Source organism: Pseudophryne corroboree, chromosome 3 (assembly GCF_028390025.1).
Source record: "Pseudophryne corroboree isolate aPseCor3 chromosome 3, aPseCor3.hap2, whole genome shotgun sequence".
NCBI lineage: Eukaryota > Metazoa > Chordata > Amphibia > Anura > Myobatrachidae > Pseudophryne > Pseudophryne corroboree.
Window position 1 is genome coordinate 359,231,850 of NC_086446.1, and position 72,089 is coordinate 359,303,938.

At 43.4% G+C, this 72,089-nt stretch overlaps 3 protein-coding genes across 3 annotated transcripts in view; 1 reads left to right on the plus strand and 2 right to left on the minus strand.

The window, feature by feature from the left end:
- Positions 1-67, minus strand: part of LOC135055588 (keratin, type I cytoskeletal 19-like) — a 7,630-nt gene extending 7,563 nt beyond the window's left edge. The window contains exon 1 of the mRNA XM_063959819.1: positions 1-67. This exon is cut by the window's left edge and continues 464 nt beyond it. Coding sequence (XP_063815889.1) covers positions 1-67 — 67 coding nt within the window.
- A 35,595-nt stretch (positions 68-35,662) lies between these two features.
- Positions 35,663-50,963, minus strand: LOC135057266 (keratin, type I cuticular Ha6-like). The gene is made up of 7 exons (XM_063963158.1): positions 50,793-50,963; positions 50,588-50,670; positions 50,358-50,514; positions 44,356-44,517; positions 38,970-39,095; positions 38,552-38,772; positions 35,663-35,774 (listed from the first exon to the last, which is right to left on the minus strand). Exons 1-7 carry the CDS (start codon positions 50,961-50,963, stop codon positions 35,663-35,665), a joined length of 1,032 nt encoding a protein of 343 aa, XP_063819228.1.
- Positions 50,964-64,514: 13,551 nt separating this feature from the next.
- LOC135057267 (keratin, type I cytoskeletal 19-like) lies at positions 64,515-70,832 on the plus strand. Its single transcript, XM_063963159.1, has 8 exons — positions 64,515-64,685; positions 66,134-66,216; positions 66,742-66,898; positions 67,109-67,270; positions 67,353-67,478; positions 68,864-69,084; positions 69,805-69,865; positions 70,578-70,832. The coding sequence occupies exons 1-8, from the start codon at positions 64,515-64,517 to the stop codon at positions 70,830-70,832; spliced, it is 1,236 nt and encodes a 411-aa protein (XP_063819229.1).
- The last annotated feature ends 1,257 nt before the right edge of the window (positions 70,833-72,089 follow it).

The following is a 72,089-nucleotide window of genomic DNA, read 5'->3' on the forward strand; positions in this document are numbered from 1 at the left end:
TAGAACTTCCACCTCCCAAGCCTCTCAAAGAGCCAGAAGAAGATCTGTGGCTTTGCTTGACACTCATGATGATTTCAATCAACAAAAGCAGTGGACGACAAATGCTTCCTACAATCTTCCAGCTTGAGCCCTATTATATACTACTGTTCAGGGTGTAGCCCACTAAGGGTCTAGTTTCCCTTGGGAACATGTTCTATCAAGTTTGCGCAATAACAGTAAAAGTATTTGCCTATAAAACTCCTAATTTTGGGTACCTGATTGCTTTTCAGCGAATACTATTTTATTTCTCCTATAAAACAGGTCTATGCCACACCCGGCAAAGAAATAACATTTTATGATAAAGTATAATAGCAGATACTGCACACAAGAAACATTTTTAACCTGGTACATGATGCATAGTTTTATTACATTGGGATGGTACCCATTCATTATTTCTCTGCATATGATGACACAATGTCCTATGGTTCTTATTGCATCTACCCACCACCTTATTATCACTCATTTTCAAACAATGTACTATAGATATAATAAGTTCAATATTTTTATATATATATTATTTAGGTCGGTGTATTATTTGGACTGTTGTTCTGGTCTATAATACAGAGAATATACTACATAAAAATGGTCATTACAATGTGAGATCCCAATCACTGCTTAATAACATTATTCATGATCTATGTTTGGTGATCCAAAACATATGCAGTAGTGATCAGTTAGTGAATCCAGACCTCAGTAGTATTTAAATTAAACAAAAATAAGCTAACCAACAAACAAACAAACAAACAAACAAACAGACAAACACATATTGGATCTCAGAGTAAACATACAATTAATAAGCATACAGTAATTCTCATCAAATTTTCACTACTAATACAATGAAAAGAGATATTGGAATTTCTTAGATTACCTTTTGCCTTGGTTCATAAGTGAAATCAAGGAAAAGATGGGTTATCTTGTATTTCAGCTAACTATTTGATAAATTAAAGATCTAAAATATTCCTGGTTGGTACATTATAACCAATAATTTGGGTCTAGTAGGAAGAGGGTGTCTGTAAAACATTTGTGCAATTTTTTTTGCATTAACAGTAATCTGAGTCTTGCTTGGGGCCAATACAAGCACCTGTAAGTATGGTACAGTGATGTGCGGTGGGGTGAGGCAGGTATGTCAGCAAAAGTGTCATTCATAATATTAAATACAGTATTGGTGCATATGAATTAAAAAGAAAACTCTTTTTCTTTTCTGTGAAGGACTGCAGATGTTCTAGAAGTAACAGATCAAAATAAATGTAATCTATTCCTGATTTCTGGATGCTTTGCCAAATATTGGAGACCTTTTTTTGTTTTTAAAATGTAAAGCTGACCACGCACTGGGTGATATGGCTTGAGTGTCATGCATCCGCATCGTCATTGACACAGAACGGAGCCATAGTGCTCAGAGCAAGTTCATGCTGTGGTTCTCTAACCTCCAACCAGTACTGAAGTGTGCTTGGGAAGTGTGTTTAGCCAGCAAGTGGGAGCAAGATGAAGGGATAAAAATCAGCATCAGGGTCAGTGTTGGATGAAGGTTGTTATGAAGGTTCACTGCAAGAATGCAATGACAGTGCTGGAAACAGAGTGGCCAGCCCAAATAAGACTTGCAAGCACTCAGTAGCATTTAGGCATCTAAAATGGACATTGCCCCCAGTAACTAGCTGTGAACTTTAGCTTGGTTCATAGGGGGTCATTCCGAGTTGTTCGCTCGCTAGCTGCTTTTAGCAGCATTGCACACGCTAGGCCGCCGCCCTCTGGGAGTGTATCTTAGCTTAGCAGATTTGCGAACGAAAGATTAGCAGAATTGCGAATAGAAAATTCTTAGCAGTTTCTGAGTAGCTCGAGACTTACTCCTACACTGCGATCAGCTCAGGCCGTTTCGTTCCTGGTTTGACGTCACAAACACGCCCTACGTTCGGCCAGCCACTCCCTTGTTTCTCCAGACACTCCCGCTTTTTTCCCTGACACGACTGCGTTTTTTAGCCAACGCCGGGAAAAACGCTGAGTTGCCGCCCAGAAAGGCCCCTTTCCTGTCAATCATTTACCGAACACCGACTGAAAAGCGCCGCAGACGCTACAGCAAAAAAGCTAAGTTTTTAGTAAAATAACTAAGCGCATGCGCTCTGCGTACCTTGCGCATGCGCAGTAAGCGACTAATCGCAGTATAGCGAAAATCGGCAACGAGCGAACAACTCGGAATGACCCCCATAGTGCATGAATAGTGTCACTTCGTTTAAGGTGCTTTTATTTAGAATTAATATGATAGAAGCTCAGCTTTAAAAGTGTATTATGGGCTTGGCTATATACCAGTAACATATGGATACCCAGCTATTTTGGAACTACAAGTTCAGCTTGCCCACTTTCCATGGCCAGATTAAGGGCACATGGGCCAGGGATGGAGAATGACCAAGGGCCTGTTGTGAGAAGCAGATGAGCTATGACCAGTGCTGTGTGGGTGTGTCCAGTACCATGTGTGAGCATACACCTCCTACACTAACAGCCCCACTGCCTCTCTACATACATTAAAAATTGTATTATTTTGTATGGAAGATATAAATACAGTTTAACTACTTCTGATTTATATCAACCATGTGGCCAGCTGGTGGCTGGTCATCATCATGCTGTTATGATGATGGGCCTATTTTTATGTGGTTGCCTGGAGCTGGAGCTCCATCCTCCTCATTGTTAATCTGGCCCTGCCACTTGCAGGACATGCTTTGTAGTTCCACAATGTTGGAGAGCACAGACACTAATAACATAAGTATCATTGTTTGATGCCTCTTTTTTTTTTTTTTAGCCTGTCTGCTATACCTCTGTATCTTTTCTGTGTCCTTGGTACAAGAGATCAGTCTAAAATCAGACAGCTCTCTGCATGCGCTCAACTCTGAATAGACCACAATTCTGACTACACTCCCACAATATACCATCAGAGCACTTTGTCTGCAGGCAAATGCCGAGCTGCACCCACTCAGCCGCAAGTTCACAGGCTCATAGTTGATCACAGTTGCGTATGCACACCTTGAGCGCATGCTCAGTTCAGAGTCAGGCTGGCCCACAGGGGAACAGGGGAAACCACCGGTAGGCCCCACTACCTGTGGGCCCTCCTCCTCCTCTAGGGATCAAGTTCCAGTCTCTATCCTAGTGCACATGAATTATGCATTATACTGTACATATGTTACATTATACTTCATAAGAACATGGTTTATTATATATTTACCAAGGGGCACAGAACATGTACTCTGTAATGGTTAGCCAAACCTCAGTGGTGGCTAGCCACACCCTTAAGCATGGGCCCCTACAACAGCATTACCCCGGTGGGCCCTTCATTCCCTAGTCCGACACTGGCTCAGTGTAACATTTTTAAGATCCATCCACAAAACGGATACCCAGCAATGAATGGTAGCTTTCTCCTACTTTCTACCAAATACCACTAATTAACATATTGTGCACCAATATCTTTTTATGCAAAAAAGTGATTGTAGTGATAAAGCCCATTTCATATCAGAAAGGGTATAATTGAGAATGGTATTATTCAAATTGCATATTGCAGCAATGTATATTTTACATAAAAAAATGTAATTGATAAAACTGTAACTAACGAGGTAGGTGTTACAATGGAGACCCACTCACACTTAAAATATGATCTGCAGGAAGATTACTGTACATAATAACTGCCTGGCAGTATGTCATCTGGATTGAGCAGCCAGGCCTTACGTGTACCAATTGTGTGTTTATACTGTGTGGAGATGTGGATCAAAGGATCTGTTTAGACAGAGGTTTGTTTACAATACAGCAGGGGTTCAAATATACAAGCCAGAGATGACACTATGTCTAAGAAGGTGTGCAATCCTTTTTCCTGTCCTGAGCCATAAAGCTGCCCAGTTTGGACAACCCTCCTCCCCTATTTACTGAGTTACAGCATACCTCCCAACATGACCCTCTCCAGGAGGGACAAAATGCTCTACTTCTGGACTTTCCTCTTAATGTGTGAGTTCTGAGTTAATCAGAATTTTTTTTTTCAATCACAATGGATCCACATGAAAAAAACATGATTTTTATTATTAAATAATAATAATAATAATAATAATAATAATAATAATAATAATGTCTGAACCTGCCTCCTTTCTTGTAAGTGGGGTATGCTTATCCTTCTTTGCTAAAAAGGGTTCATCATATTGTTTTTCTTGATACAGTGGTGGACGAAAGATACCTTTATAGGCTTATACCTTTTATGTGAAAAGTAAGTTGGGGTACGCTTTTTTAGTGAAAGAGATACAATTCATAAATGTGTGAATGTTCACAGCGATTAAAAAGAGTGGCGTGTAGTTGAAAATGATATCACACATATATATACATTTCTTTCCCACGGTGATACCTACACGAGAGGAAAAAGCATCTTGCTGAAAGAAATAGGGAGCTATCAACGAAAGAAACCTTGATATGCTTGATTCAGCCTCCTTTTATTGTGAGTGAGGTATGCTTATCCTTCTTGGTTAAAAGGGTTCATCACCAGAGTGAGTTTGTTGAACACGGTGGTGGATAAAAGATACCTTTATGGGTTTAACCCATTTTGTGGAAAAGTGAGTTAAGGACAAGGTACGCCTCTTCGGTGAAATATTCATTATCCTCGCTGTTTGAAAGTGTATAGCAACAAGAGAGACTCATGTACTGTTAAAAACTTTATTACACATTTACACAATTTTTTCTTTTTATGGCAACATTCACACGAGAGGAAGGAATGCCTTGTTGAAGAAAACTAGAACTCTATCTACTTAGTAGAGTGGAATCTACCCGAGGAACGTATTGTTAAGTACTAACCATGTCAATATTGTAGCGCCTGTAATTGTTTGAGTCCGACACATTCTTTGTCTTAAATCTGTGTAAATTTTGAACCATTGGTGAGGTTCAACTGTGGTGAATCATACTGCGGGCAGCTTCCAGGGCGCCATTTACAGGGGTTCACAAATTTAAATTTTTCGGCTATTTCAATTTGCCTGGGAAACTCCTCTTCCTCACAGCCTGGCCAGCGGACACTACATGCAGTATAAAGGGTGGAATGGAGCTGCTGCACATGCCCAGTGGCAGCAGATATTCATACTAAAGGGGTCATTCCGACCTGATCGCACGCTGCCGTTTTCCACAGCGCAGCGATCAGGTGCCTACTGCGCATGTGTATGCACCGCAATGTTGCTGAGTGATGGATTTAACGAAGAATCCATTATCACAGCCAATCGCAAGAAGATTGACAGGAAGAGGTCATTTGTGGGTGTCAACTGACCGTTTCAGGGAGTGGTTGGATAAACGCAGTCGTACCCAAGCGTTTGCAGGGTGGGTGTCTAACGTCAAACTGAAGTGATCGCAGCGGCTGCGTAAGTTCTGAGCTACTCAGAAACTGCACAAAACTTTTTGTACCGCTCGGCTGCAAAAGCTTCCGCACACTTGCAAAGCGACAATACACTCCCCCATAGGCGGCAACTATCTGTTCACAGCGCTGCAAAAAATAGCTATCGAGCGATCAACTCAGAATGACCCCCTAAGTCTGCGGTGTGTGTCTGTGGATGTGAGCGCTCAATCTGGTAAGTGGCTTACCATGATCCTTGGGCCTGCATATGTCTGAAGTACTGTATTACATACACTGCACTTTGTTTTTAGCAGACTAATTGCTTGTAACATGCTAATTTTTGAATTCCTTCATAGGCTGGTGACAATCGTTCTAAAATCAAACATTTGGAAACCCCCCTTCTGGAAATCCTGCATTTGCCCTTGTATACAATATCTCTTATCCCAGGTAACCCTCTCTATCATTCCCCACATGCTCTCTGTGTCAAATCATCTGCTTCTCTCTCTCTTTACTTACCCCCTGCACATCCATCTCCCTGCTACTCATTTATCCCCTGTGCCTCTTATCCCAATTCCCTGTCACTCCTTCTACCTCTCAGCCCACTCCCGCCCTCTTCCCTGCACCTCTCTCTCTCCCTGCTTCCATCTCTCATTCGCTGCTTCCCCCTCTCACACCTGCATCCTCATCCCTCCTTAACTGTCTCACTAACCCCACCTTATCTGGATATGGTATGATATCCCGATGGACGGGATGCTGGTGGTTATAATCCCGACAGTAACATCCCTGCCATCAGAATCCCGACAGCCCCTGCAATGGTTCCCTAACCCTCCCCTGTTCTCTTCCCTAACCCTAACCCTCCCTTATGGGTACCTAACCCTAAACCTCCCTTTCCCGCTTGGTATCTAAGCCTAACCTCTCCTCCCCAGTACCTTACGATAACCTTCCCCCTGCACCCTAACCCTAAGCCCCCTTCTAGTGCCGAAACCTAACCTCCAAACCCCCACGTCAGGACATGAGTGCGGCCTGCTAGAAGAACGATCAGGATTTCTGGCATCTGACTTTGACGCTGGCCTTATGCCGTCGTTCAGCAGCCAATCAAAAGAAGCATGGACATCATTTTAAATTTGGCACCAGCCACAAGCCAATTGCAGCTTGCGAGCTAGCAGCCAATCAGAATTTTTTATTTATTTATTTATTAAGTTTCTGTAAATATGTTAATAATATACATTAATCGAACATCATTTTTCCCTGTAACACAGGAATGAAATGCAAATGATACAGATAGCAGTATTGTGTAGTATGTGTGTTCAGTTCATAAAGTGCAGCTTTGTGTGAAGGTGCTCACTCCTCTGTGTGAAATAGATGTTAATGAGTTGATTAATTCATATTATGCATTAACCCTTTGCTGCTGACTGTTTTCTCACTCTTGTGCTGAGATACAGTAAGTTTTTTACATTGGCACACGGCACATTCCAACATTAATATAAAAGATTCTTTTATGCTGTACCCGCGTGTCCTGGCGCTCCTACTGGTTGCTGGAGTGTCCCACTGATCTTCCAGACCATTGGGAAGGTATGTTTAATTTAGTTTTTTGTTTACCCCCCACCACCCAAAGCAGATGATGAGTCCCACTCGTCAACCACAATTTTAGTGTACATGTGGATGACAAGTGGGACTAATTAACTACAGAGAAGGGGTTAAACATATTTAGGGTGGACTGACCCAATACAATAGAATAGGTTATGCCGTAGTGAACATCTGTGTAAAAAAGGGTTTAGGGTCCTATTAGCCAGTATTTACATTTGTGTAACAGAGTTTAATGTCCAGATACCTACAGTAATATAGTAGTCTGTGGCAGAAAATGTGTATGGATGTGAGATAACTAGATTTGTGGTGGGAGCGACACTGGCCTATTTACAATGGGCGCAGTGTGTGCGGTGCACATGGGCCCCAGGGGTCCAGGGCACACCCTGCACCCATTTTTTAAATACTCACCTGTCCGGAGTCCCGCCGGTGGCAGCACCTGTAAGAAAATCTCTGGTAAATGTCGCGGCGGCCATTTTTCAAGATATTTGCGCATGCGCAGTAAGAAAATCCCTGGGGCATGGACAGTAGACTCTGGGACAGCAGAAGGGTCCCCTAGTGACCCTAGTGCCTAGAGTCTACAGCGCTGATGGCTAGAGAGCAGGGGGCCCAGACAGAGTCTGCACATGGGCCTCCTCCTCTTTAGAAGCGCCCTGGTGGAGTGGGGTGGGTAGATTGAGATTCAGGTAGATTTGAAATTGGTTAATGAGTGTGAGACAGAGTGCTACAATCTTGTGTAACCTTTACACTAACATCCAAATCAGGGCCGTGATTCAGAACTGTTTTGTGACAAACTGGTTTACCCGAGAGTCCAATTAATTGCCCAATCCACGTTTTTGTATCATAAGAAGCAAAATTATTTTTTATGAAAATGAATGCTTACAAAATGATGGTAGTTTTATGAGCTTTTGACACCTGTTACTACTAGCTCTTTCGATTTTATAAGCTTCTCTCTAAAATTTATTTGAGGACTGAAGCAAGAGCCAACATTGTGACAGAAGGTTATGGGATGCTTTGTTATTTTATGTACCATATACTGTGTTCTTTAAAAACTTACTTGAAAAGCATTTTACTGTACAGTTTGTAAAAATATTTTGTGTTTATTTTTATACATTTTTATTTTTTTTCTGTAATAGTATAAAAGGTATGTGCCGTCTAGTGGAAATCCCAGCACCCTCCCCCTACTGTACATCTCCAGACTAGTACTATGGGCCTTTGTTAGCAAACTAAAAAAAGGTAGCAATTGGACAAAACAATGTTGCACTGCAGGGGGGAGCAGATATACCATGTGCAGAGAGATTTATATTTGGGTGGGGTGTGTTAAAACTGAACTCTAAATTGCAGTGTAGAAATTAAGAAGCCAGTATTTACCATGCACAGAAACAATATATCCCACCCAAATCTAAATCTCTCTGCACATGTTACATGTGCCCCACCTGCAGAGCAACATGTTTTTGCCCATTTGCTATTTTTTTTTTTTGTGGTTTGCTAATAAACCTGAATAACCCCTATATACTGCAGTCAGAATCTGGATTGGTAGCAGGGGGTGTCAGGGCAATGTGTTCCTGCAGCTAAGGTTATTGGGGCTGATTCAGACCTGATCGGTGCTGTGCATTGTCGCACAGCAACAATCAGGTCTAAACTGCGCATGTGCCGGCGATGCAGTGCACCAGCGCATGCCAGACAGCCAACGGCTGTCTTAAATGTGCGATCGCCTCTGCCTGATTGACAGACAAAGGTGGCTGCTGGACGGAAGGGGGCGGGCCGGCGGCATTTGGCTGCCGTTTAGGGGGAACGGTCCAGGCAATGCAGGCGTACCCAGACCGTATGGGGAGGGGGCGGTGGAGGCTGCGTGAAATCACACGCAGCCGCTGTGACCCGGGTAGTGACGAGTAGCTCCCTGCCAGCGCGCAGGAGCTGCGCAGGCTGGGAGCTACTCCTGAAGTACAAAAGCATTGCCGCTGTGCGATGCTTTTGTACTTGTGCGACGGGGCAGGTACTGACATGCGGGGCGGGGTAGCCCTGTGCTGGGCGTCCCCCCGCATGTCAGGGAAGCTGATCGTTGATGTGCTAAATTTAGCACATCTACGATCAGGTATGAATTAGCCCCATTGTTGGCACAGCTCCCATTGTGTGCATTCTCATGGAAATACTCAGTTTGCAGCATACCAGGCCACCCATGATGCCAAAGAGGAAATCACTGAAGGAAGTCTTGCTCCCTGTATACTCCCTGGTGCTGACCTTAAGAGGTGACAGAGTTAAGCAGTTGAGGGGACTTGACAAGGGAAATTATACAGGCAGATATTTACCTAGGATGCATGATTTAAGTAATAAAGGGAAGTCATACTACCTAGAAAGTAGAGATGAGCAGGTTTGGTTCTCAGAGAACCAAACCACCCTCCCCCCCCCCCCCCCCCCCCCAACCTAGAGGATTCATAGCGATCCAAGTCACAGCTCGGATCTCCCTGCCTGCCCCGGATCGCCAATCGAGGATCCCGAGGATCTGCCTCGGGTGTTAGTCCCATTGTATTCACGTCGGTCACGGCTCTCAGCCAATCATCGTGTCCCCATTGGTATAATGGCGCAAGATGGATGCCCCAGCGCGTGAGCAGCGGCCCGCATTGCCAACTCCGCCACCTGCACCCCCACACTGCTGAACCCTTGCACTGCCAACACTGCCGGCACCCCTACACTGTGTACACTGCCGGCACTCCTGCACTGAGGACACCTCTGGCACTCCTGCACTGCCGACACTGCTGACATTCCTGCACCACTGCACTGAGGACACTGCTGGCACTCTTGCCCTGCTGACACTGCCAACACCACCACATTGAGGACACCGCTGACACCCCTGCACTGCCGACACTGCCGACATGACCACACTGAGGACACCTCTTGCACCCCTGCACTGATGACACTGCCAGCACCATTGCATTGAGGACACGTTGACACCCCTGCACTGCCGGCACCACACTGAGGACACCGCTGGCACCCCTGCACAGCCGACACTGCTAGCATCACCGCATTGAGTACATCGCTGACGCCACCGCACTGCTGACACTGCCAGCACCACTGCACTGAGGACATTGCTGACACCCCCACACTGCTGACACTCCTGCACTGCTAACACTGCCAGCACCAGGGCCAGTACGAGGGCTTTCAGCACCCCGGGCGGGCAATAGGGGCATGGCTTTATACAGGGGGCATGGCCAGTTACACCCCCAGTACAGTAGTAGCGCTGCTGAAATGATGTGCGGTGCGCGATGATGTCATCGCGCACAGCAAAGGTCCTCTCCACGAAGGGAAAGTTCCCTTCACAGCGGGGGGCAGCGGCAGCAGGACAGAGCGGACAGCGGGGGGCACAGCAGCAGCGGATCTTGCCATGGTGCGGTGCCCTCCGGATCGCGCCGGCACCCTCCGGAAGGCGGCGCCCCGGGCAAAAGTCCTGCTTGTCCGTGGCAAGATCCGCTACTGGCCAGCCCTACCACACTGAGGACACCACTGGCATCCCTGCACTGCCGAAACTGCCGACACCACTGCACTGAGGACACCGCTGACACCCCTGCACTGCCGACACTGCCAGCACCACCGCATTGAGTACATCGCTGACACCACTGCACCACTGCACTGCTGGCACTGCTAGCACCACTGCATTGAGGACATTGCTGACACCCCCACACTGCTGACACTCCTGCACTGCTGACACTGCCAGCACCACTGCACTGAGGACATGCTAGATGGTCTGCTAACTAAAAACTGAAATCTAAATTGCAATGTAAGAATAATGGGGGTAATTCTAAGTTGATCGCAGCAGGAATATTTTTAGCAGTTGGGCAAAACCATGTGCACTGTAGGGGAGGCAGATATAACATGTGCAGAGAGAGTTAGATTTGGGTGTGGTGAGTTCAATCTGCAATCTAAATTGCAGTGTAAAAATAAAGCAGCCAGTATTTACCCTGCACAGAAACAAAATAACCCACCCAAATCTAACTCTCTCTGCACATGTTATATCTGCCTGCTGCGATCAACTTGGAATTACCCCCATGTTGTCTAACATTAGTGGGCTACATGCAAAAGCAGACAGTATTTACCCTGCACAGAAAAAATAAATAAATGTATTCACTTCCCTTGCATTGCAACATGGTTTGTTCCAGATACAAAGTTATTTGGTATTTCTGCTTTACTTGCAAATCAGAATCAGGTGACTTATTATTGGACTATTAAGTGACTTATTAATGGAACTTCAAGTAGGTAAGTATGAAGGAAACTTACAGGACTAGCTTTCCTTGACACATCCAGAGGCATTAACCATATAGTGCAAAAGCTACCTTACAATCTGCAGGAACAGTGGTTCATTCATGGCTCCAAATACAAACAGCGGAACGAGGTGTCATTTCCACCATTCTCTGTTTTTTGTGGACTTTGGACCCTATTCAGGTTGGATCGCAGAATTTAGGAAAATGCAATCCAGTTGACTATCGAACGACTGCGCATGTGCATCTGCGATTAGCAATTATTTCTGTGAACTCATAGTGCTTCAATGCAATCACATTTTAATTGACAGGAAGCCAGCACTTAAGGAAGGAAACATGGGGGTACATTTACTAAGATTCGTATTTTCCAAATTCATGTCCAAGTTCAATCACGAATGACATCGACAGTGTAAAATTGCAACTTTTTGAATTGATTACGATGGATTTACTAAGCTGTCGTATTCGGGTTTTTCTTTTCTTCCGATGTCGATGTCATTCGTGGTTTTTTACCTATTTTTACGGCAGTGATTAGCAAAACACTGCCGACTTTTTTTACAATCAATCTCGGCCGGATCTGTGTGATCCGTGCTGGGGTTTATTTATTTTTTTTTTTTTAATTAAACACTGTAAAATAATAAAAAAAAATGCGTGGGGTCCCCCCTCCTAAGCATAACCAGCCTCGGGCTCTTTGAGCCGATCCAGGTTGCAGAAATATGGGGAAAAAAATGACAGGGGTTCCCCCATATTTAAGCAACCAGCATCGGGCTCTGCGCCTGGTCCTGGTCCCAAAAATACGGGGGACAAAAAGAGTAGGGGTCCCCCGTATTTTTAAAACCAGCACCGGGCTCCACTAGCTGGACAGATAATGCCACAGCCGGGGGTCACTTTTATATAGTGCCCTGCGGCCGTGGCATCAAAAATCCAACTAGTCACCCCTGGCCGGGGTACCCTGGGGGAGTGGGGACCCCTTCAATCAAGGGGTCCCCCCCCCCCCCAGCCACCCAAGGGCCAGGGGTGAAGCCCGAGGCTGTCCCCCCCCATCCAATGGGCTGCGGATGGGGAGGCTGATAGCCTTTGTTGTAAAAGAAAAGATATTGTTTTTAGTAGCAGTACTACAAGGCCCAGCAAGCCTCCCCACATGCTGGTACTTGGAGAACCACAAGTACCAGCATGCGACGGAAAAACGGGCCCGCTGGTACCTGTAGTACTACTACTAAAAAAATACCCAAAAAAAGACAAGACACACACACCGTGAAAGTATAATTTTATTACATACATACACACATACATACATACTTACCTTAAGTTCCCACGCAGGTCAGTCCTCTTCTCCAGTAGAATCCAAGGGGTACCTGTTGAAGAAATTATACTCACGAGATCCAGGGGTCCAGGCTCCTCGGGAAATCCAGGGGTAATCCACGTACTTGACAAAAAAAACAAAACGGTGTCCCGACCACGAACTGAAAGGGGACCCATGTTTGCACATGGGTCACCTTTCCACGAATGCCAGAAAGCCACTCTGACTTCTGTCTAAGTGGGTTTCTTCAGCCAATCAGGGAGCGCCACGTTGTAGCACTCTCCTGATCAGCTGTGTGGTCCTGTCCTCACTGACAGGCAGCACACGGCAGTGTTACAATGTAGCGCCTATGCGCTACATTGTAACCAATGATGGGAACTTTCTGCCCTGCGGTTGACCTAAAGTGACGTCACCGCTGAGCAGAAAGTTCCCATCATTGGTTACAATGTAGCGCATAGGCGCTACATTGTAACACTGCCGTGTGCTGCCTGTCAGTGAGGACAGGACCACACAGCTGATCAGGAGAGTGCTACAACGTGGCGCTCCCTGATTGGCTGAAGAAACCCACTTAGACAGAAGTCAGAGTGGCTTTCTGGCATTCGTGGAAAGGTGACCCATGTGCAAACATGGGTCCCCTTTCAGTTCGTGGTCGGGACACCGTTTTGTTTTTTTTGTCAAGTACGTGGATTACCCCTGGATTTCCCGAGGAGCCTGGACCCCTGGATCTCGTGAGTATAATTTCTTCAACAGGTACCCCTTGGATTCTACTGGAGAAGAGGACCGACCTGCGTGGGAACTTAAGGTAAGTATGTATGTATGTGTGTATGTATGTAATAAAATTATACTTTCACGGTGTGTGTGTCTTGTCTTTTTTTGGGTATTTTTTTAGTAGTAGTACTACAGGTACCAGCGGGCCCGTTTTTCCGTCGCATGCTGGTACTTGTGGTTCTCCAAGTACCAGCATGCGGGGGAGGCTTGCTGGGCCTTGTAGTACTGCTACTAAAAACAATATCTTTTCTTTTACAACAAAGGCTATCAGCCTCCCCATCCGCAGCCCATTGGATGGGGGGGGACAGCCTCGGGCTTCACCCCTGGCCCTTGGGTGGCTGGGGGGGGGGACCCCTTGATTGAAGGGGTCCCCACTCCCCCAGGGTACCCCGGCCAGGGGTGACTAGTTGGATTTTTGATGCCACGGCCGCAGGGCACTATATAAAAGTGACCCCCGGCTGTGGCATTATCTGTCCAGCTAGTGGAGCCCGGTGCTGGTTTTAAAAATACGGGGGACCCCTACTCTTTTTGTCCCCCGTATTTTTGGGACCAGGACCAGGCGCAGAGCCCGATGCTGGTTGCTTAAATATGGGGGAACCCCTGTCATTTTTTTTCCCATATTTCTGCAACCAGGATCGGCTCAAAGAGCCCGAGGCTGGTTATGCTTAGGAGGGGGGACCCCACGCAATTTTTTTTAAAAAAATAAGCACTTTCCCACCCCTTCCCACTGATATACATGCACGGATCTCATGGATCCGTGCATGCCTATCCAATCACGAATAAAAAAAAAAGGTCTGTTTTTTTTTAGCACTTTTTTACGAGTTGTAATTTTTCACGGCAGTGTTTGTTCTTTTTTTGCTTTGCACTTCTTAGTAAATGACCGAGATTCATACTTAAACAGCCGCGTTTTGACCGATGGTGTATTCATTCGTAATTTTTTACCTGAACTTGCAAAAAATTACGAATGCCCTCATCACTGCCGTGATTAGTGCTTAGTAAATTACCGAGATGACACTTTGATGAAAAAACGCCATCTCGGTCAAAATCGGGAGCTTAGTAAATTTCCCCCATGGTGTATTGTGGGTGTTTTTGTAAAACGCAGGTGTGGCAAGGCATTTTTAGAGTGGGTCTCTTATGTCAGCGATGAGCACTTCCAGCCTCTTGCATATGCTAAATTATGGACAACCTTGCCTGGCGCAGATGGCAAAACTCTTCGATGTTCTGGTATTTGTGTATGGTTATGCGATCACATCGGTCATTTTTTCTCTATTTCTGGGAGGCAACTATTTAATCACAACAACTGCTATTTAGCAAAATTAGCAATCCAACCTGAATAGGATCCTTTGTGCAGAAGCAATCAAAGATAAAGAATGATCTAGTTTGGTCTTTACCCTGTCAGGCACTACTCCTATACTAATAATAATAATAATAATTTTTATTTATATAGCGCTCTTTCTCCAACAGGACTCAAGGCGCTTTACAGACATCAAAAACAGTGCACATGATACAGAGGATTTGAGTAATACAACAATAGACAAGCAACACAGACATAAAAGAAAAATCTTAAGTCCACAGAAAGCATAACGCAGGATTGGTGTAGGCATTTTGGGTAATAACTTCCAAGGGTTGTGTATTCCACCCTTATAGGTACCAAGTGCAGCAGCCGTCTTGGGCGCTAAGCGTAGGATTACCCAGGGTGGAATAGTCTACCCCTAGAAGAGATGACACAAAATGGGGGTGATTTCAGAGTCCTACAGATTAGAGTAGGGTTCCAACAAAACCACAAGGTCCATGTATTTTTCATACTACTGTACCTAACCCCCATAAAATGTCAGTTGCAGCTGACAACACTAATGTGCATCATCCAGATTTCTTCCACAGGCCTGCCAGCTCTATCTGCCTAGAAAACAGAGAAAAAGGTGGTCATTCCTAGTTGATCGTTAGCTGCATTTGTTCGCAGCGCAGAGATCAGGCTAAAAAATGGCTGTTCTGCGCATGCGTATGCTGCGCAATGTGCACATGTGTCGTACGAGAACAACGAATTATGTAGTTTTGCACAGGGTCTAGCGAAGCAATTCAGTTGCACTGCTGGCCGCAGTTTGAATGACATGAAGGGGGCGTTTCTGGGTGTCAACTGACCGTTTTCTGGGAGTGTTCAGGAAAACGCAGGCGTGCCATGAAAAATGCAGGCGTGGCTGGGCGAACGCTGGGCGGGTTTGTGACGTCAAAACAGGAACTGAACAGTCTGAAGAGATCGCAAACGCTGAGTAGGTTTTGAGCTACTCTGAAACTGCACAAAAAAACTTTGTAGCCACTCTGCGATACATTCGTTTGCACTTCTGCTAAGCTAAAATACACTCCCAGTGGGCGGCGGCATAGCGTTTGCACGGCTGCTAAAAACTGCTAGCGAGCGATCAACTCGGAATGACCCCCAAAGATCCTAGCTATCCTCTGCATCGGAAACCATATCCTCTTCTGAAATACACAGCTTTAAGAGAGAAGTCTCTGTAGAACCACAAATCCTTCTTAAGAGAAGATAGTACAGTATCTGCTACAAGTGCTTCTCTTCAACATTTCACTTTGTCAAAGACTGTAAGGCTAGTGCTGTCTGCACAGAATGTGACAGCACAGATCACAGCACAGCTCCACAGAACACCCTGGGCCTCCCTCATGGACTTGACAATTACAACACAGTCATTTTGGCACCAAGCATGGCGGGGAAAACAGGGTAGAGCAGTGGTTCCCAAACTTTTTTAGTCCAAGGCACCCTTTGGGTATCCCTGACTTTTTCAAGGCACCCTTACGCCAAAATAATCACCAAACTGTCGCTTTTTTAAAGTAGTTGGGTCGCAGAAGTGCCATTTTTTAGCCTCATCGCTGCACAGCGAATTAATGTAGCTAGCGATCAACTCGGAATGACCCCCTATGTCTTTTTGCAGTGCGACACTGGTCACCTGCATTCATTTAAAAAAAAAAAAACAGGCTTTGTATAAAATAAGTTTTTTTTGCAGTCAAATAAATCAATCTAAAAAGGCTCCTGTGCATCCATGCACCAAGACCAGCCCCCCACCTGTTTACCAGCTTGTCGTCGCATAAAGGGGCCCTACATACACACTTAAAGATTTTACTGAACGATATGAACATTCTCGTTCATTAATGAACGAGAACTCGTTCATATCTTTCAGTGTGTAGGCACCACCGATGAATGATGCGTGGCCCAGCGCTCGTCCATCGTTGGTGCCGACTCGTTCATACCTGCAGGCCAATATGGACAATCTCGTCCAAATTAGCATGCAGGGCTATGGAGCCGGGTGACGGGGGAAGTGAAGAAACATCACTCCCCCAGTCACCTCCGCCGCCGGGTCGTTTGACGGCCATATCGGCTGTCGGGCAGCTCGGCGGCGGGTCGCAGAGTGTGTAAGGCCCTTAAGTCACTTACAGCAGGCACCCCCCTCCTATAGATTTCCCTATGCAGCATCTCACATACAGTATCATATATTAATATTTTACTCACTTTTTCAGCCAGCTCCTCTGTCACGCCGGCCAGGACTTCAATGAGCCGTCAGGATCCTTACCCAGCGCACTCCTTGGTCACTGCAGCGCACTTCTTGGCCACACCAGCGCACTCCTTGGTGACTCCAGCCATCGGTTACCCCCCCCCCTCCCCCTGCACCTGAGAGCACAACATCCCTCCCCCCCATCTCCGCCGGGTGACTTTGTGACCAGTGACATCCCCCTCCCCCGATGAACTAGCCGCAGACATCCCGCACTCTCCTCTCCCCCCCCCCCCGCCAGCTGATTACACATTGCGGCTGACTTCGGCTGTACCTAGCTCCAGCCGCCCGCGTTGCTCCCCTCCCCCCGCTCCGCTGATCACTTACGAGACTGCCGCTCGAGACGGCCGCGCTCCTCCCCCCCCCCCTGTCCCCCGCACTTCTCTCCCCGGCTATCTACACACTGGATGGCCGCTCTGTCCTGCCGCCCGCAATCCCCTCAGCCCGGCTGACTATTCGCTGCCCGCCCGCCGCTCCTGCAGCACACAGTCTCCCCTTCCCCTTCCATCCTCCGGCTAACTATAGGCTGCGGCTCCCCTGTGACATCGCTGCGGCACCCCAGGGAGCCGCGGCGCACAGTTTGGGAACCCATGGGGTAGAGGAAAGCAACACTGCTATAGTCATACCAGAGATCACTTCACAATGTACCAAAGCCTGACAGATCTTGCTCCAAAATCTGTTTAGACAGACTCTATCCAAAAGGCCAGCCAGAGACAAAGCTGTCAAACTTTATGCAATCCTAGATGATCAAAGTAACAAGACTCTAGTCAGATAAATCTTGTCTGATACCTTTAATATCAAAGGCCCCAAAACTCCTTGCTACTTAGACCCCTTTCACATCGCACAAATAACCCGGTATCGACACGGCATATTGCCGTGTCAAAACGGGTCAGTGTGCGATGTGAAAGCTCCTTTGCTGAAATAGCGGGTCGCCTGACCCGGTAATTCAACCCGGTAAAAAAGAAGGGTTATTACCGGGTTGAATACCGGGTCAGGTGCAGTGTGAATGGGAGCGGTTCCGATGCGACACGGCTCCCATTCACAACATAGGGAGAGGCGGCGCAGGAGACGAGCTCATCTCCCGGCGCAGCCTCCACCCCCGCCCCATGCTGCTGCTGCGCCCCCCGCTGCTATGGCAACCGACCCGGTATATTGCCGCGTCGGAAAGCCAGCAAAGGAGCGCAAATGCCGGATCCCACCTGGTAAGGACACGTTTCTCTTACCGGGTGGGATCCGGCATTTGCGATCTGAAAGCAGCATTAGAAACCTGTATAGGGAGTTTTGAGACAACAGGAAGGAGAGCTACCAGCTATCAAGTTGAGTCCATATGACTGAAAGACATGACTTCCCTATCCAACTATCACTGAATGTAACCAGATCCCAGATAATACAGTAGGTCTGAATTTTCTACACCAGGAGTACCAGTTTATCATGCACATTTGAAATGTATAGCACAAAGCAAGAAGTCAAATTAATGGTCAACGCAATGCACCATATACTCATTGGCTAGACATAGGATAGGTCATATTTGGGGAATTATGCACATTATGCATATTCGGGGAATCTCTGCACATGTTATATCTGACACACACATACCCCCCACACCCCCTTCCCCCTGCAGTGCACATGATTTAGCCCAACTACTAACAAATTTGCTGCTGTGATCAACTCTGAACTACCCCCATGTGCACTGCAGGGGGGAGGGGGTGGCAGATATAACATGTGCAGAGAGTTAGATTTGGGTGGGGTGTGTTCAAACCAGAGGCGGAACTACCGGCAGGGCAAGCAGTGCGTTGCACTGGGGCCCGCCTCTGTCCAGGGGCCCAAGCATGTAATGAGTCAAACTGACTCATTACATGCCGCTGTCAGCTGCGGGCAACCGCTGCCCGTAGCGCACAGCCGCCCACCGAGGAGAAGAGCAGCGGCACGGATGGGGGAAGGAGGAGGACGGAGGTGAAGGAGGGAGCCGCAGCAGCGCTTTGTTACTGGTGGAGGCGCTGCTGCTGCTGCCCCTCTGCTTCACTATAGGCTGTCTTCCGAGAACAGCCTATAGTGAAGCAGGGGGGCAGCAGCAGCAGCGCCTCCACCAATAACACAGCGCTGCTGCGGCTCCCTCCTCCACCTCCCTCCTCCACCTCGTCTACTGCCCGGGAATCGTCAAGCTGCACGAGGAGCCTGAGCCAGCGGAGAGGGTAAGTATAATTCTTCTTTCTTTCTTTCTTTCTTTCTTTCTTTCTTTCTTTCTTTCTTTCTTTCTTTCTTTCTTTCTTTCTTTCTTTCTTTCTTTCTTTCTCTATTTGTTGGGACTGCCTGCCGCAATGTGTAAAAAGGGGGGACTGCCTGCCGCAATGTGTAAAAATGGGGAATCTGCCTGCCGCAATGTGTAAAAATGGGGAATCTGCCTGCCGTAATGTGTAAAAATGGGGAATCTGCCTGCCGCAATGTGTAAAAACGGGGGACTGCCTGCCGCAACGTGTAAAAAGGGGGAATCTGCCTGCCGTAATGTGTAACAAGGGCACGCTGTCTGCCGTAATGTGTAACAAGGGCACGCTGTCTGCCGTAATGTGTAACAAGGGCACGCTGTCTGCCGTAATGTGTAACAAGGGCACGCTGTCTGCCGTAATGTGTAACAAGGGCACGCTGTCTGCCGCTATGTGTAAAAAGTGTACGTTGTCTGCCGTTATGTGTAAAAAGTGTACGCTGTCTGCCGTAATGTGTAAAAAGGGGACGCTGTCTGCCGTAATGTGTAAAAAGGGGGACGCTGTCTGCCGTTATGTGTAAAAAGTGTACGCTGTCTGCCGCTATGTTTAACAAGGGCACGCTGTCTGCCGTTATGTGTAAAAAGTGTACGCTGTCTGCCGTAATGTGTAAAAAGTGCACGCTGTCTGCCGCTATGTGTAACAAGGGCACGCTGTCTGCCGTTATGTGTAAAAAGGGGACGCTGTCTGCCGTAATGTATAAAAAGGGGGATGCTGTCTGCTGTAATGTGTAAAAAGGGGACGCTGTCTGCCGTAATGTGTAAAAAGGGGACGCTGTCTGCCGTAATGTGTAAAAAGGGGGACGCTGTCTGCCGTTATGTGTAAAAAGTGTACGCTGTCTGCCGCTATGTTTAACAAGGGCACGCTGTCTGCCGTTATGTGTAAAAAGGGGACGCTGTCTGCCGTAATGTATAAAAAGGGGGACGCTGTCTGCCGTAATGTGTAAAAAGTGTACACTGTCTGCCGTAATGTGTAAAAAGTGCACGCTGTCTGCCGCTATGTGTAACAAGGGCACGCTGTCTGCCGTTATGTGTAAAAAGGGGACGCTGTCTGCCGTAATGTATAAAAAGGGGGACGCTGTCTGCCGTAATGTGTAAAAAGGGGACGCTGTCTGCTGTAATGTGTAAAAAGAGGAATCTGTTCGCTATAAGGTGTAAAAGGGTCTCTACCTGGTGTAGTGGTGCTACTGTGCGGCGTAATTTGAAGAATGGAAACTACTGTGCACCGTTTTAGGAATTGGTATTATTTTGTGGCCACACCCCTTCCCCGCGAAGCCACGCCACTATGTATTTTTGCGCGCGCCTACGGCGCGCACTGCCCCTGTTTTGCATGCAGGGGTGGGGCTCCGATGTCATTTCTTGCACACAATGCTAAAATGTCTAGTTACGACACTGTTGCTAGGTATCAATTTCTCTGGCCCTGAGCAGGTCCCCCTCACCAGATCCTCTCAAGGGGTGAGGGGTGGACTTGGATGGGATGGGGGGGGGGGCCCAAAGCATTTTGTCGCACCTGGGCCCACCGCTTGCTAGTTCCGCCACTGGTTCAAACTGAAGTCTAAATTGCAGTGTAAAAATAAAGCAGCCAGTATTTACCCTGCACAGAAACAAAATAACCCACCCAAATCTAAATCTCTTTGCACATGTTATATCTGCCCCCCCCTCCAGTGCACATTTGCTAACAAATTTGCTGCTGCGATCAGATATGAATTAGGCCCATTTTTTGGAGATGTGCACAAACCAACTTCTGTGAACAACATGCTCACTATAGGGAAGCCAATCCTTCCTCATTTTTTCAATCCTGGGATTCAGTATTGAAAACAATCTCAATCCTGAGCTCCCTGCTATACCTGGAATTGAGTTGATCAATTAAAATATGGGGCTGGAGGACAGAATAATTGGGGGGCATAATTCAGGTTCAAAGCAGGCAGATAGTTCACAGCAGGGCAAAGGAGAACTGAGGGCAGTTAAAATGGGGTACAGAAGGCACAGAGGCAAATTTTTAGTGCAATCACCTCAGTGGCAGGGGCGAATTAAGGGGTCAGGCTGCCCCTATACATATTATTGGGCAAAGTCCCCCCCCCCCCCAACCATGTCATTGCCCCCTTTCATTTCGGGTGACAGGCCAGAAGCCTCAAGACCACAAAAGCAGCCCAGCCTCGCTCTACTACCAACTCCCGGACCACAATTTACTGCCAATTGTCCCACCCCGTCATTTGCTAAACAAATGATGAATAAAATAATAAATTAGATTAAAAAAAAGAATCACCTGTCCCTTATCAGCCTGGTGTGTCACTCTCCAGCAAGTGCTGCCCCTAGGCACGTGCCTTACGTGCCTATTGGGAAATCCACCACTGCTCAGTGGGAGCAGCAGAAACAAATAGTAGGTAGATCCGTTCCTACTTCCAGCATGGGAGAAGGGTTCCTCCCCCTCACTTCATACAAATTTGCTCTACCTGCCATAATGTGTAAAAAGCAGACACTGCGTGCTGTAATGTGTTAAAGGGGCTTAACCTGACGTAATGTTTAAAAGGGGGACTCTGCCTGCTATAATGTGTAAAAAGGGGACTATACCTACCGTAATGTGTAAAAGGAGACTCTGCCTGTCGTAATGTGTAAAAGGGGAACTCTACCTGCCATAATGTGTAAAAGGGGGACTCTGCCTGCTGTAATTTGTAAAAGGGGAATCTTCCTGCCGTAATGTGTAAAAAGGGGACTCTGAGTGCCGTAATGTGTAAAACGGGACTCTGCCTGCCGTAATATGTAAAAGGGGGACTCTGCCTGCCATAATGTGTAAAAGGGGCTCTGCCTGCCGTAATGTGTAAAAGGGGACTCTACCTGCCGTAATGTGTAAAAGGGGGACTCTACCTACCGTAATATGTAACAAGGGGATTCTACCTGCCGTACTGTGTAAAAAAGGGACTCTGCCTGCTGTAATGTGTAAGAAGGGGACCCTGCCTGTCATAATGTATAAAAAGGGGACTCTACCTGCCGTAATGTGTAAAAGGAGACTCTGCCTGCTGTAATGTGTAAAAAGGGCACTCTGCCTGCAACAATCTGATAAAGGGGCTCTACCTGTCGTAATGTGTAAAAGGGGACTCTGATTGCTGTAATGTGTAAATGGGGCTCTAACTGCCATAATGTGTAAAAAGCAGACTCTGCCTGCTGCAATGTGTTAAAGGGGCTCTACCTGCCGTAATGTTTAAAAGGGGGACTCTACCTGCCGTAATGTGTAAAAGGGGACTCTGCCTGTCGTAATGTGTAAAAAGGGGACTCTACCTGCTGTAATGTGTAAAAAAGGACTCTGCCTGCCGTAATGTGTAAAAGGGGGACTCTACCTGCCGTAATGTGTAAAAAGCGGACTCTGCCTTCCGTGATGTGTTAAAGGAGCTTTACCTGTCGTAATGTGTAAAAGGGGACTCTGCATGTCGTAATGTATAAAAGGGGGACTCTACCTGCCATAATGTGTAAAAGGGGGACTCTACCTGCTGTAATTTGTAAAAGGGGAATCTGCCTGCCATAATGTGTAAAAAGGGGACTCTGCCTGCCGTAATGTGTAAAACGGGACTCTGCCTGCTGTAATATGTAAAAGGGGGACTCTGGCTGCTGTAATGTGTAAAAGGGGCTCTGCCTGCCATAATGTGTAAAAAGGGGACTCTACCTGCCGTAATGTGTAAAAGGGGAATCTACCTGCCGCAATGTGTAAAAGGTGACTCTGCCTGCCATAATGTGTTAAAGGGACTCTACCTGCCGTAATGTGTAAAAAGCGGACTCTGCCTTCCGTGATGTGTTAAAGGAGCTCTACCTGTCGTTATGTGTAAAAGGGGGATTCTGCCTGCTGTAATGTGTAAAAAGGGGACTCTACCTGCCATAATGTGTAAAAGGGGATTCTGCCTGCCATAATGTGTAAAATGGGGACTCTGCCTTTTGTAACGTGTAAAAAGGGGACTCTACCTGCTGTAATGTGTAAAAAGGGGACTCTGCTTGCCGTACTATGTAAAAAGGGAACTCTACATGCCGTAATGTGTAAAAGGAGACTCTGCCTGCCGTGATGTGTAAAAAGGGGACTCTGTCTTGCGTAATGTGTAAAAGGGGACTCTGCCTGCTGTAATGTGTAAAATGGGAACTCTGGCTTTCGTAATATGTAAAAGAGGGACTCTACCTGCTGTAATGTGTAAAAGGGGGACTCTACCTGCCGTAATGTGTAAAATGGGGACTCTGCCTTTTGTAATGTGCAAAAAGGGGACTCTACCTGCTGTAATGTGTAAAAAGGGGACTCTGCTTGCCGTACTGTGTGAAAAGGGGACTCTACCTGCCGTAATGTGTAAAAGGAGACTCTGCCTGCCGTAATGTGTAAAAGGAGACTCTGCCTGCGTAATGTGTAAAAAGGGGACTCTGCCTGCCGTAATGTGTAAAAGGGGACTCTGCCTGCTTTAATATGTAAAATGGGAACTCTGGCTTTCGTAAAATGTAAAAGAGGGACTCTACCTGCCGTACTGTGTAGAAGGCGGACTCTGCCTGCCGTAATATGAAAAAGTGGGACTCTGCCTGTCATAATGTGTAAAAAGGGACTCTACCTGCCATAATATGTTAAAGGTGCTTTACATGCTGTAATGTGTAAAAGGGGGACTTTGCCTTCCGTTATGTGTTAAAGGGGCTCTACCTGCTGTAATGTGTGAAAGGGGGCTCTGCCTGCCATAATGTGTAAAAAGGGGACTCTGCCTGCCGTAATGTGTAAAAGGGATACTCTGCCTGCCATAATGTATACAAATAGGACTCTACCTGCCGTAATGTGTAAAAAGGGGACTCTGCCTGCCATAATGTGTAAAAAGGGGACTCTGCCTGTTGTAATGTGTAAAAACAGGATTCTGGCTGTACTATAATGTGTAAAAGGGGACTCTGCCTATCGTAATGTGTAAAAGGGGACTCTACCTGCCGTAATGTGTAAAAGGGGAATCTTCCTGCCGTAATGTGTAAAAAGAGGACTCTGCCTGCTGTAATGTGTAAAAAGGGACTCTGTCTGCCGTAATGTGTAAAAGGGGGACTCTGCCTGCCGTAATGTGTTAAAGGGACTCTACCTGCCGTAATGTGTAAAAAGCGGACTCTGCCTTCCGTGATGTGTTAAAGGAGCTCTACCTGTCGTAATGTGTAAAAGGGGGATTCTGCCTGCTGTAATGTGTAAAAAGGGGACTCTACCTGCCATAATGTGTAAAAGGGGATTCTGCCTGCCATAATGTGTAAAATGGGGACTCTGCCTTTTGTAATGTGTAAAAAGGGGACTCTACCTGCTGTAATGTGTAAAAAGGGGACTCTGCTTGCCGTACTGTGTAAAAAGGGGACTCTACCTGCCGTAATGTGTAAAAGGAGACTCTGCCTGCCGTAATGTGTAAAAGGGGACTCTGCCTGATGTAATGTGTAAAATGGGAACTCTGGCTTTCGTAATATGTAAAAGAGGGACTCTACCTGCCGTAATATGTAAAAGTGGGACTCTGCCTGTCGTAATGTGTAAAAAGGGACTCTACCTGCCATAATATGTTAAAGGGGCTTTATATGCCGTAATGTGTAAAAGGGGTACTTTGCCTTCTGTTATGTGTTAAAGGGGATCTACCTGCTGTAATGTGTGAAAGGGGGCTCTGCCGGCCATAATGTGTAAAAAGGGGACTGCCTACTGTAATGTGTAAAAGGGGTACTCTGCCTGCCATAATGTGTAAAAATAGGACTCTACCTGCCGTAATGTGTAAAAAGGGGACTCTGCCTGTTGTAATGTGTAAAAACAGGATTCTGCCTGTGCTGTAATGTGTAAAAAAGGACTCTGCCTGCCGTAATGTGTAAAAGTGGCTCTATCTGCTGTAATGTACAAAAGGGGGACTCTGCCTGCCGTAATGTGTAAAAAGGGGACACTACGTGCTGTAATGTGCAAAACTTCAAACGGGCTCTCAAGACCCACTTCTTCACCAAACCCAGCCAAATCTCATCCTAACCCTCTGTTCCACATTCTCTATGTACCCCATCTGTGTCACCCCTGTCTGTCTACCCCTCCCCTTTAGATTGTAAGCTCTAATGAGCAGGGCCCTCTTCCCTCATGTGCTTATCCTTTAATAATCTTCAACTGTACCACATCCAGCAGTCTTCTGCCACCTTATACTTATTCCAGTGTCATCTGCTGATGTAACTATGTTTATTTACCCTGTACTTGTCCTATACTGTCATCAAGTGTAAGTTGCTGTTTTCCTGTTTGATTATTTATATACTCTGTAATTGGGTGCTGCGGAACCCTTGTGACGCCATATAAATAAAGGATAATAATAATAATAATAATAAATGTGTAAAAGGGGGACTCTGCCTTCCATTATGTGTAAAAGGGGCTCTACCTGCTGTAATGTGGGAAAGGGGGACTCTGCCTGCCGTAATATGAAAAAAGGGGACTCTGCCTGCTGTAATGTATAAAAATGGGACTCTGCCTGTCATAATGTGTAAAAGGGGACTCTACCTGCCATAAAGTGTAAAAGGTGATTGTGCATCCCGTAATGTGTAAAAGTGGCTCTACCTGATATAATGTGTAAAAAGGGGACTCTGTCTGCCATAATGTGTAAAAGGGGTCTCTGTCTGCTGTAAAGTGTAAAAGGGGCTCTTCCTGCTGTAATGTATAAAAAGGGGACTCTGCCTGCTGTAATGTGTGAAAAAGGGGACTCTGCCTGCCGTAATGTGTAAAAAGGGGACTCTGCCTGCCGTAATGTGTAAAAGGAGACTCTGCCTGCCGTAATGTGTACAAGGAAACTCTGCCTGCCATAATGTGTAAAAGGGGACTCTGCCTGCCATAATGTGAAAAAGGTGATTGTGCCTGCCGTATTGTGTAAAAGAGGCTAAAGGGGCTCTTCCTGCCGGAATGTGTACAAAGGGGACTTTACTTGCCATAATGTGTAAAAAGGGGACTCTGCTTTGCGTAATATGTAAAAGGGTTCTTTGCCTGCTGTGATGTGTAAAATCGGGACTCTACCTGCTATAATGTGTAAAAGGGAGATTCTGCCTGCTGTAATGTGTAAAAGGGGCTCTACCTGCCGTAATGTGCAAAAGAGGGACTCTTCCTGCCGTAATGTGTAAAAGGAGGGCTCTGCCTGCCGTAATGTGTTTAAAAAGGGTGCTCTGCCTGCCGTAATGTGTAAAAAGTGCACTCTGCCTGCCATAATGTGTAAAAAGTGCACTCTGCCTGCCATAATGGGTAAAAAGGGAACTCTGCCTGCCATAATGTGTAAAAGGGGACTCTACCTGCGTAATGTGTAAAAAGGGGACTCTGCCTGCCATAATGTTTAAAACGGGGACTCTACCTGTCATAATGTGTGTAAGTAGCACTACTGTGCAGCATAATTTTAATAATGGAGACTACTGTGCAGCTTAATATGAATTGGTATTATTTTGTAGCCACGCCCCTTCCCCATGAAGCCCCAATATTTTGCCACATGCCTTCGGTGCGCACTGGCCCTATTTTAAATAAATGGGGGCACTGATGCTGTTTCTTGCACTCAGCGCTAAAATGTCTAGTTCCGACACTGCCCATAGATGAGCATAAACTCACATTCACAAGATTATAACAATGGGATACAAAATGCATCACATTGGTGGCATAAAACTTAAACTGTGTTTCCTTTTTATTAGCTTGAAGATTCAAGTCCCTAAGGCTGAGCTATTACTGCTTTAAAAAATTGTGTTCTGTAAAGTGAATTTTTTTTTCACTTTAATGCAAACTTAGGCATATTCATAGGGGAATATCCTGTGAGGTGTGGGGGAAAGCTCTGAGTTTCATGCATTTTCCCCACACAGTAACCCCGCGGGTAATGTACAGTAACCCATAGATTCCACATAAAATCTGTGGAATCTATGGTCCATATTCAATTAGTCAAGAGGTTTAGCGCAGGAGGATAACAGCTCTCACAGCTATTTCATTTTAAGCCCATTAAAGTAAGTAATTCTAAGATTACAAAATGCCTTTTCTGTTTAAAAAGAAATTGATTCACTCAAACGTTATTGGGTAAAAGATATACAATGTTTAAAGCAGTCTTGATATTTTTAAAGTTTTATTGTTTTCTTTTTTTTTGCCAAATCCTGGAGCATATCATTTATATCTTGTTATATGACTGTGTTACATTGTAAATCCACTAGATGTCCTCAGCTGCAACTCTGTTACACCTAAATATGTTCAACACTGTTCAGCAAAATATTCACCTCCATTATTCCACATAATTTTACACAATTCACTGTTAGGATTTGATAATTAACTGTTCTTAGACTTACTACAACTGCACTGCACTGACCGTGTACATATAATAAACTATACATTTAAAGAAATGTCAATGTGAAGAGTAGAGCCATAGGCAACTGATTATGTGTAGTAAAAGCAAGTAATGAAAATACACTTTGGAGAGGGGAAAAAGTAGGAATTAAATCAAGATTCAGTGTGCCTAGAGCTATGTACACACTGGCCGTTCTATTGAACTGCTGATATATCGCTGGTCCGTCGGCCAGAGTGTACAAGCATTCTATTGAACGGCTGTTGTATCGCGGGTCCGTCGGCCAGTGTGTACTCCATCGTTCACAGACCCATCGCGTCAGCCCTGCTGCACAGCCGACGGCCAATATATCGTTAGATATATTGGCATGTCGGTGTGTGTGTACGGACAGCCAGCCGACCGCCGGACACAAGCTGCAGCAGCTGGCAGTGATTGACAGCGTAACTGGGCGAGTGTGTGTAAATGCCCGCCCGGTTCATGACGTCAGTCCCCGACGGATCGGGCAGTGTGTATGCACAGCACACTGCCCAATCCGGCTATAGATATATCTGCAGATCAATTGATCTGTAGATATATCTGCAGGTGTGTACTCAGAATCTGAGTCACTCGTGGGAATGGAAGACTGGAACAGAGGCAAACTATTGACAGGGATAGCGCTACAAGTAGAGAGCAGGGGAAGATGGCCTTACCTATGAGGGGTTACAGTCAGAGGCGGATTGGCCATAGGGTTTACAGGGAAGATTCCTGGTGGGCCGGCACACCCGTGGGGCCTGTTTTGTTTGAGGACATGTGGTCCTATTTATAGACATAATGAATAAGATGCAAAATAATTTGCATATATGAAAATGATTTTGCCACTTAGCCTGTGATTGCAGATGATCTAGTGTATGCTCTGTCTGCCTGCTTGGCTGACATATAAGATTGAGTGATTAGTGATTGGGATACGGTTGGTGTAATAAGCAAGAAAATATATCTTTCTAAAGAATTATATAGTTTCCTAAATTCTGAAGATGTATCATATAACGTGCTCATAATATTTAATTTTATTTCCTTTTAACTTCCCCTTGATGGTGGACATGCCCACTATCTGGGAAAGTCATGGGAGGAGGGTGCTGCTGCCATGGCCCATGGCTAGAACTGACACCTCTGGTGCTGCCCATGTGTGGCCGCTAGTACAAATTTTTCCAGGGCCGCTTTTTGTTCCCAATCCGCCCCTGGTTACAGTCTAAGGGGAGGGATGTATCTAGGAGGGTAAACTAGGAGGGAGAGTAGGTCGAAGCTCAGAAGGGTATAAGGAGGGCTTATAAACTTTTATGATGAGGTGAGTTTTAAGGGAAAGTGGCTAAATGCCACGAGTCAGGATCCTGGTGGTCACAATGCTGATGCCAGAATCCTGACTAGCGGTGAAATGCCGACACCGGAATACCAGTGAGGTAAATGATTCTCCCTTTATGGGTGTCAATGACATCCACAGAGGTAGAATGTAACCTGTGGCGAGCACAGAGAGTCACCATGCCCACAGCGTGGCAAGTGCAGCAAGGCCGCAAGGGGCCTTCTACGCTCTCCCCGCTGCCGGCATACTGGTGGCCGGGATGCTGCTGTCGGTATACTGACATCCCGGCCACCGGTCATTCATACTGAACCTGTCTTAAGGGCCTGTTTAACATGGGTGCAGAGAGCAGGTATGGATTGCCTGGGCCAGAGACTCTGTAGGGGACCAGGAGTGAAGAAGCATAACCACGCCTCCATGATGCCATAACCATGTGACTCTACGGCAAGCACAGTAGTTATGTACTTCCCCCGTTCCAATGTCTATGCAAACCCCAGCACTCAGGCCCACTGGGCATCTCAGATGCCTTCCTGTGTGAAAGTGTGGACACTAGTAGAAAGGGGAATATATACAAATAGACTAGAAACCAGCGCTATATACTGTATGTAAAGATGCAGCATGAGAGGAATCCTACGTAGTCATAAAAGAATTCCTCTTAGACTAACAATTACAGGTTAATTCAGCCCTGCATGCATATAAAGGTATCTTTCGCAGATAAATGCTTCACTCATGTAAAATCTTCTAATAAAACACTTACATTAAAATTCTATCACGAATTCCCATAAAGGTATATTTTTTTCTTTGTTCTCTCTATTCCCGTTCTGGGTCCAGGTAAGTAGTTTCGACAAGCAAATGTCCAAAAAAATGTGGTTTATTCATAAAATCACAATGAAAAAAGAAACAGTCTCCATGCACATCTCAGGATACAGATGGTTAACGCTTGAGATGTGTATGGAGACTATTTCTTATGACTACTTGGGATTCCTCTCCTGCTGCATCTTTACATATACTGTATATAGTGCTGGTTTCTATTTGTATATTTTCCTGTTTAGTAAGATAAGAGTTTTCTTGGGTGTGCTCTTTTTCTGGAAACTAGCAGCATTATTGGAGCGCAAGGCTGTTCCCGCTAGTTGTCTAAACTAGTAGAAAGGGGTTCAGTATGAAATACCGATGGCTGCGATGCCAGCAGTCAGTATACCGACAGTGGAATCCCGGCCACCAGTGTGCCGGCAGTGGGGCGAGTGCAAGAAAGCCCCTTGCAGACTTGCTGCGCTCACCAAGCTGTGGACACGGTGGCTCACTGCCCTCGCCACAGGTTATATTCTCCCTCCATGAGTGTTGTGGACACCCTCCGAAGGAGAATAGCTTGTCTCGCTGGTATTCCGCCACCGGCGTTGTACCGCTGTGTGGGATTCCAGCATTGACATTGTGATCTCCGGGATCCCGGGTGACAGGACCTTAACTGCTTCCCGTAGAAAGTACAGTAGAGTATGATAATAACATGAGGTATCCATGTGTATTAATACCTACTTCCCTATAGATTGTAAGCTTGCCAGCAGGGCCTTCCTACCTCTATGACTGTCTGTTATTACCCAGTTTTGTTTTATCACTGTTGTTTCCAAGTGTAAAGCGCAACGGAATTTGCTGTGCTATATAAGAAACTGTTAATAAATAAGTAAATAAATACTGAAGTGAGTTCCAGAGCAGTGCAGCAGCACATAAGGAAATGTTAGACTGAGAGTGAGGTGGGGCTGTTGTGCTGGCATTTTATTCATATGCTAGTAATATAATTGTATGTTACTTAAATGCACTGTCATACTTACATTTTCTGCCTTTGACGTGAATAAAACTGTGTGTATATATGACATACTGTAGGCTGTTATACAGGCATGTGTCCAGGGGCATTTTTAGAGAGGAGGGGACCCTCTTGCAGCCTCCATTGCAGGCCTCCACCTCTCTGGCAGCAAGTAGACCCTGGCATAATGTAATAGTCTACTGTGCATGCACAGGTCTCCGGGAACATGGCGCCTGTGCCTTAGTCCTGGGGACATCTCCAGTGCATATGCGCAAATCACTCGGAAACAGCCACCATTTTTCACAGTGACTTGTAGCCGCACTGCAGGGCTGCTGCCGTGGGACTCCAGAGGGGTAAATATAATATGTGGGTGCGGTGTGGGCCCCCCATGACCCAGAGGCCCGTGTGCACCACACATATACTGCAACCATTATAGAAGCGTCTATGTATGTATATAATATATATGATAAGTATGACCTCATATACATGGGGCTTTATGCAAAGGACATGGGGCCTAATTTAGAACTGATCACTCCTCAGCAGGTTTGCAGAGGTCTGCGATCAGATAGTCGCCGCCCATAGAGATTGGAAACCCGTCCCGAGCAAGTGTGTGAATCATGCAAGTGTACGCCATGTGAATACTTCGTCAGACAGCGGACATCTGCAAATCCGTTTGCAACTCAATCACCATCTCATGATTTTTCCAGTCTGTGCAGTCTGTGTGTAGCCCAGGACTTACTCCTACAGTGCGACAGAAACAGGCTGATTATGGCCGGAGCTGACGTCACACACCCATCCTGAAAACGCTTGGAAACGCCTGCGTTTTTTCTGACACTCCCAGGAAACGGCCAGTTACCACCCACAAATGGTCGCTTCCTGTCAATCACCTTGCGTACGCCTAGCGATCTTAATTTTCGCACCATTCTGTCGCTGTTTGGTGTCACGCCTGCACGTTGCGATGCATACGCATGCACAGTCATTTGATAATCGGCCGCTGTGTGATTTCGCACAACAGTGATCAGGCCCATGGTGCTGTGTAAACTTAGCATGATAATGAAGCTATTATGCTGACAAGGAGCAGTATATGGTGATAATAGATTTGACAGTACACTATGGGGAGATGTACTAAGCCTTGAAGAGTGATAAGTGCTTACCTCACATCTCCCAAGTTCTAAAGAGGGACATCTGAAATTAGGAGGCAGGGCCTCGTGGGAAGTGCCGCGATCGTGAGCCACGCCACTGAGGGTCTGATTGAGAAGTGCAATGCAGATGTTTGCACAGTTGAATTATTTTTTTTTTACATGGCACACTTGTGGCAATTGATTGGAGATGGTGGACACAGTGAGGATTTATTTCCAAAGTGAGTGACAAGTAGTGACCGTTATGTGGGAGGTGATGAATGGCGGCTTAAAAAATGCTGGTGTCAGGGGTGTGTCTGAGCCTGTCATTACAAACTCATATGCAGCTGTAAAGGCTCTAGTGGCTTACTTGCAACGGACCTTCTGAGCAATTGTAGTGTTACTCAGAGATCCAATGGTGTGACCGAAGTTCAACCAATGGTGCCTCTTTAAATGAAAGCGGCGGAACAGAGACACCATCAGTGGACGTTTCTGTACAAATCTCTGCGGCTGCATATTTTCACAGATCCACTACATACAAAAACTCAGTTGTGAATGCAACTACATCCGCCTCTATCATGTTGTTAGTCGAGGGGTTTCATTTACTGACATTTGAGCTCTGCTGAGCATCAGCAAAATGTAGTATTATTCTGGCATAAGGCCACAAATGTATTGCAATGTTATACTTTTAATTATGTATTAACTTATTTTTTATTTCTGATAGCATGAGCTTTTTTTTAATTTGTTTTTTATTGACATTGATTTATGTAGTGCCACTTATAATTCATTATATAAACTATTGACTGGGTCCATTGTTGTCAGCAGACAATTTACCTATGTTTTTAAGAGGAAGTCTCCCAACGTAATAGGGTGAGGGACTGGGGTATTAATTCTTTGATTCTTTGGTGTGGTGCAGGTTAATTATTAAATGCAATGGTGGTGGGGGGCTGGATTTTTCTTTTATTTATCTGTTGGGGCTTAATATAATACTGGATGGGAACTATATATATATATATATATATATATATATATATATATATCGTTTTTGCGAATGTATCAGTGGGCGTCTTTTATTCTTTCTGGGCGGCTCTTCACAAACAAATTTTAGCGTTAACAGGTTTGTCTCAGCCTCATCAATCCACAATGAATCAGGCCCATAGTTATACCATAGAGAGACCACTGGCAAATGAGCATTCTACAGTGACCAACATTTAATTGCAGCAATAGTAAAGAATAATCAGGTACCATGATTATTCCACTTTTTAATGCTGTGACATATAGAATAACACACAGTGGCATTTATGTCCAGCTGCATATTCTTCCATCGTCCGCAAATCCCAGGCGCAGTTGATTGATCCTTTTTTTTTCTTTGTGACATATAGAATGCTGGTAACCAGAGCCGGCCACAGGCATAGGCAAACTAGGCAATTGCCTAGGGCATTTGATATGCCTAGGGGCATCATCAGCTTCTGCTGATTAAAATGATATGCGGCATGCCTATATTCTGTATGTAGCATTTCATATGCAGATACAGCCACAGTCTCACACAGTATATAGGCATGCTGCATATCAGTTTAATCAGCAGAAGCTGCTTGTGCATCCTAGCCACATAGCAATGCAAATAAGATGTATTTTCATTAAAAAAAGGTGCCGGACATTAGCATTGATGCAAGATTTGGGAGGACACATCTGTATCCAAGCAAAGGCAGAGGTCACAGTGTTAGTGGAAGTGTGAGTGCTGTGTGCATGTGAATGGGTTGGTTGTGCAGTAGTGTTTCGGAATATGTGTAAGGAGCATTATGTGTGTCATGTAAAAATGCATTAATAATGTGCAACATATGTGTAAAGGGCCACTATGTGTGTCATTATGTGTATAAGGGCAATTTTAATGTGCGGCATATGTGTGACAGGGTACTACTGTATGTGTGTCATTATGTGTATAGGGGTACTAATAATGTGCAGCATATGTGTAGTGGGCATTATGTGTGTCATTATGTGTATAAGGGCATTAATAATGTGCGGCATATGTGTAAGGGACATTATGTGTAAAAGGGCATTAATAAAGGTTGTCATAATGTGTAAGGTGCATTATGTTTCTAAGGACATTAATGTGTCTCATATGTATAAGGGGCATTACTGTGTGGAATTGTGTATAAATGCATTACTAATGTGTGGCATTATGTGTATAAGGTGCTCTACTATGTGGCGTTGCATATAGAAAGGGTACTACTGTGTCGTCTAATGTGAATAAAGAGCAATAAGGTGTGGTGTAATGTGAATAAGGAGCAATTCAGTGTGATGTAATGTGAATAAGGGGCTCTACTGTGAGGAGTAACGTTTATAAGGTAAAGTGATACTACTGTGGGATGTAATATGATTTATGGACACTATCGCAAGATAAAATGTGAATAAAGTTGCAGTACTGTGTGGCGTAATTGGAATTGGGGTAACTATTGTGTGGCCATGCCCCTTCCCAGCAAGAAGATGCCCCTTTTTGTGCTGTGCGTCAAATGTACGAACTGTTCTTATTTAAAATATAGGGGGTACAAGGACTGCTATGGGTGAGGGGTGATGTTGCTGGGAAAGAGGTGCAAGGTCAGAGGCAGAACCAGCAGTGATGCTAGGGGGCACCAGCCAAAATCTTGCCTAGGGCATCATATTGGTTAGGGCCGTCTCTGCTGGTAACTATATTTTGTGTTTGATTTCTCATTTTATAGATTGATATGCAACTTTTTTAAGACATTTTTAACCATTAATCCTATTATTACAGTAAATCCATATGATAACCATTTGCATGAAAGAGGAAAAGACTTTAATAGAAATACTATGACATGGAAACATAGAAACATAGAATTTGACGGCAGATAAGAACCACTTTGCCCATCTAGTCGGCCCCTTTTTTTTTTATCCTTTAAGTAACCACAACCCTTTTTGAACCTTAATTCTTTGTAAGGATATTCATATGCCTACACAAGCATGGTTAAATTGCTCTACAGCTTAGCCTCTACCACCCCTGATGGGAGGCTATTCCACTTGTCCACTACCCTTTCTGTGAAGTAATTTTTCTTTAAATTTCCCCTGAACCTGGAGACAATGATGAACCAAATACATTTAAACTTACTGCAGTAGATCACAGGCGGATCATATATTACTAGCAAACAATCCAAACGTATACTGGCATAATATTATTTTTCCATCACTAGCAGCATAGTGTGTGCTTTGATGAGTAATAATGATTACACCAGGAAAGAATATGCCAATAGTTATATGAAGATTGAATCTCCTGGAAATATTAAACTGGAAGATAAATGTGAACTTTGAGATTGGATCTATAATACCAAACAATCCATGCATAAGACCCACAGCACCTAATCATTTACATAATCTCTAACTTATTGTATTTTGAAAAGACAGGGGAAGATGTATCAAACCTTGGAGAGAGATACATTGGAGAAAGATAAAGGACCAGCTAATGAACACAGCAGTGCTGCCAAGAAATCTGCCAGGCCCTGGTAAATTATTTGGGATGTGACCTAATTGCGGGATGCGTAGCCACGCCCCTTAAGGAAAAATAAATTAAAAAAGGTCTTTGTAGAGCCGACCGGGGGGAGGGGGGGGGGGGGCAATTAGAGGGGGGAGCGAGATCAGTGTGATAGTTCCAATCCTACCAGCACAGGAACAGGCAGAGGCTCAGCAGCACAGCGCAGTCCAGAGTGTGCTGTATTGTCGATATGAGAGCTTATGCTGCTGCTGCCCGGTAAGGAGGGCAGGGTGCGGCTCGGGTAATTAGTTCCCACCCCACTGCTCTCCCCCTTGGTGGTACTGATTACAGGCTGTGTTTGAAAAATGACATGATCTGATTGGCTGGTACTTTATCTCTGTATACTTTGTCTCTATCTACTTTGTCTCTCTCTCTTTGATACATCACCCCGACAATCTGTAAAAATATCCTGAATATGGAGCTCAGTATATCGTAATCATGTCCCATGTCAATGAGATTCCAGGAAAGCATAGGGGATAACTGGAGACATACATAAAGAGTGAGTATGGAGATTAGAGAGTTTGTATGTCTTCCACAGCATCTCTCCGGAAGAGACAGTTATTCATTAGCATTTGTGATGTACATGGCTTTTGACATGATGAGTCTGCACTGCATGATGAGATCCTGGAAATGAAAGATAATGTGTAAGGTATAAAGATCAATGGTGGTTAAATAAGGTATACATGGTATCATTGTTGTATATGCAGGGTATGTGATGTATATTATAACTATATCCAACTGTACGGAAAATCTATATTATAATACTGTACTTAATATATTTTTTTTTAGTAAGTACATCTAAATAATATACTATATAGAGATGGTTGTGGAATGCTTTATAGTTTATACAATAAAATAAACTCTGTTTCCATAGTTTATTTCCACAAGAAATCTTAGTACATCTACGCTTGGAACACTGGTGATAAATTTAATAGCCAGTTTGAGATTGTGTGTACATACTATTGTCATGGTATTAAGATCTGTTATTACATTATTATAAAATGTTCATCCAGTAAAAGCCATTGAATGCTATTGTTTACTAAATACAGTCTATGATTCTGTTGGACTTTTTCTAATGATTTTGTATTGACAATTGAGATGTTAATGTAGACAATGCATTCACTAAACAGCTGCAATTGCAAGCATATGCTAAGTGACATATTTATTCATATAGTGCCCGTACACTTTCTAGTTGTTTACATATGGATTTTGCTTCAATAAATACACCCTTAAGAGTCACTAACAAAGCACCATTGAGTAAATGCCATACTGTGATGTTATACACCTGTCTTAGCTTAAGTGCTCCAAGTTATTCAGGCTCACAGACATGGCTTAGGTCAGTGATTCCCAAACTTTTTTGAATCATAGCAGTCTAGAGCAGTGATTCCCAAACACAGTCTTCAAGGCAACAACAGTCCAGGTTTTAGGGATATCCCTGCTTGTGCACAGATGGAATAATCAAACTGACGGAGGTACTTATTATGTCACCTTTGCCTAAGCATGGATATCATTAAAACCGGTTTGTTGGGGTGCCTTGAGTACAGCGTTAGGGAACCACTGCTCTAGAGTATCAGTAATTTTTCAGTGGTGGTTGTGTTTATCCACATATTTGAAGATTGACAGTTACCAGAACTGGTTTTGCCTGTCACATAAATCTAAAATATTAGGTATGGGACCACCAACCAGTGGCACCCCTGCAGGTGCCCTGCAGCACCCCAGGGTGCCATCGTACCCAGTCTGAGAACCACTGGCTTAGGTGATCAAGATTGTGGCAACTTTGTAGGTACAAAATGTTGCTACTTCTAATGTTAGGAGCTGGATAGATTGGGACATTACTTACTGATTGTTTAGGTGCACTTAGGAACCTCATACTGCCCCATCATGCACAAAAAGAGTATATGTTAGGTGTAGAGACACATTTATGGGGTATTTTCTGGTAGCATGTGTTCACAAAACCTTTTTGCCTCAGTAATGGTGGATATTAAGGGTTGGCCTATATTGTACTTTGAGTGGAATTCTTTTTATATCAACCTGGTGCATTTTAAATTGGCCCACAAATTATGAATGTAGCATAAAAGATGAAGATAGTCCTAATGTCTGCTTATTCTCATGACTTATTTCAAACATGTATGAACCTTGAGCTTACACTCTTTTAGGAGAAACATGTAACAGTATTAATTTACCAAGGAGGTGGCATTAAGATGTTGCTAGTTTGGACTGTGCATTGCTTTTTTCTAATGAAAATAGATACAAGTAGTGTACTTAGAAAAAAGTATCAGTACTCAAGAAAAGTTACCAGTAGTACTAGTACCGCTGGTAGCTTTTGTATTTCAAACATTTATTTTATTCATTTTTTAAATGATTTCACTATCTTCTTTCTGTTTGCAGAACTAGTTTTAAGAATTGAAAATTATATGAGAAAACATGGGCTGTAAGAATAAAAAAAAGCACCAGGTCTATGAAAGAACAGAGTGTATTCTCTCCTCAGAGCCCATGGTAGAGCACATGGTAATAAATGCAGCGAAAGCCAACACAGTGAACACATAGAAGCATTTCTGGAGATTAAATACATGGTACATACACCATGTGGATGGTATCGGGATCCCGGCGGTTGGGATGCCGGCAATCAGAATAACGAAAGTGGCATCCTGACATGCAGGATCCCAACACCGGGAAGGTAAGTAGGCTAGCCCTCCCCTCCAACCCCCTTAACCATCCCTTCCCCCAGCCTGATCCTAAACTCCCCGCCCCTTCCCCCAGCAGCCTAACCCTAGGGCCCTAAGTCTTCCACCTCCACAGTCTAACTCTAACTGTCCGCTCGCAGCCTAAACCTAAACCACCCCCACGACCTGCCCCTAATAAGCCCCGGCATATTTGATTTCAAGATGCTGGCAGTCGGTATTCCGGCACCGTTATGTTAATCCATGTCGGGATCTCACCATCGGCAATCCGAGCAGTGCAGGCGGTATTCAGGCTGCCGGCATCCTGAACGCCGGTATCCTGTCCGGATTCCCACCATGCATGTGGTTGGAAAATGAGCCTAACAAACTTCTTATATACCACTCTATATATTAAAATAGTTGCACTTACCATCTTTGCCTACTGAAAAATGCTGACCAGATGCACTGAAAAAAAATAATATACAAAGTGTAAATTGATATGCTTCAACATGTAAGATATACATTTAAGGAAAAAGGTAAACTGTAAAATAAATTCAAGGGAGATTATTAAAATGCTTCTTCTCAGTGGAAATATTATTCATTCTCATTTCATAAACTACTAAAATAACACAGATTGACTAATTATACATTTAGTGTAAGTGTGGTTTATAGTAACTTGAATAATTATTATAATCATTGCACTATTGATATAAATTCCAGGTATATTATAAAAATGCATACTGTATATCATGACCATCCAGAAGGCGTTTGTAAGTGGCGATCTCCATCTCCAAGTGGGACTTCTGGTCCATGAGAATCTTGTACTCATGGTTCTGACGTTCTAGATCTGATCGGATCTGTGTCAGCTGAGACTCCACATCATTGATTAAACATTGTAACTGGGCAAGCTGGGAACTAAATGTAGCTTCCGTCTCTGCTAAAGTGCCCTCCAGAGCAGATTTCTAGTCAAATTAAACAGGTATCATTAAAACAAATATATATCAATGTATAAAAAAAAGATTCTTGTATTTCTTAATTCTAGTATGTGTTTTACAGAAATATTATACTGTCATTATTTTACAATACTTTAAATATAATAGTATTTTTGGCATATTGTGCTTTTCTCATGAATATAGATAACATCGATAAACTTCCTTACCATGCTAATCTGGCTCTGTAGTTCAATCTCCAATGTTTGGATGTTCCGTCTTAGGTCAATGACTTCAGTTTGCACAGACTGCAGTTGCTCAGAGCCAGATGCGACTTCACGATTCAAGTCTTCACTCTATGTGGATGGAAAAAATTATTTATGACAGAGGTTCCCAAACTGTGTGCCGTGGCTCCCTGGGGTGCCTCGGGACACTTACAGAGGTGCCCTGGGTTGGTGGTCCAGGACCAATTCAAATTATTCATGGTCATTATAATAGGTAAAACCAGTGCTGGTGGCTGCCAGTCATAAAATATGTGGCCAAACAGAAGCAAATCTTGTCCCTCACCACACAACTGACCCTAAGGATGACATATAAATGCGATCTACTTAATGTAATATTTCTTTCTAAATTTCTCAATAAGAAATTTTTGGTAATGGGGTGCCGTGAAAAAAATTCTGATATTCTAGGGCGCCGTGATTCAAAAAAGTTTGGAAACCACTGATTTATGAGCTTTAATGTAAGTTATAAATAAAACACAAATAATGATATCAATGTTTGTCATTCGGTGGTTTGGTTCAGTTGCACTGCTTGCCTGTAATAATTCTATGATGTGTTTTAGGTATGGTTGTATAATGGAGTGGCAGCACAATGTTTAACCCTTCACTGCTGACGCTGGGTCTGTGAGACCCAGCCATTTTGATGGTTGCTCTATCTGGTCAAATTTCGGAGAAAGAGCAATATACTTTTCAGTACCTTCATAACATGACGTTTACTATCCGTTGACAGATAAGCATAACGATGTACAGATTGTAGGCTTGTGAGCAGGGCCTTTCTACTTCTATGACTGTTAGTTATTACCCAGTTTTGTCTTATCATTGTGTCCAGTTGTAAAGCGCAATGGAATTTGCTGCGCTATATAAGAAACTGTTCATAAATAATAATATGCTAGTCGCGATTGCTGCAACAGCCCTTCCTTTGTCTGCCAGGTCTGAGAGACCCAGCATCAGTACTTAAGTAACTCTTTTGAGTGCCTGTAGTCACTGCTGTATGGAAAAATTGCCACTGCCAGGAAAATGAGCAAGATGCAGCAAATGCATCAACAAGGATAGAAAACAATATTACGGTGCAAAATTTAATAATTTTCTTTGTATGGAGCATACAAAATTTATGTGTCAGGAATGCTTAAAAAATACTGGACAGGAAATGTAATACATAATAATAACGTTTTCTGGGTAAATTAATAAAATAATAGTTGGAGACTAACAAGGGGTTTCTATTTCCATTACTGATGTCATTCCTGATTAGCATCCATAGAATTCCTAAATCAACGCATAAATTCAAATGGATGTCACAGACCCACCGTCAGCGTTCGTATCACAAAATTTGGCGTCACTACTTGAGGGTTAAGCAAATTTGAGGCATGCTCTGCTGTTTGCAGGGCACATAAACTTTTAATATATTAGCACTCACAGAGAAGTGTGTCTGAAATTAGGTGTTTCTTGCTAAGGAAATTTTGATATAGGATATTTACGTTTAAAGTCATGGAAATATAACAATATAAAATCTTAGTTACATTTTAATTACCAGGCCCTCTCTGGGGACCAGGCTTGCCAGGATGCATAACCACGCTTACAATATGTATTGACCTCTCGACACCTAGCTTATACAAATATCAATAGATGGATTGTAGTCATGCTCTCCTTGTAACATCCCCCCAAACAGTGATGGATTTTACCATAAAATCTGCAACCTCAGTTACCCAGTTGCAGTCCGTGACCACACTGGCTTCACTGTGAATGGCAGTCACTTCCTATTGGAAAATTTACTTGTCAGTCAATCACATGACAGGCAGTCCCAGGGGATGGTGTTTTCTCCCTCTGGGACTGCCAGGCCAGGCTGCGATTAACAGAGTGGGTGCTTCCAATAGGCCAATGCAGTCCATAGAAGCCAGTGTTTTGTGCATGCACAGTGCCATCACTGCTTGTGCTCATGCGCCGGTCCGGGCACCAGACAAATTTATTGCACAGGTGCTGGTACCCAGCTGGTCAGGAGTCCAGGCACATTTAGCGTTAGCCCCCCTCCTACTAACAGGCAGGAGCTACTGCTGCCCCAAACATTTCCAGGGCCCAACATAACTTTTGGTGGCCCTATCTAGTAGCTTTGAAACTATTAGAGATGTGTGGCGGGCACTTTTTCGTGTTTTGGATCTGGATCCCCGCTCGTGTTTTGGATCTGGATTTGTTTTGCCAAAACCACCCTTTAGGGTTTTGGTTTTGGTTTTGGATCTGGATGATGTTTGAAAAAAACACAAAAACAGCTAAAATCATAGAATTTGGGGGTATTTTTGATCCTATGGTATTATTAACCTCAAAAACATAAATTTTCACTCATTTTCAGTCTATTCTGAACACCTCACAATATTGTTTTTAGGGCAAAAGGTTGCACCGAAGTCGCTGGATGACTAAGCTAAGTGACACAAGTGGGCGGCACAAATACCTGGCCCATCTAGGAGTGGCACTGCAGTGGCAGACAGGATGGCAGTTTTAAAAACTAGGCCCCAAAGAGCACATAATGCAAAGAAAATAAAAGAGGTGCACTGAGGTCGCTGGATGACTAAGCTAAGCGACACAAGTGTGCGGCACAAACACCTGGCCCATCTAGGAGTGGCACTGCAGTGGCAGACAGGATGGCAGTTTTAAAAACTAGGCCCCAAAGAGCACATAATGCAAAGAAAATAAAAGAGGTGCTAGATGGAATTGTCCTTGGGCCCTCCCACCCACCCTTATGTTGTATAAACAGGACATGCACACTTTAACACTTTAACAAACCAATCATTTCAGAAACAGGGTCTGCAACATGACTGTGATGGAAATGATTGCTTTGTGTGGGCCCCCACAAAAAAAAAAAGCAATTAATCCCCCAACCAAAAAAATAAGCAATTAATCTCTCCTTGCACAAACTGGCTCTACAGAGGCAAGATGTCATCCTCATCCTTATCCTCCGATTCCTCACCCCTTTCAGCGTGTACATCCTCCTCCTCATCATAGATTATTAATTTGTCCCCACTGGAATCCACCATCACAGGTGTACTTTCTGGTGGCAATTGCTGATAAAGGTCTTCCTGGAGGAATTTATAATTCATTTTGACAAACATCATCTTCTCCACATTATGTAGAAGTTACCTCCTACACCGATTGCCGACAAGGTTACCGGCTGCACTAAATACTCTTTCGGAGTACACACTGGAGGGGGGGGGGGGGGCAACTTAGGTGAAATAAATCCAGTCTGTGCAAGGGCATCCAAATTGCCTCTTTTTCCTGCCAGTATACATACGGACTGTCTGACATGCCTTCTTGGATACTGTCACCTATATAATCCTCCACCATCCTCTCAGTGGTGACAGCACCACATGCAGTGACAGTAGACATGTCAGTAATCGTTGGCAGGTCCTTCAGTCCGGAACAGATGTCAACACTTGCTCCTGACTGCCCTGCATCACCGCCAGCGGGTGGGCTAGGAAATCTTATCCTTTTCCTTGCAGCCCCAGTCGCGGGAGAAAATGAAGGATGGGTCGTGTTCCGCTTGAGTTGACAATTTTCTCACTAGCAGGTCTTTGCTCCTCTGCAGACTTGTGTCTGCTGGAAATAGAGATACAATGTAGGCTTTAAACCTAGGATCAAGCACAGTGGCCAAAATGTAGTACTCTGATTTCAACAGATTGACCACCCTTGAATCCTGCCAAAGCGAATGAAGGGCTCCATCCACAAGTCCCAAATACTTAGCAGAATGGCTCCTTCTTAGCTCCTCCTTCAATTTCTGCAAAAGCCTGATGAGGGGAATGACCTGACTCAAGCTGGCAGTGTCTGAACTGACTTAACGTGTGGCAAGTTCGAAGGGTTGGAGAACCTTGCACAGCACTGAAATAATTCTCCACTGCGCTTGAGTCGGGTGCATCCCCCCCTCCTTTGCCTATATCGTAGGTGGATGTATAGGCTTGAATGGCCTTTTGCTGCTCCTCCATCCTCTGAAGCATATAGAGTGTTGAATTCCACCTCATTACCACCTCTTGCTTCAGGTGATGGTAGTGCAGGTTCAGTCTTCAGCACGCAGTGGCTAAATGTCGAAAGTGGCCCACAATTTTTTGTGTCAACGACAGCATCTCCTGCACACCCCTGTCATTTTTCAAAATATTCTGCACCACCAAATTGCCCAGATTTAATGCACGCACAATATTGGTGGTGTTGTCCAATATCACAAATTCCCAGGAGAGTCTAAGTGGGGTAAGCCATTGTGCGATGATGTCCCTCAGTTTCTGTTAGAGATTGTCAGCGGTGTGCTTCTTACAGAAACTGGCGATATGCAGCGTAGCCTGCTAGGAACAAGTTGACATTTGTGAGATGCTGCTACTGGTGCCGCTACTGTTGTTGCTGCGGGAGACAATACATCTACCCAGTGTACTGTCATGTAGTCCCTAGTTTGCCCTGCTCCACTTGTCCACATGTCCGTGGTTAAGTGGACATCGGGTACAACGGCATTTTTCAGGACACTGAGGACACTTTTCTTAATGTCCCTGTACAGTCCGGGAATCGCGTTCCTAGTTAAGTGGAATCTAAATGGAATTTGGTACCAGGGACACAGTACGTCCATCAACTGTCTAAATCCCAATGCACTAATGGCGGATACCGGACGCACATCTAACACCAGCATAGCTGTTATGGCCTCAATAAAGCGCTTTGCAACAGGGTGAGTGCTGTCATATTTCATCTTCCTCACAAAGGACTGTTGGAGAGTCAATTGCTTAGTTGAAGTAGTACAAGTGGTCTTCCGACAGTGCCCCTGCACCCTGTACAACACAGTGACAGCCAGGACAGCAACACCCATGTACAGCTGCAGCACATGAAACACCAGTGACAGCCAGTGACAGCCAGGACAGCACTCCTAACACAGCACAGGTACACCACAGTGACTGCAGCAGCACCCCTACAGAGCACACACTAACCCCACCCGACGCCACCACTCTCCAAGTTTGGAGTGAAAATGGTGGCAACATGCGGCTGTTTATATAGAATCCAAATCTCTCGAGAATCCGACAGCGGGATGATGATGTTTTGCTTCGTTCTGGTTTACGAGTCTGGTGGGAAGTCCCGAGCCAGGCTCAGGATGTGATTTGGGGGGAGGGAGGGGGGGGGGGTGTTCGGTTCTCCAGAAACTATACAGTATGTTCATTCTCCATACATTTATAAAAAAAAAAATCACAGAAAAAAGGATGACAATCATGGAACAGAATTCAGTAAGCAGTTGTTGCTACATACTGTCATCCAGAAACAGGTATATCTGTAGATAGATTAGCATACAAAAACTTATTCAGTTTCATTCACAGAATAAATAACGTACCCTTTGCCGGAACATTGTCTCCACCTCTCTTAGGTTTCTCTCCATCATGGTCTCATATTGCTCCCGGATCTCAGCCAATGTACTGTTGAAATCTACAGATGGAGCTGAATTTACTTCTACGTTGATTCTGGCGCCTAGCTGAGCTCGCAGAGAGTTCGCTTCCTGGGAATATAAAAAGTATAAAATAAATGCTCTGATTATGCTTCTGTCAGTGAAGTTACAAGTAGCATATACTTTACACTGCCAAAAAAAGATTAAAGGAGATTGGCACAAATTAAAAATCAGACGCCAGCAGCTGTTTTGTCGTTGTTCAAAAATTAAGTCATCTGTGTGAGCAGAGTTTTTGCTCGGTTTTGCTCGGATTTACTTGGTTCTCAAAACGGCATCTTATTGGCTCATGGATGTCTCTTGTTTTGGATAGCCAATAAGATGCCGTTTAGAGAACCGAGTTAATCCGAGTAAAACCCGAACCCGATCATCTTTAGTTTAAAATTTTATTAAAGTACTGTAATCAGCTGCGTAAACTCATTAACGATGTATTTTTATGATACCTGTAATCAATTACATATACCTAACTTAACATCGAAGAATAAAGACACAGACAACAGTGTGGGTGTTTTACATTATTGTCAAAGTTAATATTGACAAGTAATATTTAAATGTACATTTTATTTTAAATAGTGGTGACACTAAAGAACAGACAGGAAAACCAAACACACAAACGGAACCAAACATCAGTGTTGAACTCTGGATTACACAACCACCGTTGAGGTGGTGTAACCAATTCTGTCCAGAACAGTTGGTTTACGACAATTGCAATGCAAGAAGAGTGCACCCACTAAGCCTAAAACTTAACAAACAAGCTACCATTCTTTACCACCACATACACACAAGCCATACACAAAACAGAGTAAGAAAACCAGAACAAAGAGGCAGATATTCTGACTCACACCACTAATTAATGCTAGACACTCCTCCCCACTTTACACAATAAAACACAAACAAAGTAGCAGCGCTATGAGTTTGGATATGAGATTAAATATAAATCATTCATACATCATGGTGGAGATAAACACACGTGGAGCTGCATGAACTGAAGGTGAAAAAATGAGTTAATTTATTAAAATTTCACATGCAATGTGTCAATAAAAAATGATATAAGATTAAAAATTGAAAAGTGCAAAAAGCAGGATCACTGTGGGGCTGCCTTAATTCGGCTATCCGTTTTCTTAATTGTTGTGGACAATATGACGGTATTTTGGAGTTAGGTGACAACTGGACTTTTTTTGACACAGTTCTGATAGTATCAGTGCCACATGATTAACCGCTGGAGGAGGGGGTTCTCTGGATAGCGTCCCTTATGGCGGGTAGAACCAATAAAACAAGTTTGTATCCTCACCAGTATGCGGAGTCCTCAGTGCTGAGTGGCAGGGCTGTATTGCCAGTTGGCAAGTTATTCACCTTTTTCTCTCTGTGCGTGATTCGTCCAAGTCCACTAAAGATCCGGATAGCGTGCGTGCAGCTCTCAATTGAAGATGGTGATCCTGAAGCATAAACACCTGACGCGTTTCGCTGCAGTGCCTGCAGCTTTTTCAAAGGTGACATCACCTTTGAAAAAGCTGCAGGCACTGCAGCGAAACGCGTCAGGTGTTTATGCTTCAGGATCACCATCTTCAATTGAGAGCTGCACGCACGCTATCCGGATCTTTAGTGGACTTGGACGAATCACGCACAGAGAGAAAAAGGTGAATAACTTGCCAACTGGCAATACAGCCCTGCCACTCAGCACTGAGGACTCCGCATACTGGTGAGGATACAAACTTGTTTTATTGGTTCTACCCGCCATAAGGGACGCTATCCAGAGAACCCCCTCCTCCAGCGGTTAATCATGTGGCACTGATACTATCAGAACTGTGTCAAAAAAAGTCCAGTTGTCACCTAACTCCAAAATACCGTCATATTGTCCACAACAATTAAGAAAACGGATAGCCGAATTAAGGCAGCCCCACAGTGATCCTGCTTTTTGCACTTTTCAATTTTTAATCTTATATCATTTTTTATTGACACATTGCATGTGAAATTTTAATAAATTAACTCATTTTTTCACCTTCAGTTCATGCAGCTCCACGTGTGTTTATCTCCACCATGATGTATGAATGATTTATATTTAATCTCATATCCAAACTCATAGCGCTGCTACTTTGTTTGTGTTTTATTGTGTATAGTGTTTTCAGGACTGACTAGACCTGTTGTTTAGCAGCTGCTACAATTAGAACACCAGCCTACCTTGCGCCCGATTTTTTAACCTTGGTTAAAAAACGTTTTTACTCCTCCCCACTTAACTACTGTTGGCTGTTAAACTAAGCTGAGTGCCCTACATAGAAAATAGCAGCACATTATTAAAGTGGCAACGTGTCTTTCAGGCCTATACTGTCAGCCTTCGGTTAGACTTCTATCCTTCTGGGACTTGAAGTGTGGAACTTATTTGTACCATTATAGCCAAGAACCACATTACAAGTGTAACAATGCAATAGAGGAACAACAGCGTCATAGAATATCCTGGTTGATTTTCCTTCATGTTGGCACGTGGCCCTTCATGTAAGGATTTTTGTTATACACACGTCTAAGAAATACTTTGTGCTCCTTGGTTTGACATTAATTCATCTTCCCAAAACAGGAAAAACAGATTTCTTTCTACACATATTGAATTTGCTATTTTTATTGCTTGATTTTCCATACTGAATTGAAAGAATAAATACAGTAGCCCAACAAGGCATCATTCTGAAAACTAGAAAACCAACCACATTATATGAGATGACCCCTGTTTTTATTTGACAAAGGATAGTAAGATCTGGGCATTAGAACCTACCAATCTATAGAAAGCGTGGCATTTTCTATAGTCTCAGTTGAAATTGTCTAGTTATCACATATGATTACCAGACAATAAGGAGGCATGTCATATGGAAGAAAAGACTCCCATATTGCAAATGAGGTTCCACCAAAATGTGTGAATGCTAGTACTGCATGCTGGAGATTGAGCATTTCAGGTGCTTTACCCTTCTTTCGGGCAAAGGTATAATTAAGGTCTTTGGCACCCAGGGCAAGATGAAGAACAGCATGTCCCTTCCCAAAAAAAATAAAAAAAATAAACAGTATTCCTGCACATGCTTCCTGAAAAAAGGGGCATGAGCGACTAGGGAGGGGCATCACTTAATTTTTTTGGTTAGTAACTGTGAAAGAGAAACCAGGTACAGAGTGAGAGAGACCAAAGGCAGAGAGGGAGCGAGAAAGAGATAAACTAGGGTATGAGAGAGAGATAGAGAGACACCTGGGAGAGAGAGAAAGACACCTGGGAGGGAGGAAGGGAGGGAGGGAGATAGAGGGATGGAGGGATGGGTTGAGACACGAGGGAGGGAGGGATCGGGAGAAACACCTGGGAAATTGAGAGAGAGAACTCAGCCCCCCTACTTTAGGTTGCCGTCACCTGCTTGTGGTTCTTCGTGATCCACACTCAGACACAGTCGAGCTGATAAACACTTTGGTGACCTGGCCTTCCTGATTCCTCAAGATCAGGGATAGGTTATCCTTCTGCTCCTGAGTTATGCCACCATGGTTCACTGCCTCATCCTCTACTTTCTCCTTTTCGTCATCCTCCTAAGATGCCCATCAAGCCCCACTCTGGCACCAGCCCTGCCCACTATATTGAGACTGACACTGTAGCCTTTATGCAATGCAGACTGCCCCCTCCTCGCATCTGCCCACCCAATTACATTTCTCCAGCTTCTTCCTGCCTCATGCTGCCCATATTGGCTAGGTGGCAGCTACCTCCTGCATCCTTTGAAAGTCCTTGCTGCTATTGGCTTGGCGGCCTCTTTCCATACCCACAGACACACACCCTCAGTGACTTGGATCAGTGTGAGGTGGAAGCTGTAACTGGCAAGTGCAGTAACTTTAAAGTGCACTGCCATGGCCATAGGAACCTCCCTCTGCTGGTCCATGGTGCCCATGGCAAACCCCACTCATACTCCCCTGGTTATGCCACTGATCTCTGGAAAATGTAATGTTTTCCACAGTGTGTGGTGTCATTGGACCTGATTTAAAGAAGGATGATAATCTTTGCATGCAGTGGATCTGGGAAGGTATACAAATGTCACAGGTGACATATTTTGTTCAGAGACACCCACCATCGGCTTCTCATGTCTGCCGCTTGCATACAAAGAAGCAGCATCTGTTAAACCACCTGAACTCTGAGCAGATGTATGGTAAGATGCCCAGGCCTGAACCACTGCATAAGAAGACTTGTGAACCCTGCAACACCCCCCGAAACTATTGCAACATGTGAGTCACCACAACCCATTGCCTCCCACAAACAGTCATTATCTGTCAATCACTCTTCGTCCTAATCCACACTATGAGTGATATCAAAAGACCACCGCGGCACATAAGCAGTGTGACTCTGGTGCATGCGCAGTAGCAAAAACATCAGACAACTGGGCCAACATAGGCACAAGCATTCACCTCTGAATCAGTGTCATTGTTTGGTGATCACAAGTGAGCACCAGAAAATATTTTCTACGAGGCCACATCATATTAAGAAGACGACTCCTCTCTTTCAAGTGAGCTTGCCATTGAGTTAATGGAAGCCAGAATGAAGGAGATTTTTTCCCAGTTGCTGGACAAAAATGAATGCGTTTGAAAGAAAGGATTACCTTCTCCAGGTTTGAGGAGATAGGAAACTTTCTTTCCCCCCCTCCCCTCAATCACCTGCACTTCAGATTTTTTTTGTAATGCAGGATAAGCCCCGTCCCATCTGTAACATAAATGTGGATTGACTGCCCCCCAGCTCCCACTAATATCAACATATTACTTACTTAAAGCCCTAGGGTGCTGAAGCAGAGTCATCCTTAGCAGTGAAGGAATTAAATAATTAAAAATAAAAATATCATTGTGACCTCTTTTAAATTCTGTGACCATGGGGCAGATGTACTAAGCCTTGGAGAGTGATAAATTGGAGATAGATAAACTCCTAACTGTCAGTTTTCAGTTAGTGATAAAGCTGCAGTGCCTGCAGCGAAACACGTAAGGTGGCTTTTTGGGTCACTGTTTACCTGACTGATCGCTGCCTTTGTGTGCCCGGACCGAGACTGGACTTTGATTTGGGCAGAAAAATTAAGGTGATTAACAGCATCTGGAGTACCAACAATCCTCTCCGCAAAAGGAGGACACCGCGACCTAGTGAGGACCCCGAACCCTGAATGGTTTCTGATTACATCTAAGGGACACTTACACCTCCAGCGGTACTATTGTGGTAAAGTTATACCATTAGGACTGTGCCGTCAGCCCTTTACTACTCCTTTCACCCATCTGCAATCCAGCTTATCCAAAATAGGAACGGATCACACTTTATAGGCAGCTGTTATTATTGTAACCCTTTCTATTAATTTTAATGTTGTTTTTAATGTTGTTTTTATTTATGTGATAATTTAATTAAATGTATACACTTTTTTCATTCAATCCTTCTCATTCATAATATCAAAGATTCCTGTTAGCGCTGCTAATTTTGTGTTGTTTTTGGATCTATATTTATTGGGTGTGACTAACCCCAATTTTATAGCAGCAGCATTAGAAAAACAACACCCGTACGTGCCTGATCTCTAACCCTTGGTATTCTTTTCCACAGTTTTCATACACAGCCTGTAACACGGCAGTTAAGAGCTGATTGGTTGGTACTTTATCACTCTCCAAAACTTAGTACATCTCTCCCCATATGAGGACACAAATCAACATATCCTTACAAATACTGTAATTTTATTAAGGTGTTGCTGTGCAAAATAAAACACTTCTCACTTCAAGAAATTACAAACAAAAGATGACATATATTTCAGTATGTACTGAAGTTACTATAATTATTTTCTTCTAACCTACTACGTAATACAGTTACATCTTCGATGTTTGAATAAAGTTGCTTTATATAATTTAACAGATAATAGTTACAGTTTTACCTCCTCTTGGTTCCTCTTCATTTGCTGCAGTTCATCCTGCAGGTTTTGAACCTGAATCTCCAGGTCACATCTTTCACGGTTCAGTTCTTCCAGGAGAATACGCAAGCCATTCACATCGGCCTCAACGCTGTTACTTAGTTGGCGCTCCATATCATACCTTAAAGAAACAAAAAACCACATATGTCTTCCATAGTCTACTGCTAGTGAATACATGATGATTAAAAACCTACTTGTTTCTGAAGTCATCTGCTGCTAGGCGCTCGTTGTCAATTTGTAGTATAAGTCGCGCATTTTCCACAGTGGTTGCTGAAATCTGTGGATGATAAAGAACTCTTAAACAACTTACAATAAACTTAGTTTATACTGAATCACTGCGTAAAAGTAAGTAAGTCTCTCGTGTAAAATATTGCATATACTGTACTCCAATTCTATTACCTGGCTTTGAAGCTCCTGAATGGTTCTAAAGTAGCAGCTAAAATCAGGTAGAGCACTGGGTTGATTCTTCTCATACCACTCACGGATGTTTCTCTCCAGTTGGGCATTTTCTTGCTCTAGTGAGCGAACCTTGTCTAAGTAGGATGCCAAGCGATCATTCAGAAGCTGCATGGTTTCTTTCTCATTGCCACTAAACAGACCATGACCGCTAAAACTGTGACCATGACTATGATGAACACCATGAGTGCGTGAATGACCAAAAGAAGCATGTTTGGAGGTGGAGATTCCTTTGCCTCCTGAACCTCCATGTACACTTTGGGCTCTGTAGTGGCTTCCATGATGGACTTTATGGGATCCTCCATAAGTAGATTTATGGGAACCACCTCCATGAAGGACATTCTGGGACCCTCCATGATGAGAAATATGGCGACCTCCATGATGGACATTCTGGGACTCACCATGATGGACATTCTGGGTCACTACATTATGGGATCCTCCATGTTGAGAAATATGGGGTCCTCCATGATGGATTTTATGGGATGCTGCATGGTGAATACTATAGACTTGACTTGAGATCCCAGGCAAATGGCCACCAACTTTACAGCTTCCATGGTTTGATCTAGCAGAAGAATAAACGCTGTGGCTCATGATGACTAAATATCAGGAGTTAAAAAAGATGTTCTTGATGAAATTGTTCTTTACTTTGTGTTCTCAACATATTTGGTTCCTTATATAAGGAACTATGGGAGGGTTGACATGTCTCTGGTTTCATGTTCACCTAGTCTTTATTTGCTTTGCATTGGGATTTAACATTAAAGGTTTTATGAGCTGCTTGGAAAGCATCAGATGTTTAGTAAAAGTGTTTAGAATAATTAAATTATTGTTGCCCAGCATATAAGAGAACAGTATTCCCTCCACCCTGATAATATAACACATCATCAATGCAAACCTCAAATAAAGCATTCAAGAGCATGATTTCATAAAATATTTTACAATTCATGTAATGCATATGCAAGACATACTGTGTGATTATCATAAAATGTTAAAGTGGTAAAATAACTGAGACAAATGAAATAGAAATTGAAAGACAAGAATAACAGAGTCCAGAAGATACAGTATATTGGAAAAGAATTCCCAAAGCCTTAATAGGAACTTCCAGATATAATGGTTAAATATAGCATACTGATACAAATCAGTTTGATAGAGTGGTGTAAACAGAATGGATAACTAGTAGTTAGGTTTTTTCCTTTTTAGTCATGGTTAGGCTTTAGTGTATATTTTGTGTTTTTAATGTTTGTATACATCAATTTTCATAAATCAGCATTTTTATGCTCTATTTAAAGGGTTAAATCAGGGGTTTTAATTGTACAGTATATTGTCTGACATTAGCATATTCGAAGTACTACAGTATACTGTATGCTCTGGGAATAAATAATAAGATTTTACTCACCGGTAAATCTATTTCTCGTAGTCCGTAGTGGATGCTGGGGACTCCGTAAGGACCATGGGGAATAGACGGGCTCCGCAGGAGACTGGGCACTCTAAGAAAGATTTAGTACTAAATAGATTTACCGGTGAGTAAAATCTTATTTTCTCTAACGTCCTAGTGGATGCTGGGGACTCCGTAAGGACCATGGGGATTATACCAAAGCTCCCAAACGGGCGGGAGAGTGCGGATGACTCTGCAGCACCGAATGGGCAAACAAAAGGTCCTCCTCAGCCAGGGTATCAAACTTGTAGAATTTTGCAAATGTGTTTGAGCCCGACCAAGTAGCAGCTCGGCAAAGCTGTAATGCCGAGACCCCTCGGGCAGCCGCCCAAGAAGAGCCCACCTTCCTTGTGGAATGGGCTTTCACTGATTTTGGATGCGGCAATCCAGTCGCAGAATGAGCCTGCTGAATCGTGTTACAGATCCAGCGAGCAATAGTTTGCTTTGAAGCAGGAGCACCCAGCTTGTTGGATGCATACAGGATAAACAGCGAGTCAATCTTCCTGACTCCAGCCGTTCTGGTTACCTAAATCTTCAAAGCCCGGACTACGTCAAACAGCTTGGAATCCTCCAAGTCACAAGTAGCCGCAGGCACCACAATAGGTTGGTTCAAATGAAAAGATGACACCACCTTTGGCAGAAATTGCGGACGAGTCCGCAATTTTACCCTGTCCATATGGAAAACCAGATAGGGGCTTTTACATAACAAAGCCGCCAATTCTGACACACGCCTAGCCGAAGCTAAAGCCAACAGCATGACCACTTTCCACGTGAGATACTTTAGCTCCACAGTCTTAAGTGGCTCAAACCAGTGGGATTCCAGGAAACCCAACACCACGTTAAGATCCCAAGGTGCCACTGGTGGCACAAAAGGGGGCTGAATATGCAGCACTCCCTTAACAAACGTCTGAACCTCAGGCAGTGAAGCCAGTTCTTTTTGAAAGAAAATGGATAGGGCCGAAATCTGGACCTTTATGGACCCTAATTTTAGGCCCATAGTCACTCCTGACTGTAGGAAGTGCAGGAATCTACCCAGCTGGAATTCCTCTGTAGGGGCCTTCCTGGCCTCACACCAAGCAACATATTTTTGCCATATACGGTGATAATGCTTTGCTGTCACGTCCTTCCTAGCCTTTATCAGCATAGGAATAACTTAATCCGGAATGCCTTTTTCCGCTAGGGTCCGGCGTTCAACCGCCATGCCGTCAAACGCAGCCGCGGTAAGTCTTGAAACAGACAGGGCCTTTGTTGCAACAGGTCCTGTCTGAGAGGCAGAGGCCATGGGTCCTCTGTGAGCATTTCTTGCAGTTTCGGGTATTAAGTCCTTCTTGGCCAATCCGGAACAATGAGTATTGTTCTCACTCCTCTTTTTCTTACAATTCTCAGCACCTTTGGTATGAGAGTAAGAGGAGGAAACACATAGACCGACTGGAACACCCACGGTGTTACTAGTGCATCCACAGCTATCGCCTGAGGGTCCCTTGACCTGGCGCAATACCTTTTTAGCTTTTTGTTGAGGCGGGACGCCATCATGTCCACCTGTGGCAGTTCCCATCGATTTGCAATCTGCGTGAAGACTTCCTGATGAAGTCCTCACTCTCCCGGGTGGAGGTCGTGCCTGCTGAGGAAGTCTGCTTCCCAGTTGTCCACTCCCGGAATGAACACTGCTGACAGTGCGCTTACGTGATTCTCCGCCCAGCGAAGAATTCTGGTGGCTTCTACCATCGCCACCCTGCTCCTTGTGCCGCCTTGGCGGTTTACATGAGCCACTGCGGTCTGACTGGATCAGAACCGGTTGGTCGCGAAGCAGGGTCTCCGCTTGACTTAGGGCGTTGTATATGGCCCTTAGTTCCAGGATATTGATGTGAAGGCAAGTCTCCTGCCTTGACCACAGCCCTTGGAAATTTCTTCCCTGTGTGACTGCCCCCCACCCTCGGAGGCTTGCATCCGTGGTCACCAGGACCCAGTCCTGAATGCCGAATCTGCGACCTTCGAGAAGGTGAGCACTCTGCAGTCACCACCGGAGAGACACCCTGGCTCTGGGGGATAGGGTGATTAACCGATGCATCCGAAGATGTGATCCGGACCACTTGTCCAGTAAGTCCCATTGGAAGGTCCTCCTATGGAACCTGCCAAAGGGAATGGCCTCGAATGATGCCACCCTCCTTCCCAGGACTCGAGTGCAGTGATGCACTGACACCTGTTTTGGTTTTAATAGATTCCTGATCAGTGTCACGAGCTTCTGAGCTCTCTCTATCGGGAGATAAACCCTTTTCTGGTCTGTGTCTAGGATCATGCCTAGGAGAGGCAGATGAGCTGTAAGAACCAACTGCGACTTTGGAATATATAGAATCCAGCCGTGTTGCCGTTTCACTTCCAGAGAAATTGATACGCTGTTCAGCAACTGCTCTCTTGATCTCGCTTTTATGAGTAGATCGTCCAAGTAGGTGATAATAGTGACACCTTGCTTCCGCAGGAGCACCATCATTTCCGCCATTACCTTGGTGAATATTCTCAAGGCCATGGAGAGACCAAACGGCAACGTCTGAAATTGGTAATGACCATCCCGTACCGCAATTCTGAGGTACGACTGATGAGGTATGAAGGTATGCATCCTTTATGTCCCGAGTCACCATAAAATCTCCCCCTTTCAGGCTTGCAATAACCGCTCTTAGCGATTCCATCTTGAACTTGAACCCTGTCAGGTATATGTTCAGGGATTTTAAATTCAATATGGGTCCGACCGAACCGTCTGGTTTCGGGACTACAACATGGTCGAATAATAACCCCCTCCTTGTTGAAGGAGGGGAACCTTGACCACCACCTGTTGAAGATACAATTATGAATTGCAGTTAACACTGTTTCCCTCTCGTGGGGGGAAGCCGGTAGGGCCATCGGTGAGGGGGCATCTTCTCAAAGTCCAGCTTGTATCCCTGAGACACAATATCTATTGCCCAGGGATCTAACAGGGAGTGAACCCACTTGTGGCTGAACTGATGAAGGCATGCCCCCACCGGGCCTAGCTCCGCCTTGCGGTGGATTTTTGTAGAGGCCGGGGAGGACTTCTGTTCCTGGGAACTAGCTGTGTTGTGCAGCTTCTTTCCTGTGCCCCCGCCTCTGGCAAGAAAGGACGCACCTCGGACTTTCTTGTTTCTTTATTCGAAAGGCTGCATTTGATAATGTCGTGCTTTCCTAGGCTGTGCAGGAATATAAGGCAAAATATCAGAATTACCAGCTATAGCTGTGTAGACCAGGTCCGAGAACCCTTCTCCACACAATCCTCAGCCTTCCACATGCCTCTTAAGTCGGCATCATCTGTCCATTGCATATTCTACAGGACACGTCAAGCAGAAATCGACATAGCTTTGACTCTAGGACCCAGTATACTCATGTCTCTTTGGGCATGTTTTATATATATATATATATATATATCACTTAAGATAGCATCTTTAATATATATATATATATATCTATATATCTATATATACATATATATATATATATATCTATATGCATACTAGGGTCTCAATCTCTGCTGATAAGGTACCTGTCCACGCTGCCACAGCGCTATAAACCCATGCCGACACAATCGCCGGTCTGAGTAGTATACTAGAATGTGCACGCTATCTGCAGGATCCCTGAGAATAGCTAGTGCTACCTTCTGTGCAAACAGGACACCCTAGGGGAAGATTCCCAACACATCCTGGCCCTAGTGGGGAAAGGATACTGCCTGAGAATTTTTTGTGGGAAGCTGCAGTCTCTTGTCTGGAGATTCCCGCTCTTTTTCCTCATGAGAGGAGGGAAATTTACCTCAGCTTTCTTCCCCTTAACATGTGTACCCTTGTGTCAGGGACAAATGAGTCATCAGTGATATGCAAATCATCTTCTATTACAATAATCATATATTGAATACCTTTCAGCCATCTTGGCTGTAACTTTGCATTATCGTAGTCGACACTGGAGTCAAACTCCGTGTCGATATAAGTGTTTATTATTTTGGATAGTGAGCATTGTGAGACTCTGAAGGTCTCTGTGACACAGGGACAGACATGGGTAGATTTCCTGTCTGTTCTCTAATCTTTTGTGCAATAAATTCACCTCAGCACTTACACATATCCAAACAGGTGTCGGCGTTGTCGACGGAGACACCCTCTCACACACATATTTGCTCTATCTCCTCCTTAGGGGAGCCATTTACCTCAGACATGTCGACACACACGTACCGACACACCACACACACAGGGGATGCTCTATTTGAAGACAGTTCCCCCACAAGGCCCTTTGGAGAGACAGAGAGAGAGTATGCCAGCACACACCCCAGCGCTATATGACCCAGGAATCACACAGTAACTTAGTGTTAACCCAGTAACTGCTGTATATATTGTTTTTACGCCAAATTTATGTGCCCCCCCCCTCTCTCTTTTTCACCCTCTCTATCGTGCAGGGGAGAGCCTGGGGAGCTTCCTCTCAGCGGAGCTGTGGAGAGAAAATGGCGCTGGTGAGTGCTGAGGAAGAAGGCCCCGACCCCTCAGCGGCGGGCTTCTCCCGCGATTTTGTGTAAAATTAATGGCGGGGGCTCATGCATATAACAGTGTCCAACTGTTTATATGCTGCTTTTGCCAGGAGGTACTTAATTGCTGCCCAAGGCGCCCCCCCCTGCGCCCTGCACCCTACAGTGACCGGAGTGTGTGGGTTAGTGTGGGAGCAATGGCGCACAGCTGCAGTGCTGTGCGCTACCTCAAGTGAAGACAGGAGTCTTCTGCCGCCGATTTCGATGTCTTCTTGCTTCTGCCGGCTTCTGTCTTCTGGCTCTGCGAGGGGGACGGTGGCGCGGCTCCGGGAACGGACGACCAAGGTTAAGATCCTGTGTTCGAACCCTCTGGAGCTAATGGTGTCCAGTAGCCTAAGAAGCGCAACCTAGCCGCAGTTAGTAGGTTTGCTTCTCTCCCCTCAGTCCCTCGTAGCAGAGAGTCTGTTGACAGCAGAAGCTCTCTGAAAATAAAAAACCTAACTAAAATATTTTTTTATTAGCAAGCTCAGGAGAGCCCACTAAAAGCACCCAGCTCTGTCCGGGCACAGATTCTAACTGAGGTCTGGAGGAGGGGCATAGAGGGAGGAGCCAGTGCACACCAGTAGTACTAAATCTTTCTTAGAGTGCCCAGTCTCCTGCGGAGCCCGTCTATTCCCCATGGTCCTTACGGAGTACCCAGCATCCACTAGGACGTTAGAGAAATATAAGTTGTTATTACATATTATCTATTCAATGTCTTTATTATAGTCTGCTGATTTCTAGGAGGTTTATTTACTATAGATCGATTTTCATCTATTTTTATCGATTAAAATCTATCTAAATCGATGTTGTGTTTCTGGGCTGAAGCATACATTTACTAACATTAAAAAAATTATATAAAATAATAATCTGTTAGTAAATGTGTGTTTTAGTGCTGGAAGACCAACATCAATTGAGTTAAAAAATTTATAAAAATCTATTTAAATCAGCCGTTAGGAAATATACCTATAGGAGTTAAATTAATTTTTAAATAATAATATACTTATTAAATATTACAAATTATACTACTGCGAAGAAATTAAGCTGTATACAATCATTCTCCCTAAATATTATGTAATTCTACAAGATAATATGATTTGGTAGAATATGGGAACCAAAGATAAGAAGATTTTAGTTACTTCTTGTTTTCCAAAGCTAAAATATATTCTGTGCCTTACAGTATACAGACACTAATGGGCCTAATTCAGACCTGATCACTGTGCTGTAAATTTGCCAAGGTCCGTGATCAGATAGTTGCCCCTCTGGGAGAGTGAAAACCCGCCCTGTGCAAGTGTCAAGTGCATGTGTACGCCGTGCGAAAATTCTGCCAGACAGGGGACAGCTGCCAATCCATTCGCAACTCACTCAACATTTAATGCTTTTTCCAGTCTGTGCAGTCTATGCGTAGCCCAAGACTTACTCCTACTATGTGATACAAAACAGGCTGATCGGGCCGGAGCTGACGTCACACACCCGCCCTGAAAATGATTAGGAATGCCTGCGTTTTTCCTGACACTCCCTGAAAATGGACAGTTAACACCCGCAAACGTCCTCTTCCTATCAGTCACCTTGCCTAACGATGGAAATTTTCACACCATCCTGTCGCTGTTTGGCGACGCGCTTGCGCATTGTGGTGCATACGCATGTCTAGTCATTCGATAATCGGCCGTGGTGCGAATTCACACAACAGTAATCAGATCTGAATCGGGCCCAATATCTGAGAGTTGGTACACAGACACAATGCTAATGTGGAATGAAAACTGGTAAAGAAAGGTCAGTAGCAAACATCAAGCAAGGGTCATTGTAAGTATTTGAGGGTCAGAGTCAGCAACATCTAAAGACTGCAGGGAGGAGCAGGCCAGAAGATATGAACATACATGTGAAGTTGCATGTATCATATGTCCTGCCTTTCTTCCCCAGGAATCAGCAGCCGCCGTAGCAAGACACACACTGCCTGTCAATCATTTAGACCCCACAAGGGGTCTGCAATGCCAAACAAGAAAAAAACAGAGTTACAGTGTAAAACATTGCAGAACATGGACCATGAGGTTTATAAACATTGCTGAATCAGCAGTCATAATAACCAAATACGCATCTTCGGCTGAACTCAAAAGTTAGGTGCCATTGTTAGCAGTGGGGAGGATATAATGGAAAGAAATGTGGAAAGGTTGTTGTAGACAAGTTACTCAAGGTTGAATATTAATAAATCACCTGTGACCCAAACTTGGAGAGGAAGCTAGAACACTGTGTGATAAACACCAATCACATATCAAGTACATACATAGCAAATAAATGGTTCAAGCGCTCTTTCACAAAGTTATAACAATCCTAAATAAATAGGAAAGATGTTGTCCCTTATAGTTCTGTAGGATCCACAATAATTAAAAATGTATAATGCCTATGCAGTTAGTCTCTGAAAGTAAATGATAATTATAGACTGACAATGGTCCGGTCCACACACTTAAAGTATTTCTCTAGGTCATAATCCAATCACAAAAAAATTCTGGTTCCTTCCAACAAGTGAGTTAAATCACTAGATTCCCGGCAATCCCTCCCATCATTATATGTAGACATTAGACGTAAAGGGAACAGGAACATAGTGAAAAATTGTTACCAAAGACTAGATTCTTGCACTTGCCAGATCCCATAGAGAGCTTCAGAACTAATTGGAGGTGTAGCTGCCTTGGGCTTTCTTGAACTCAAGGTAAGCTCCAGTTCTATTAGGGTGAGACTGCTAGGGCCCTCAATATGTGTTTCATCATTAACCCCCCCTGCTGTTCCCTTAGTGCTTGTTGCACACACTGATACTTAGGGGGGGTACTGGACTTAATTCCTCCAGCAGCAGGAACTTATCCTATAGACCAGAAATCACAGATTATACAGAATAAAGACTAAAGAGAGAAGATACAGCAGTGTCTTGGTAACTAAAACACAACTTGATGGGACTCTTGTACCACTTGATTCGATGTAATCTACCCATACCACAGGTTGCTGAGAGGTGGAGAAGGACGTTGGCAGATGCAGATAGACAGTAAGTCAGGAACGGCCATGGCACAGCAGTCTGGCTAGATATATTAGAGCAGAAGTTGCTTGACCTAACAAGACATCAGCATACAGGGCAGATATGCAAGATGGGCCAAAGCTTGGTCTACCAAAATGTCAGCAGACAGGACAGGACTGCTGGATTGGTAGTAGCTTGGCCTTGTAGAATGTCAGCAACCAGGCTATATGTACTGGATATACTGTAGACTGGCTTTGCAGAATATTAACAGACCAGGTATGCTGAATTGAACTGAGCTTGACCTTGCAGGAAGATAGTTGACAGACCAGGTTTACAGGATTGTCTGAAGCATGACTTGTAGGATATTAACTGACAGACCAATTTGTAGGTTTGGCTGAAGTGTGGACTTGCAAGATATTAACTGACTGACCAGTTTTTCAGGATTGGCTGAAGCAGACAAAGGGGCTAGGACGATCTGGATTACAACACAGAGCGTCAAGGGCTCCCGCATTAACTGAGGACTGTAACTGGCAAAGTCAGGCAGGAGTGACCAGAAGATAAAGAAGTGGGGAGCTAATATGGAGGCCAGTTGAGACAAGCCCCCTCCTAATGCAAACTCCATGCAGCTTGAGCACTGCATCTCTCTAAGTATGGCCCACAATCCCCTGCAAGGATACATGGTATGTATATATACTGTATGTATGCATGTATGTATGTATGTATGTATGTATGTGTGTGTGTGTGTGTGTGTGTGTGTATATATATATATATATATATATATAAAATGTATTGTTGCAGGGACAGCACAGTTCCACATGAAGTTAATGTGGAACTTCTGGATGTCACAGGTTTAGCAGAGTAGAAACAGCAGGACTAAAGGGTCCAGTCCAAGTGTTGCCTCAATCAGTTGTCAGCAAGGGGCTAGGGCTAGGCTAAATAATTAAACTGCATCTGTTATCAGCCTTTGAGAATGTGTTCAGAGCACAGAATGGGCTTCTGTTGGTGATTAGCACTCAGAAGTGGGGGTGTCAGGGCCACTGTGATATGATCCTGTGCTGCTATGCTGATATTCTGATGTGATCCTGTTCTGCTATGAGCTGATATGAACCTGTGCTGCTGTAACATATGCTTTTGGAGAGCTGCCTAACAATCTGAACTGCTAGCCTGGTGTTTGAAGCTGTAACCTGACTGTGCTGATAATAAAGAGTGTTGAACTTTTATCTTGTATATGTGATTTCTTTTCACAATATGTATGTATGTTGGTTCTTCATAGGCTCCTACATGGCTTGATGGAATTGGACCAAACTTGGTACACATACCCTCCAATACCCAACTTAAAATACTGGCCAGATTTGAGTAAAAAAAAATCCACCTCTTTCGTGGCCAGGGTTATATATCTTATATATATAAAATTCAATGGCTTGATTATTTGTTACTTTATGCATTCAAACATCCCTGCACCGATTGGGATGTAAACCAGCATGAGGTGGTCCAGTTGGACTGGCCAAGTTTTAGGGGACTTAGGGTTCCGATCGGACCTCACAGCTGAATACACCAAACTTTAACCCTGGGAGCCTGTTCTGGGCCTTCCACTGGATGGATTTGGAAGAAAACTTCACAGAGTGGTAACATTGGATCCCAGAAGACATATTAGGTGGTTGGGGATGGTCGGACCTCATAGAGGAATGTGCGGGGCCGAACTTTGACCCAGGGAACCTCTTCTGGGCCTACACTGGATGGATTTGGAAGAAAACTTCACAGAGTGGTAACACTGTATCCCAGCAAACATACTTGGGTTCGGTTGGACCTTACTGCAGAATGTGCCGGACAGAACTTTGACCCAGAAAGCCTGTCCTGGGCCTTTTACTGAATAGATTGGGAAAAAAACTCAACAGAGTGGTAACATTGGATCCCAGGAGAAAAACTAGGGGTTTGGGGTCCCAGTTGGACCACCCGTTGGTGTACATTGGCCAGAACTTTGACCCAGGGAGCCTGTTCTGGGCCTGGGCCTTCCACTGGATGGATTTGGATGAAAACCTCACAGAGTGGTAACATTGGATCCCAGGAAACAAACTAGGGGGTTGGGGGCCTAGTCAGACCACCCTTTTGTGTATGCTGGGCAGAACTTTGACCCGAGCATGTCTGGGCCTTCCACTGGATAAGTTTTGGGGAAAACTTTACAGAGTTATGACATTGGATCCCGGAACACATACTAGGGTGTTTGAGTCCCAGTCAGACCTCCTGTTGGTATATGCTGAGCAGAACTTTGACACAGGGAGCCTGTTCTGGGGCTTCCACTGGATGGATTTGGATGAAACTTTAATGAATTGTAATATCTGATAGAAATCACCATAATTCAATGACCTGAAATAACCATATATCAATGAACTAAAATAAATGACAGAAATGGAGGTTGGAAGACAATTTTTTTTTATATACTCTTAGAATGTAAGCTCTCACGAGTAGGGCCCACTTCCCTCATGTGCTTATCCTTTTCTTACTTTAATAATCCTCAACTGCCCAAATCCTGTAGTTTTTTGGCCACTTTGGAACTTACTGTATCTCTATGTCGTTTACTTGTGTAGTTATGCTTAGTTACCCTGTACTTGCCCTATATTGTCTTCAACTGTAAGTCACTGTTTTCTTGTTTTGATTATGTGCATATGTACTCTGTAATTGGGTGCTGCGGAACCCTTGTGGTGCCATATAAATAAAGGATAATAATAATAATAATGATAAATGTACCCAAAAGCCTTGGATTAGCAACATTGATACACAGGAAAAAAAATTAAAACCACCTCGCAATGGAAAAGTGATCATAAAACTGAACAGAAAGAAACGCTGGGGATCAGAGCTCCTGGCGACACCCCAAAAACAAAAACGACACTGAACAGCCACCTCATGGGTATGTTGGAAGAGCTACTAAGCTACTAAATATTTTTAATATGTTGACAGTTACATCCAACTCATTGACAACTTAACAATTGAAAGATTTAAACCGAAAATTTGACCTGAGCCTGTTCTGGGCTCACGCCAAACTTGTATTTGCCACCGTTGTGAGTTTTTTTTGCTACAAACAAGACTGCTGAGAGATTTTCTAACAAGGGCCCTCATTCCGAGTTGTTCGCTCGTTGACGAATTTCGCTATATTGCGATTAGTCACTTACTGCGCATGCGCAATGTTCGCAGAGCGCATGCGCTTAGTTATTTTACACAAAAGTTAGGTATTTTACTCACGGCATTACGAAAATTTTTCTTCGTTCTGGTGATCGGTGTGTGATTGACAGGAAGTGGGTGTTTCTGGGCGGAAACTGGCCGTCTTATGGGTGTGTGTGAAAAAAACGCTGCCGTTTCTGGGAAAAACGCGGGAGTGGCTGGAGAAACAGGGGAGTGCCTGGGCGAACGCTGGGTGTGTTTGTGACATCAAACCAGGAACGAAACTGACTGAACTGATCGCAGTGGCAGAGTAAGTGTCGAGCTACTCAGAAACTGCTAAGAAATTTCTATTCGCAATTTAGCGAATCTTTCGTTCGCAATTCTGCTAAGCTAAGATACACTCCCAGAGGGCGGCGGCTTAGCGTGTGCAATGCTGCTAAAAGCAGCTAGCGAGCGAACAACTCGGAATGAGGGCCAATATTTGACTATTGTAGGGATCCTGCAGGAGCAGGTAAATCCACGGATTTATGTACCCCAGATGAAGCAGATATGATGAACTTTGCTAGTGCGCCTTCTTCTATATATATATATATATATATGTGTGTGTGTGTGTGTGTGTGTGTGTGTATAATATATAGATAGATAGACAGACAGACAGACAAATAGGTAGATAGATATACATACCCTAACCTTGGTAGGAAATTATAATATTTTGTAGTTCTGTTCATGAGCAGTTCAATACATGTCTTGGACCTAAACAGTTACATAATTGTATTTGCTTAGACTTTCAAGAAATGACTACCCCTTAGTAGCACAAGCTATGAATCAATTCTACTTTGATGGGCTAATGATTGGAAGGAATAGGGAGGAACAAGAGTTCTCTTTTCAGCACTTTCATTATAATTATGCTTAAAAGGCACTTCCAAATGATTAGATCTATAGCTGGGCATGCCTTTGTTTCTCTGATGTTTTCAAAATAGCCAAATAGGTCTAATTTTATTCATTTGCTAATCAGTATTGAAAACAAGTGACTGAGAAGTGTGTAATCACGGGAAAATAGCAAATTATCTGCAACACCCTTCAATTTTGATGGCCTATAAAAAGAGATACATGTATACTAACATTTATACTTCTCTTTTGAGCAAGATACATTGAAATCAAATCCAAGAATCCATCATCATGAGCCACAGCCAGCAGAAGCAGACCCATCCTTCCTCTGGACACTTCAAGTCAAGTGTACATGTCAGCAGTCACTCTCCTAAACTCTCTAGCCATGTTCCCACCATTCATCATGGAAGTGCTCATCTTATGCATCATGGAGGATTGCACAAAATCCATCACACAGCTCATATTGCTCATGGGGTGCCTAGTAAACCCATTATCTTCTCCAAGCACTCTTCTCTCAATCATGGATGTGGATATGGAAGTGGACATAGTGGTCATCATCATGATAACCACTTTAGCAGCCTGGGGAGCCACAGTGGTTGGAAGAATGAGGGTTTTTTAAATGTTAATGAAAAGGAAACTATGCAACTTCTGAATGACCGACTGGCTACTTACCTAGAGAAGGTCCATTCTCTGGAGGAAGAAAATGCCCACTTGGAGAGAAAGATCTGTGAGTGGTATGAGAAAAATGCACATACCTCATTACCTGATTTCCAGCACTATTATCAGACCATTGAGGAACTCCAACATAAGGTAAGTTAAATATCTGAAAAATGTAGGGCTATTAACATCCAGTTATAGAGTTATCATGTAGTTTCAAATAGTTATTGGTTCTCTCTCATGCAATCAGTGGCACAGAAAAACTTCACCAAATGTTACATTTTTATAAACCTTTTCCCTTTTGCTCCTTCTCTATTTGCCTTTAAAATTTCCATTATCTATCTTCTTTAGCAGTATGAGGCTGATGTTGGGTTGAGCATATGACCATTTAACTCCTCTGTCCGTATGCAGATTTGATATTTACGCCTCCTTAGCCTTATGTAGGTGGGATGGGCAGACAAAAGGCATGCAAACACAGTCCAAGTACGGTAAGGATGTGTTTGCATAAGTGTGAGGCAGACCTGAACAGAGATGTAAGTAGGCCAGGACTGGTGCAAATACATACTGTATCAATGGTGATAACTGCAGTCAGAATTGGTGCTTCTGATTCACTGAATGCAAGTTCACCTCTAAAGTTAAAAGTAATTTCTTTATTGGTTAGTATCTGTTGTATTATAAAGGGTTAACTATATAAATCAAACCTAATAAAGTTTTTGTTATAAAAAGAAGTTTTTGTATTTATGACCTGGTGCGAGCATATAAAAGACACACATGACATAAACCTAGCCCATATACTATGGTTAAGAGATTGTGTACAATGTATGTTCTATTTCTACAGTTTTTTTGTCAGAAGAATTGAGTGCCTGATTCCGATTTGTAAGGGGGTTTTGTCTGTTGATCACACTAATCACCAGGCAATAATCTCTAAAATGGTGCAAATAGTTTGAAAGAGGGGACACTCATATTTCAAATGAGGGTACCCCCATCTTTCTAGATAGGGAGGCTTAGGGGTATATTCAATACTTGACGGATCCTTTGGAAAGGATCCGACAGGTCAGTATTCAGTGCCACGGCCATACCAGACAGGTTTGGCCCATTCCTGACACTGCCAATTCAACTTTTTTAAAAGTCGGATTGACATTGTCGGAAATGGGGCTTAAACCTGTCGCGGTTGGCAGCGCTTCCGACAATACAAGCAGCTCAGTGGCTGAAGCCACCAATCCGCGTGTATTCCGACAGGCTTCCGACAAATCAGATTTCCCGACTTGTCGGAAAAAACTGGGCACTAAGGAATAGGTCGGAACCCCTTCCGACCTAAATCTGTGGGAAGCTGACGTCTTTCCGACAAGACAGCAGCTTCCCACACTTATTGAATACACCCCTTAATATCCCTTTTCCCATATTTTTTATTTATTTTATTCCTTAAGAAAATACACTTTTCGATCCACAGTATAGTTGTACATAAGGAGGGTGAGCCTTCTCGTCCTCCACAGTAAAATGGTTAACCGAATACTGCATTAGGATAGGTGTTCTTAATAAATGTGGTGGTTATAGAGAATATTCGGTATAAAATAGTTTTTATAAAAAACATTTTCTAACAGATTTTTGAAGCATCTGTGGAAAATGCCAAGATTGTGCTCCAGATAGACAATGCAAGACTGGCTGCTGATGACTTCAAAAACAAGTAGGTATACAAATCTTTCTACCATACATTCAGGTGTAGCAAGGTAACACTGTCAGGTTAGCCTCTGGGACATAGTTGATTACATATTGTATAAAATAATAAAAACAATATGTTTAAATTCAATTCAAACATTGTGAAATTGATTGTGGCTTTTGTGCAGGACACTAATACCATAAAAGATGCTTTATTTATGGTAAGTGCTGTAAACAGCTGTATTATAGTTGGGTTGTTTTATGCTTCACAGTTCTCAATAACCTTACTATTCAGATTCCAGCTATCATTTAACTTGTACATTTTATAACATTACAGCTACTGTAGAAAATGGTTGCTATAGGCAACGTCTCCACTTTTCCACTTTAGAAGGTTTGCTACATACAGTACTCCCTTCAATCACATATAATTAAATGCCAACTGGTACTGAAGATAAAGCTAGTGATGATGTTACAATTTGGCATACAATATATGAGATACATTTTGTATTATAGCTATTCATTAAAAAATTGTTTATTCTTGTTATCCACCAAGATATGAGATAGAGGTCAGGCTGAGAAATTTTGTTGAGACTGACTTGAATGGATTACGCAAAGTTCTTGAAGGTTTGAACATAGAGAGAGGAGACCTGGAAATGCAACTCGAGAATTTACAGGATAAATTGCTTCAGATGAAGAAGCACCAAGAGGAGGTAATTTCATTACACTGTGAATTAGGCACATGTTTTGCAAGTGTTTTTTCCTCCAAAGTGTTGTCATTGCCTTAAATCAGGGTACATTTCATTTCCTCATCGTACAATACTGTATATTTTGCCCAGGTCAGATTAAATAATTCTTAGTTTTAAGTAAAATACTTTTCCTCCATAATTATGATTTTCTATCTATGTCTTCCACCCCTGAAGGACGTAATTTGCCTCCGCAATCAATTGGGTGCCAGGATCAATGTGCAAGTAGATGCTGCCCCATCTGTGGATCTCAACCGGGTCTTGTGTGAAGTTAGAGAGCAATACGAAAACCTGATGGATAGGAATCTCAAAGAAGTTGAGAGCATGTTTATTGCTCGGGTAACTGAATGACTTTCTTAGTAAGTAGCATTTAGTCAGCCCTCTGCGTGTTACTTGTGACTTAATGTTGGTCTCCTTTCAGAGTGAGGAACTGAACAACCAGGTGGCATCTGGATCTGAGCAACTTCAATCAGTCCAAACGGAAGTTATTGACTTAAAGCGATGTATGCAGACCCTGGAGATTGAGCTGCAGACTCAGCTAAGCATGGTATGCCATAACTTCCCTCCAAAATGTTTGGTTAAAATTGCACTGTTGACAATTGGGAATGAACACAGTGATAAAACAAGACTGGGTATTAAACAGAGAAAGAGGCTTTGCTAGCAAACTTATAGTACAGTCTGCAGGACTATTGGAATTTAATGCATGAGGTTAAATACTGTACTTATTAGTTCACCCAAAATGTTTAGTGTGGAAATGTTAATTTTGGAATAAGAAGGTTGTATGAGTGGGTTCGTGTCTATAGACAGACAGTTAAAAGATAGACAGTCATTAGTTAGACACTATATGGTCGACAATCAAAAGTCAGACAGGGTCAAAAGTCAGACAGGGTCAAAAGTCAGACAGTCAAAAGTCAGACAGTCAAAAGTAAGACAGTCAAAAGTCAGACACAGCAAAAAAAATTGGGATGTTTTTCTGTATTTTTTCAACTTTTGCATCATTTATCCATGTCACAAACTATTACCTTTTAGTAAAGTTGTGGCGAGCGACGCGAGACACCGAGACCAAAGCATGGCGAGCATCCGAATTTCACCAAATTTGGGTTAAAAATGTTTAAAAACACCAAAAAAAAACCTATTATTTTGGTGTATGAGTATATAAAGAGAAAAAATATGCATTTTCAGTGAATTGTGTAGAGTAGTATTGATTGGGTAGAATATGGAATGGAATATTGTAAACTTGAGTTTTGGGTGATTTTATGAAGGTTTTGAAGGTTAGAGACATGTGATGGAAATCCACAGATTGTGGCAATATGAAAACAGTCCTGTTATTGGCAATGGGATCAGGTTATGAGTGTGAATGAAGGTAGAAATCTTGGACACAATAGAGGTGTTGCATTGGTGTGTATTTGGAGACAAGTAAAAATTTGTAAACTCTCTCGAGCACAGCCCTCCCTACACTTTGTTTTCATGTCTGCATTTGTATTTTTTTCGTCTATTGTGTATGTCCCTATTTTGTATATGTCCTGTACACCCTACTATCTGTTGGAATATGGCCACTGCATTAAAAATAGATTGTATGGTGAAAGTTTGATTAGAGAAGTGATATTGTTTGTAAAATTGAGGTCTATATAATTATATTGTAGCATCACTATGTAAGTGCAGTTAATTTCCTGACTGACAATTTGGGATTCATATGCCTAAAATTGTGTATTTACTAGTCAGTAGTTAAGGTTCTTAAATCATGGGTGGGGGTCACATCAATCCCTACGAACAAAAGGAGAAGGGCTAAGAATGACAGGTATAGGATCAACCTGAATAATATACTTATATCCTTGATGGGCTCTTAGTTTTAGCCAAGTGGGCCTACGTATAAATCCAGTGTGCAAGAAAACCTGAATATTTTTCTGAAACATTTCTATTTTTTGACAACAGAAATCTGCTCTTGAGTGCACCTTGGCCGAGACAGAAGCTTCTTTCAGCTCCCAACTTTCCCATCTACAAATCCTTATTGACAATGTAGAAGAACAGTTGTCACAGATCCGATCAGATCTAGAGCGCCAGATCCATGAGTACAAGATTCTCATGGATCAAACAACCCACCTGGAGATGGAGATCACTACATACAAGCGATTGCTTGAAGGGCAGGACATGCAGTATGTGAATTAAATCATATAATATATAGCAGTAATAGTGGTATGATATAAAATAATAATGATTTTGCATACAAGAGTATAAGATTTCTGTCTGAAATATACTGTTGTTATTATTTCACTTATATGTTGTGATATATCAACCTACATAACATAATATGCAACTACAGAAGCAAATTGTGTATTGATTGTATTCATAGGTCTAGATGATGCTAAGGAAAGTATGTCATTTAATGTGTTCCTTAGTTTAACAAGAAATTTTAGGCAGATGTCTTATTTAAGCTTTCTCTGAGTTACTGTAATTCAGAAAGACATAGTACCTGCTATAATAATTTCATTAAGCAACGCAATTTTTGAATAGTGTTACAAATTGATTAGTAAATTTAGGTATGGTTGACCAATTTGCAATACAGTAGCATTTTTCACCCAGCTGTGCTCTTGAAATGCACATCTCTAGACCATATACAGTGTAATGCATGTCTAACTACTGTACCTGGACAACTTCATTTTTTTTTTTTAAGTTGAATGCTAGAAATTATTTACTTAGGCATGATACAAATCTTTGATAATATTTACTGAATCTTTAGTCACTGATGTTCTTTCAAAATTAAATTCATATTACCTAGTAAATAATACGATGATTTGTACATTAATGTCATTGCCTTTCCAGCTGTCCATTGTTCTTAATTACTATAAAACTTTAAACATATACATTTTCTACAGCATTCCTGAACATCGCCATCATGACAAGGCCAGCAAGGAAAGTAAGTATGACAGTCATAATGTATTATAATTAACCAAGGTAGTGTTTGATGTAGTAACCCATTGAAATAGAACATACATAATGATCTAGAACGTTTGAATAACTGACAGTTAAACATTGCTTGCAAGTACTTCAATTACACTGATGTTGTCACATAAATATGTAATGGCGAGGTTTGCAACCAATTATATAGAAAGTTTATAATTATAATATTCTTAATATTACGATGTGTAAATGCAACTTTTAGGAGATTTTGATGTTAGATCAGCCAATGAGATACATTAAGAAAAAAACAGTGGTCTAAGGTTGCATTGAACAAAACATTAAGTTAAGCATTTATTTGTTACCAGTCATTTATATAGGTCATACATACTCTGTAGCGCTTCACTGAGGATATTTTGCCATTCAATTAGTGGACCCTAAAATCTATATTGCCACATACACACTAGAGTTACATTTTGTTGGGAGCCAATTAACCTACCAGTACTCCATATTTTTGGATTGTTGGATGAAAGCACAGTATCCACAGCAAACTCATGCAAGCACAGGGAAAATATACAAACTCAACACACAATTACTTATGTGGTATGAATCGATCCTAAGATCTCAATGCTGTGAGGCAGTAATGTCAACCACTACACCAACTGTGCTACATTATTAACTACCTGATGTATTCATCATGAAGCATAGAAAGAATTAGAAAAAGCTTGTTATTAATATGTTCTCTTTTCAGTATCTCACATCATCCCAAAGCAACTCATCAGTTCCCATGAATCTGATCATGGAAAAGGAGGTCAGCAAAGCAAGGAACACGGTCAAAAAAACAAGTGATTCACTTAAACATGATAACTCAGAAACCAGTGAAGAATCTGACTATAAGTTAGTTATCATTGATTGGGAGAATATGGGCTTCACTGTCCCAGGCCAAAACTTTAGTATTGATATTGACAAGGCCTTTAGTTCTTTTAATATCTATAATATTGTGTAATAGGGGAAAAGCAAATTATATTACTATGGTGAATTCTATTTGTAACGGTGGTTGGGGCTGAAGTGAGCATTGGGCACAGATAAGACATCCTCTTTTTAAATGCATGCAACCACCTGCAGTGTTCTGGCTAAACTCTTGTTTTATTCTTACTTGTATATTTTTATTGTAGTATTTACACATGAATTACAGTTTATGGTTTGCCTGGTGCCATTTTGATGCCATGTTGTTCTCAATCACATACTACTGAAGAAATCCTCACAGACAGGTTGTCCATGCCAAAGTCCGTTTTGACCAAAGCATTTTCATCTATGGGGGGGTATTCAATTAAGTGCAGTTTTTTTTTACCGGTCAAAAAAAGGCACTAATTCGACACAGGGTATTCAATCGTGGGCATTCTTGCCCATTTTTTTAATCCATTTTCACCCATGCCGTTTAATTTTTTCATTTTTGTCGAATCAGCTTGGGTGAAAGTTGCGCCAAAAATGGGTGAAAATGCCCACAAATTCACCAAAACACGTGTATCAGTGGCAAATTCGCTGATACGAGTAGTTTTTCACCAATGCTGGATTCTTTGACAAGTCAAAAAAATGACACGGGTATTGAATAGGTTGAATGTAAATTCAACCTAAAAATGGGCAAAAGGTGCAATTTTTTCGACTGGTCAAAAGAATGGCACTAATTGAATACCTCCCTATATTGGGAAAATATTGTTTAGAATGCTTGTCATGTATGTACATTGAAGGCGTACATTTTGTGGATTGAACCAAAACTGAGAATCCTGCAACATGAATTGTTGATGTCACTAGGGCGAAAGAGAGAATGGCGCATGGTACACTAGGATATATTATCATGACTTTTGGTCAAGCCCACAAATATGCTGCCTCCATTGGTTTGTCTGCCAGTGCATTTTAAGGTTGTGCAAATTCCAAATAATATTAAAGACTATCAAATCAAGTCAGTTCAGTTTGAATTCTGCTGTAGTTGATGTATTCCTGTATTTTTACCAGTCATAATAGATAAAAAAATATAATATACTCATTATCCTTCAATTATTTCACAAACTGTACTTGTCTAATGATGTGGTGTAAAAATGTAGATGTACATGTTGTCATCCATCCTTTACTTGTTCTATCTTTTTCATTATACATATGTGATTAATTGTATGCTGTGCACCCTTGTCTCATATCATGAATAAAATATTTTTATGCTTCTTGCAAGTTGTTGCACATTGTTCATTGTATAATGATCTTTGATTTG

Coding starts and splice junctions, on each gene's coding strand:
- LOC135057266 (XM_063963158.1), bottom strand. CDS start 50,963: ATGCAGCTTCTGAATGATCGCTTGGCATCCTACTTAGACAAGGTTCGC. Junction 50,671..50,792: donor TTCAGGAGCTTCAAAGCCAG/GTAATAGAATTG, acceptor TATCATCCACAG/ATTTCAGCAACCACTGTGGA. Junction 35,775..38,551: donor CTGGATGGTCATGATATACA/GTATGCATTTTT, acceptor TTTCATTTCCAG/GATCTCATCATGCAGTGCAG.
- LOC135057267 (XM_063963159.1), top strand. CDS start 64,515: ATGCAACTTCTGAATGACCGACTGGCTACTTACCTAGAGAAGGTCCAT. Junction 66,217..66,741: donor GCTGATGACTTCAAAAACAA/GTAGGTATACAA, acceptor TTATCCACCAAG/ATATGAGATAGAGGTCAGGC. Junction 69,085..69,804: donor CTTGAAGGGCAGGACATGCA/GTATGTGAATTA, acceptor CATTTTCTACAG/CATTCCTGAACATCGCCATC.